The following is a 71,928-nucleotide window of genomic DNA, read 5'->3' as shown; positions in this document are numbered from 1 at the left end:
AAACTTTGTTTGTGTTTCTTACATCTGCAAACAGCTAATTTGTATTTCCTTAACAAGTTTTAGTTCAACCGTGTTAGCCGCTAATTAGCTAGCTAATAAATGTACTGAGTCAGATCAAATGTAGCTAGCTGATACCAGTGATGGTGTAGGCCTAAATCAGCATGTTGCTTGTGTGACAGTATCTTCTAACAAAGAGGAATAGGCGAAGCATGAATATGTTGCCTACATGGGCTGCCTTTCAAACGCATAAAAGACACACTCTCCTCCACTTACCCACACCTTATGCCCTTGGGGGAATCCCTGTTGCCATCTTTGCTGCAGCCACAATTAGCCAAGCAAGGGATGTTGGCAAAGTATGCCCTTCAGCCCTCATTTATGATCGAGTTTGCGAGTGTACAATACTGTTCACTCCGGGGCCTGAAACACCCTATAATTCAATTTGGGATGATTGTACATACGCTAAGAAAAGTCTTCCAATACTTAACACCAGCATCAATATGGAGAAGTCAACATACAAGTGTAAGTAAAAATGTATGGCACAAACACGTATTGTAAAAGTAATTATGTTTTTGTTTGGTTAGCTTTTGGAAACGTTAGCTAGTGCATACAACTTTCCCCTGACATCACACTCAATTTACCTGATATCGTCGGATGACTAAAATTTGACGTATTCGGATGCATTGTCTTCTAGCAAAGATATGAAATGCAATCATAATTGACTGAAGCGCACATAAAAAACACACAGCAGCTACCGGTGGTTCCATGATAACTGAAAACCCAACCATGGGACAAACGAGTGACAAAATTAATTAATTCTTCCCTCGCCCTGCAAGTGTCAACTCATCATACATAATGATACATCATTAGAAGTGTCCACTTGGAGGGCTGAGGGCATATTTTATGTGTTTGGAATGCAGCCATGAAGAAAAATGTAATGTAGCCAAAGATTATCTGGTCCCCTAGAAAACACCGACCAACACTATGGTTCCTACCCTGTAGCAATAACTTCTCCCTGGCATGTCAAACAACAAAAAGCTCACTATTACTTATATTAGAACTATATCATTAGAATAAACATATTTCCATGATTCCAAAAGTTCACCCAAGTGTTTTGATCTAAAATCACAAGTCAAATCGCAATTGGAACATATTTGGTTAAAAATACAGCAGAGATGTTTTTGCCAATATCATGCAGCCCTACATGGCATTATGGAAATGATCTCAAATGAGTGCAGGAAATGCAGAAATAGATGAAAATACAGGAGATTGTTTTAGGTTGAAGTTTAATTATTTTATTATTATTGAAAAACATAAAATAATGTCAAACACCAAAAATGTAATAATAAAAAATACAGAGATATGATATGTTTGCCATATCGCCCAGCCCTGACTTGCCTAGTTAAATAAAAAAAATACACAGGTAATTTTTTGTTGTTTTATAGCCAATTTCCTACAATTCTGCATTTTGCCATGAGGCTAAGATCAAATGTAGCAGTTTTAAAGCAAATGTCCTACATTTCTACACATTTTTCAATGGCTTATGATGTGTTCATATGCTATTTGGGGGCACCCCGATCTCCCCGACGCAAGGGCCCTGCGTTCCAGGTTGGTAATCCAGCCCTGATGCTACAGACAATCCCACAGCTGCTGTCTATCCAGCATGATAGGACTGGGAATGTTATGTCTTTTGAGGGACTATACATGTCAAATGCAGAGTCAATTTAACAAGCACTTTACAATAGCCCTCAGCCTTTTCTGGGGAAATAGTGTATTGTGTGCATTAATTAATAATGTAATGCAATGTGAGCATGAAGTTACAGTATATGTAACAGATACATTCTAATGTTGAAAAGTACCCTGAGATTAAATTCAGGTTTGTAGCAGTCTTCTCCCTATATGTTACAATAAATGTATAGCAAGTTATGCCTTCTCCCAGAGGCTCCGACTCGCTGCCGTTCATTCTAGCTCTATACGAGAGCTTATCTATTTTTTCACCATGCATGCTGTTAAATTAATTATATTTTAACTATTTGACACCTTAAACATTCTGACAATAATAAATTATGTCTTTGAATATTAATTTACAGTCCTTAAAGTGTTTCACTCCTTTCTCTTTGGGGATTGCACAGGCGTCAACATGTTTGGCTAATTGACAAGCTGAACCAATTAAGGCTTGGCATAAATGAATAGTAGCCTAATACATTATTCTAATAACTCTGCTATACCTACAGAGCTGCATATGGCATGTGCATGGAGCCACAACAATTATCTGCATTTAAAAACTATTTATTTACCTACTCATTGTCTGAATAAGATTTTCTGTATATTTACTAACTTCGAATAACTTCTATCTGCCATAACAAGGGCAACTGTTATCATAATTCTTCACTGCCAGGAGGACCTAGTCTTAGTGATTGTTACTTCAATAAATATTTTCACACCATTGTGCCAACCAGAACCCTACTGTGTTGGCTCAGGTATTTTATTTTTTGCATTGTTATTTCCAGCATAGTTCCAGCAACTATGCTGAATGTGCAACTAGGCCAGCACAGTACAGCTTAGCTTGGCTTTCTTCAGCTTGGCTCAGTATGGCGAAAGGGCATTACAGTCCTGTCTGTCTCCAAGCCTGAACCTGTCAACCCCCAAACCCACCAATCCCAGCTCAACTCCTCCCTCGGCCTGGCCTGGAGCAGTTGCTATGAAACAATCTTGCATAATTCATTTACCAAGCTGCATGCAAATATGTGGACAATTAACCCCCTTTGTTTGCATAATAAATGTAGATATTTAATGGGAGCTCATCTGCACGCACGCTGCTGGCAGGACCAACACAAAGCAGTGGTATTGTGAGAGAGGCAGAACACACACCCCATGTCAATCCTCTCCCTGCAATCATTCCCCCCAATACCTGATGTTATAGACGCGCCAGATAGAGACTGAATTAGCCCCAGCACTGCCACACTACTGTAATTACAACCCTGCATGATGCACCAAGAGGCCCATTGATGTGCAGATGAAGATGGCCTGTGTGTGTTGCTCTGAAAGAACCCATGTTTTGGTTGTGCTCCATCAAAAGAACAGCTGGGTTGCCATTTTCTCTCAAATTAGATTTCCACTGAAGCACTGTGCTGTAAAATTCAAAGGCACATTATCAAAGTTGTTCCCCTTTCATTTATTATAAAGAAGAGGCATGAGGGCAGAGTGACAACTAAATCTAGAGTGATTCAAATTTGGCAAAAGGAGGGAAAAGCTATATCCTCTATTATAAATTTGAAAGGTTGAAAAGGTAAATGGTGGCTTCTATAAATTCTGTCATACACAAAACAGCTGGTATGACTCTGGGGATTTGGATCTGAACTGAAAATTATATTAACTAGTACATATCTGGGTAAACGATTCAAAAATGTCAAATCTACTGCTAACATATTCAACTGCTATACTTCAATGTGTGGGAAAAAAAAACACCAACTGATTAATTGCCAAACCTTTAACTAACCAAGCGTTTCTCCAGTCTTCTCAATTGAGATGACATACTTGAATAAATCCCACTCACACCTTCTCAAACCAACAGAAAAAAATAGCGGAAATGTTGAAAAAAATATATTTTTTCACAAAATCACAAAATTAATAAGTAGTTAGTTAAAGCTGAGGTAAAGTTATTACCTCTGTGCAGTATCCTGGGCTTTAAGTAGTCTGTGTAGCTCCTCTCCCTCTGTTTGTTTTCATATGGCAGTTAAAAAATATATATATATATTAAAAAAATATTAAAAAGAGGGTGTTACTCCTTTGTGGGGAAACAGTGGTCAGTGATACCCCTGCCATCACGTGGAGAGACACTGGAGATCCCAAACATAGGCTCCACCCTCTTTGGAACTCAGTGCCCTGAGGATGACATGCAGAGTTAGGGTTGAGGGATAGGGGAGAGCAAGCAAAGCTCAACTCCCCTGAAACCTCACTGCCATCAGGACATCCCCAGTCCCAACCCTGTCATCCAATCAGAACAGTCATAACATGCCAGTAATAAACAGAACACTGGATATGTAGAATACTTCCTCACACACAATCATAAGACAGTAATCTGCCTAATGCTGCATATGTGTAGCATACTCCCTCACGTCCAATCAGAACAGGGCTCTACAGTGCAACCCTTTTACTCACATACACGCCTAAATATTTTGCTATGTGACCCAGAATTTTATTTGGGAGTATCAGTGTGCCTAGAAATATTGAGGATTCGAGCGTTATTACATCAAATACATCCTAAATTTATTTGTGTGCTCACCTACATTTCTCTCACCTACGTGCTCCTTTTTTTCTCATTCTTTTTTTTTTAAAGAAAGAGTCCTGCATAATATAGTCTTCTACACTATACTGGTTGTGTCTCTAATGACTTATTTATTACATAAAAACTATGAAATAACACATATGGAATCATGTAGGAACCAAAAAAAGAAAAAGAAAAGTTGAACAAATCAAAATACATTTTTAGATTCTTCAAAGTAGCCACCCTTTGCCTTGATGACAGCTTTGCACACTCTTGGCATTCTCTCAATCAACTTCATGAGGTAGTCACCTGGAATGCATTTCCAACAGTCTTGAAAGAGTTCCCACATAAGCTGAGCACTTGTTGGCTGCTTTTCCTTCCCTCTTCTCTCTCCCAAACCATCTCAATTGGGTTGAGGTCGGGTAATTGTGGAGGCCAGGTCATCTGATGCAGCACTCAGTCACTCTCCTTCTTGGTCAAATAGCCCTTAAACAATCTACAGTTGTGTTTTGGGTCATTGTCCTGTTGAAAAACAAATGATAGTCCCATTAAGCGCAAACCAGATGGGATGGCGTATCGCTGCAGAATGCTGTCGTAGCCATACTGGTTAAGTGTGCCATGAATTCGAAATAAATCAGAGTTTCACCGTCAAAGCAACCCCACACCATCACACCACCTCCATGCTTCACGGTGGGAACCACACATGCGAAGATTATCCGTTCACCTACTCCGTGTCTTACAAAGACATGGCGGTTGGAACCAAAGACATCAAATTTGGACTCATCAGACCAAAAAGACAGATTTCCACCGGTCTAATGTCCATTGCTCGTGTTTCTTGGCCCAAGCAAGTCCCTTCTTATTGGTGTACTTTAATAGTTTTTTTTGCAGCAATTCGACCAGGGAAGCCTGATTCACGCAGTCTCCTCTGAACAGTTGATGTTGAGATGTGTCTGTTACTTGAACTCTGGGGGCTGCAATTTATTTGGGCTGCAATCTGTGGTGCAGTTAACTCTGGGTATTCCTTTCCTGCGGTGGTCCTCATCAGATTTACAGACCTTCAAGTCTTAAAGTAATGATGGACTGTAATTTCTCTTTACTTATTTGAGCTGTTCTTGCAACAATATGGACTTGGTATTTTACCAAATAGCGCTATCTTCTGTATACCAACCCTACCTTGTCACAACACAACTGATTGACTCAAAAGCATTAAGGAGGAAATAAATTCCCCCAATGAACTTAAGGCACACCTGTTAATTGAAATGCATTCCAAGGGACTACCTCAAGAAGCCGTTTGAGAGAATGCCAAGAGTGTGCATAGCTGTCATCATGGCAAAGGGTGCCTAGTTTGAAGAATCTCAAATATAAAATATATTTTGGTTTGTTTAACACTTTTTTGGTGACATGATTCCATAGGTGTTATTTCATAGTTTTGATGTCTTCACTATTACTCTACAATGTAGAAAATAGTAAAAATAAAGAAAAACCCTCAAATGAGCAGATGTGGCCAAACTTTTGACTGGTACTGTATATCTGTGGAGAGGATTTTACAGCGTTTTAGCCAACACTTTCTCTTTGATCAGTGTTCATATTTCCCTTTTCGGCTACTGTGACAATAAATTCCTACCTCATGAAGTGGTACATATCGAATATGTATATGAAACACAAACACAGAGTTTTGGGAACAATTATCAAAATGTGTTACTGTTATTCAAACAATGCTACCTTACCATCTTGTGATTAACTACAGGTATAGACACATATGTTTTTTGACAGAAACCATTGACAGGTTGTAATAAGAGTAGAATTCTGAAAGGAAAGGAGAGTCAGTGTGACTTCCTAAAGCCTAGTGTGATTTGGATTTATTCAGTGGAACGAGAGACAGCAAGAAAGTAAGGGACCTGGTGTATCAGGGCTCAGAGCCTTTTCAAATGTCTGATTAGCAGTCAATTGTATAACTCCAAAGACAACTCAAATTTAGTTGAGGGGGTCAGGAGGCAGGCAGGGCTGGAGGGATGACCCTAGTGGTGGATGGTGACCCTAGTGAGCCGAGAACTGATAGACTTTGGGTCAAAGGGACAGAATTATTTGGGTTGTATAGACAGCAATTTCCTCAAGCCACATGAGATGTTTTATTTATTTATTTTTTATTTCACCTTTATTTAACCAGGTAGGCTAGTTGAGAACAAGTTCTCATTTGCAACTGTGACCTGGCCAAGATAAAGCATAGCAGTGTGAACAGACAACACAGAGTTACACATGGAGTAAACAATTAACAAGTCAATAACACAGTAGAAAAAAAGGGGAGTCTATATACAATGTGTGCAAAAGGCATGAGGAGGTAGGCGAATAATTACAATATTGCAGATTAACACTGGAGTGATAAATGATCAGATGATCATGTACAGGTAGAGAGATATTGGTGTGCAAAAGAGCAGAAAAGTAAATAAATAAAAACTGTGGGGATGAGGTAGGTGAAAATGGGTGGGCTATTTACCAATAGATTATGTACAGCTGCAGCGATCGTTTAGCTGATGTTTGAAGTTGGTGAGGGAGATAAAAGTCTCCAACTTTAGCGATTTTTGCAATTCGTTCCAGTCACAGGCAGCAGAGTACTGGAACGAAAGGCGGCCGAATGAGGTGTTGGCTTTAGGGATGATCAGTGAGATACACCTGCTGGAGCGCGTGCTACGGATGGGTGTTGCCATCGTGACCAGTGAACTGAGATAAGGCGGAGCTTTACCTAGCATGGCCTTGTAGATGACCTGGAGCCAGTGGGTCTGGCGACGAATATGTAGCGAGGGCCAGCTGACTAGAGCATACAAGTCGCAGTGGTGGGTAGTATAAGGTGCTTTAGTGACAAAACGGATGGCACTGTGATAAACTGCATCCAGTTTGCTGAGTAGAGTGTTGGAAGCGATTTTGTAGATGACATCGCCGAAGTCGAGGATCGGTAGGATAGTCAGTTTTACTAGGGTAAGCTTGGCAGCGTGAGTGAAGGAGGCTTTGTTGCGGAATAGAAAGCCGACTCTTGATTTGATTTTCGACTGGAGATGTTTGTTATGGGTCTGGAAGGAGAGTTTGCAGTCTAGCCAGAAACCTAGGTACTTATAGGTGTCCACATATTCAAGGTTGGAACCATCCAGTGTGGTGATGCTAGTCGGGCATGCGGGTGCAGGCAGCGATCGGTTGAAAAGCATGCATTTGGTTTTACTAGCGTTTAAGAGCAGTTGGAGGCCACGGAAGGAGTGTTGTATGGCATTGAAGCTCGTTTGGAGGTTAGATAGCACAGTGTCCAATGACGGGCCGAAAGTATATAGAATGGTGTCGTCTGCGTAGAGGTGGATCAGGGAATCGCCCGCAGCAAGACCAACATCATTGATATATACAGAGAAAAGAGTCGGCCCGAGAATTGAACCCTGTGGCACCCCCATAGAGACTGCCAGAGGACCGGACAGCATGCCCTCCGATTTGACACACTGAACTCTGTCTGCAAAGTAATTGGTGAACCAGGCAAGGCAGTCATCCGAAAAACCGAGGCTACTGAGTCTGCCGATAAGAATCTGGTGATTGACAGAGTCGAAAGCCTTGGCAAGGTCGATGAAGACGGCTGCACAGTACTGTCTTTTATCGATGGCGGTTATGATGTCGTTTAGTACCTTGAGTGTGGCTGAGGTGCACCCGTGACCGGCTCGGAAACCAGATTGCATAGCGGAGAAGGTACGGTGGGATTCGAGATGGTCAGTGACCCGTTTGTTGACTTGGCTTTCGAAGACCTTAGATAGGCAGGGAAGAATGGATATAGGTCTGTAACAGTTTGGGTCCAGGGTGTCTCCCCTTTGAAGAGGGGATGACTGCAGCATCTTTCCAATCCTTGGGGATCTCAGACGATATGAAAGAGAGGTTGAACAGGCTGGTAATAGGGGTTGCGACAATGGCGGCAGATAGTTTCAGAAATAAAGGGTCCAGATTGTCAAGCCCAGCTGATTTATACGGGTCCAGGTTTTGCAGCTCTTTCAGAACATCTGTTATCTGGATTTGGGTAAAGGAGAACCTGGAGAGGCTTGGGCAAGGAGCTGCGGGGGGGCCGCCGGAGCTGTTGGCCAAGGTAGGAGTAGCCAGGCGGAAGGCATGGCCAGCCGTTGAGAAATGCTTGTTGAAGTTTTCGATAATCATGGATTTGTCGGTGGTGACCGTGTTCCCTAGCCTCAGTGCAGTGGGCAGCTGGGAGAAGGTGCTCTTGTTCTCCATGGACTTCACAGTGTCCCAGAACTTTTTGGAGTTGGAGCTACAGGATGCAAACTTCTGCCTGAAGAAGCTGGCCTTAGCTTTCCTGACTGACTGCGTGTATTGGTTCCTGACTTCCCTGAACAGTTGCATATCGCGGGGACTGTTCGATGCTATTGCAGTCCGCCACAGGATGTTTTTGTGCTGGTCGAGGGCAGTCAGGTCTGGAGTGAACCAAGGGCTGTATCTGTTCTTAGTTCTGCATTTTTTGAACGGAGCATGCTTATCTAAAATGGTGAGGAAGTTACTCTTAAAGAATGACCAGGCATCCTCAACTGACAGGATGAGGTCAATGTCCTTCCAGGATACCTGGGCCAGGTCGATTAGAAAGGCCTGCTCACAGAAGTGTTTTAGGGAGCGTTTGACAGTGATGAGGGGTGGTCATTTGACTGCGGCACCGTAGCGGATACAGGCAATGAGGCAGTGGTCGCAGAGATCCTGGTTGAAGACAGCGGAGGTGTATTTGGAGGGCCAGTTGGTCAGGATGACGTCTATGAGGGTGCCCTTGCTTACAGAGTTAGGGTTGTACCTGGTGGGTTCCTTGATGATTTGTGTGAGATTGAGGGCATCTAGCTTAGATTGTAGGACTGCCGGGGTGTTAAGCATATCCCAGTTTAGGTCACCTAACAGAACAAACTCTGAAGCTGGATGGGGGGCAATCAATTCACAAATGGTGTCCAGGGCACAGCTGGGAGCTGAGGGGGGTCGGTAGCAGGCGGCAACAGTGAGAGACTTATTTCTGGAGAGAGTCATTTTCAGAATTAGTAGTTCAAACTGTTTGGGTATGGACCTGGAAAGTATGACATTACTTTGACATTACTTTGCAGGCTATCTCTGCAGTAGAATGGAAGTCAGGTAGATATTACAAGCTGTTACAAATGGCACAGGGAATCCATGGTAGATGGAGCGAGACATGATGTCCCAGATGTGCTCAATTGGATTCAGGTCTGGGGAACGGGCGGGCCAGTCCATAACATCAATGCCTTCCTCTTGCAGGAACTGCTGACACACTCCAGACACATGAGGTCTCGCATTGTCTTGCATTAGGAGGAACCCAGGGCCAACCGCACCAGCATATGATCTCACAAGGGGTCTGAGGATCTCATCTCTGTACCTAATGGAAGTCAGGCTACCTCTGGCGAGCAGATGGAGGGCTGTGCGGCCCCCCAAAGAAATGCCACCCCACACCATGACTGACTCACCGCCAAACCGGTCATGCTAGAGGATGTTGCAGGCGGCAGAACGTTCTCCACGGCGTCTCCAGACTCTATCAAGTCTGTCACATGTACTCAGTGTGAACCTGCTTTCGTTGGTGAAGAGCACAGGGCGCCAGTGGCGAATTTGCCAATCTTGGTGTTCTCTGGCGAATGCCAAACGTCCTGCACGGTGTTGAGCTGTAAGCACAACCCCCACCTGTGGAAGTCGGGCCCTCATACCACCCTCATGGAGTCCGTTTCTGACCGTTTGAGCAGACATATGCACATTTGTGGCCTGCTGGAGGTAATTTTTCAGGGCTCTGGCAGTGCTCCTCCTGCTCCTCCTTGCACAAAGGCGGAGGTAGCGGTCCTGCTGCTGGGTTGTTGCCCTCCTACGGCCTCCTCCACGTCTCCTGATGTACTGGCCTGTCTCCTGGTAGCGCCTCCATGCTCTGGACACTACGCTGACAGACACAGCAAACCTTCTTGCCACAGCTCACATGTGCCATCCTGGATGAGCTGCACTACCTGAGCCACTTGTGTGGGTTGTAGACTCCGTCTCATGCTACTACTAGAGTGAAAGCACCGCCAGCATTCGAAAGTGACCAAAACATCAGCCAGGAAGCACAGGAACTGAGAAGTGGTCTGTGGTCACCACCTGCAGAACCACTCCTTTATTGGGGGTTTCTTGCTAATTGCCTATAATTTCCACCTGTTGTCTATTCCATTTGCAAAACAGCATGTGACATTTATTGTTAATTAGTGTTACTTCCTAAGTGGACAGTTTGATTTCACAGAAGTGTGATTGGCGTTACATTGTGTTGTTTAAATGTCCCCTTTATTTTTTTGAGCAGTGTAGATCAAGGAGAAAAGAAAGCTCAGGAAATATACAGAGCCTTCTTTAAGTATTTAGACCCCTGGACTTTTTCCATATTTTATTACGTTATAGCCTTATTCTAAAATGGATAGGATTGTGTCGAGGTACATATTTGGGAAACATTTCTGCAGCATTGAAGGTCTTCAAGAACACAGATCTCTAGAGTTCCTCTGCGGAGATGGGAGAACCTTCCAGAAGGACAACCATCTGTCGCACTTCACCAAACAGGCCTTTATGCTAGAGTGGCCAGACAGAAGCCACTCTTCGGTAAAAGGCACATGACGGCATGCTTGGAGTTTTCCAAAAGGCATCTAAAGACTCTCAGACCGTGAGAAACAAGATTATCTGGTCTGATGAAACCAAGATTGAACTCTTAGGCTTGAATGCCAAGCCTCACAACTGGAGGAAACCTGGCACCATCCCTACAGTGAAGCATGGTGGCAGCATCATGCTGTGGGGATGTTCTTCAGCGGCAGGGACTGGGAGACGAGTCAGGATTTAGGGAAAGATGAACGGAGCAAAGTACAGAGATCCTTGATGAAAACCTGCTCCAGAGCACTCAGGACCTCAGACTGGGGTGAAGGTTCACCTTCCAACAGGACAACGACCCTAAGCACAGAGCCAAGACAAGGCAGGAGTGGCTTCGGGACAAGTCTCTGAATGTCCTTGAGTGGCTCGGCCAGAGCCCGGACTTGAACCCAATCGAACATCTCTGGAGAGACCTGGAAATAGCTGTGCAGCAACGCTCCCCATCCAACCTGACAGAGCATGAGAGCATCTGTAGAGAAGAATGGGAGAAACTCCCCAAATGCAGGTGTGCCAAGCTTGTAGCATCATTTCCAAGAAGACTCAATGCTGTAATCACTGCCAAAAGGTGCTTCAACAAAGTACTGAGTAAAGGGTCTGAATACTTATGTAAATGTGATATTTAAATTAGCAAACACTTCTAAAAAACTGTTTTTGCTTTGTCTTTATGGGCTATTGTGTGTAGATGAGGGGGGGAAACAATTTCATAAATTTTAGAAAAAGGCTGTAATGTAACAAAATGTGCTAAAATTCAAGGGGTCAGACTACTTTTTAATTACACACATTTAACCCCTTTTTTGGGGAGGCACAAAACTACCTCCATGCAAGCTGTGGATCAAAACACCACAGATTGTGAGAATTTCATATTTCCATAGAGTGGTCATATTAGTTTTGTAGGCCAAACCAGTCAGATGTTACAGATGTTTTCCATGAGAACACTGATTTTCAGGGTCTGAGAAACACCGCTGTAGCTTGGTGACCTTCCATCTCAGATGCAGAAGGCTGCCATAGGATTGAGACGCAGCCCATGCAAAAAAAAAACAATACCTCGAGCTTAAACTGATGGATTTTGATGGGGATTTTTTTTAAACTTAGTTTGACACACCAATAGACTCTAGGGGGTTTTAATAGGGTGATGGGCCACCACAAGAACAGCTTCAATGCACATTGGCATAGATTCTACAAGTGTCTGGAACTCTATTGGAGGGATCCAACACCATTCTTTCACAAGATATTCCATAATTGTGTGTATTTTTGATGGTGGTGGAAAACGCTGTCTCAGGCACCACTTCAGAATCTCACATAAGTGTTCAATTGGGTTGAGATCTGGTGACTGATACACACCCTTTAAACCCCCTATGCTCCTTTGAGATGCATCTTTCAAGTCACTGAGGTCCCTTCTTCTAGCCAGGGTAGCCAAAATAATGGGCAACTGGGCATTTTCATACATGACCCTAAGCATGATGGGATGTTAACTGCTTAATCAACTCAGGAACCACACCTGCTTTCAATATACTTTGTATCCCTCATTTACTCAAGTGTTTCCTTTATTTTGTCAGTTACGTGTGTGTTTATGTGGTGTTGACTATTTGGCCATCGTTATGTAAACAGTCATTGTGCTTAGGTCTTATAAACACTTCTGCACATTAGTTGCATGCATATGTGAACAATGTAGCCCCGTTATTATATCGAAATGCTGAACTGTGTTACAGTACCATGATTGGACAGGTAAGATCACGTCAAGTAAACATTTTTATCTGAATAAATGTGTCTATCATAGAAAATCTATTGAATCCTTCAAACAAAAGAGAAACCATGAAACTTTCCAGTGCACAACCAACCCCCTCCTCCTCTCTGCAGGCAGCATTGTATTTTGTCAGTCCAATACAACAAAATGGTCTTGTCATATAACAGGTGTTTTGCTGTGAGACAGAAGCTAGTGAAAAATCACAGGAAGCCAACAGAGGACAGATGTGCAATTATACTATTTTTACTGCCAGGAGCACAGTATGTGAGAGGGGAATTAGCATCACACCTGTGTATAATTGGCTAAATTAGCTTGTATAATGCCAGCTCTGAATAGTGGTGGACTTCAGGGGGAGGTGTGTGCAATGTTAGAAATCCAGGGTGTTGTTTAGACTCCCGTAGGAAACCTTTCAGAGGAGGAGAGTAACGGTCTGTAATCTTGAGGCTCGGGGCAAAGGAACACTTGTGTGTCCTCATAGTGGTGTTGACAAACAAGGTAAATCAGTTCAGTTAGCCGTACAGTAATGCTCATGTTACACGTCAGAGGGAGAGAGGCTATATAGTTCAGTGTTTGAGACGCCTAAACTGAGTCTCATTACAATATACCATGCCTCGCTTCCCAATTAAATGAATCAGACTATGCATAGTCCTCCTGTAGAATATTGCCATGGATTCATGGCATGTTCTAGTTACTGTGTAGGGTGGCTACTGTATATCATCTGGTCAATGCAATAGGTGAAAAACTGAAGGAGGGACAGGGATGGGAGATCATTATAGTATTATCTTATATTAGAATGGGACTTACATCCTTTACTTATGGAGGTGCAATGTGCCAGACGATGGCATGCCATAGCTCTCTGTTGTTCATGACAGCTGGTAGGTCCTCTGTTCTGAGACCAGTGTCTCGGCAGATGTTGCCCATGTTTCATGTGGTCATCCTGGAGGTCTTCGCCTATCAGGGTACCCACAGTACGAGACTGCTGGTGGCCAGCTGGGAATGGGACATGACAGGGAAACCTGGACATATCTCTGACTTTCCTCAGCTACATTTTGTTCAAGTGATGTTTATGAATTTGCAAAAGATCAATCTTGCCAAAGATCATTTTTTGGTTAATTCTGATCAAACATCTCAGATTATGCACACACAAAAATGACACTTTTTAGAAACTTAACCCACCCTATTTTATAATGTGACAAAGAGAATTGTGAAAAGAGGATATTCTGATACAGTATTCCAGTTTAACATTTGTCAAACATCCTTAAAAAAAAACGAATGGACCTTGACACTTTCAAAAGCCTGAAATAAAACGAACTGTCAAAAGGAATGTATTGTCTATTAGCGCCATCTATTGGTGCAGTGAGACCAAAACCTTTAGCGATACGGAGTTAATCATTTCAGTCCACCAGATGCAGAACATAGCCTTATGTATGAAAATACAATTAATTTAATCATAAAGACGTTATGGAGCTCTATAAAGCAATGTATTCTTAAAGCATAGACTATTTTTGTTTTATGTAACCTGGTGGCCCCAGATACGTTGTTATTTAATCATATGCTCGTAATTGAATTCAATATTTCCCTTGACATGTGCACCACATCAATACTTTTCCACAGTACAAGAGTTCCCAGTACCAGTATTTCAGACAAAATTGTTTACCTGAATAAACCTATATAAAAAGACCAGAGTACGCCTGTGAATCAAGTATACTTAGAACATTGTATATTCTAGATAGAAAGTCATAGGGCCTATGTCTCCGTTTGTTTTGTTGCTTCAGAGCCAGCTTAGGGACCCTATTTATTTGTATGAACTCAGTCAGGGTGTCAACTTACTTTTTAGAGTTGGAAAAGTAGAATACACAAGGTGCAACTTTGAAATTTGGTTGTGCATCAGCAATTTTTCTGTTATGTCAGTCACTCAATTAGCCATGTTAGCTAACAATTTTTAGATTGGTAAGTCGGTAAGTTAGCTGGCTAGACTATCTAAATCATGGCCAAATACCAACAAGGCACATGCCCAGGGGCCCTGAACTCCACGGGACCCGCATTGAATTTGTTAGTCACTGTCACTCAGATATCATTAACATGGCAAAATGGTTAGAATTGCAGGAAAATCACTTTAAAACTTAAACAATTTCTCCACCCCATGGCAAAATGGGGGGAGGGGGTTCACTAAAATGTTTTGCCTGCGAGGAGGAGGGGGAAGCCCCCAGCGAAATCTTGCTTATGGCCCCAAAAGACTAGAACCGGCCTAGCCCAAGATGTGCTCTTAATGAGCCTGCCATTACTCGTTATGTCTTTGGAACTTATTTTCAGGGGTAGACTGGCTCTGGCAGCCAAAAACTCCATCCAAACGTGAATAGATTCTCAATTGCGATACGGTGCTCGAAACATAAAGCCCTTTACTTTCATATCACATCAAAATAATGTCACAAATGTAAAATATACACTTCCTGTACACCAGTGGTGTTTGGTGCCGTTTAAGATGAGGGAGGATTATTTATTTATTTTGAGCATGGCCTTGTTTCCATTACAGCATACTGGATGACTGTCATTGTTATATTCCATTCACCAAGCTCAATGTAACATCGATAGGTTTAGGCTACTACATGATACTCACATTTTCTCTGTACCCATCATGAGGTTGCTACAACCTAGCCTATGGATGAAAGTTTACAACGTCAAGGTGACAGACAGTGACACATGTAATACTGCCTTGCACACTCTTGCCTGCATCTAGCTGATCTAGGGTGTAATCATTAGTCCAACAGTTGAAAATTAGAGTTTCTATTGGGCAAATTCAGGTACGTTTATCCTTCTTTCGTTTAAAAACATTTTTCAGAATCGGCGGAATGAGTACACCCCTGATCACACGCAAACACAGTTCACTTTCATAGCAGCCACATAAAAACAGTACGATCACTTTGCTTGTTGTGTATATATATAACATTCCTTATCGTAACTATCTACACGCTCTCCTCCTCACCTTTTCCCTTCGCTTGTGGACTTCAGTGCACAACACATCAGCTGTCTGTGACCAGGCAAAAAAAACAACTTTTCAAGCCAAACCTTCATATTATGACCGCTAACCACTACACACAGCCTACATCGTTGTCACGTCATAGTCAACATACTAGCCTATCGCATTAGTAACCACCTACAATCATGCAGTACCTTGTACAGTCAGAAAGCAGTTTAGCAGCTACACCGGCAGGCCACAGCGGCAATACATAAATCAAACCAAAAGCTTACCTTGACTTGGAAGAGTTCCGGTGTTGGATAGCCATAGCCGGCTGGCTAACATAGCATCCCTCTCTGAGCCAGGTAGGATAAACTAGGTAGCTGCATTCACTAGCTAAGTGAAAGTTTAAAAATAAATAAATACAACCAAATATAGCTCGCTAGCTCTCTTGCTTCTCCTTTTTGTTCAAAACTGTCAAATTGTCATCTTTCACTCTCTGAGTCAACTACTTACATTTTATGCACTGCAATGCTTGCTAGCTGTAGCATATACTTTCACTACTAGATTAATTCTCGGATCCTTTGATTGGGTGGATAATGTCAGTTCATGCTGCAAGAGCTCTGATAGGTGGGAGGACATCCTCTGGAAGTTGTCATAACTACAGTGTAAGTCTATGGGATGTGTGACAAACATGAGCCTCCTAGGTTTTGTATTGAATTCAATGTACCCAGAGGACAGAAGCTAGCTGTCCTCTGTTTACACCATGGTGCTTGCCTATAGAGTGCTGCTGAGGGTAATGTAGACCTTCATAGTAAAACAGTGTGTTTTAATCAATTATTTGGGGACGTTAATATATTTAGTATAGTTTTAGCTAAAATGTGTAACTCTTCAAAACTGTCACTATGAAATTCCCTTGAGATATGGCCGTGTGTGACACTAACCCTATAAAAATGTGTATCATTTTTTAAATGATTGTTTCTTGCTGGTATGAAAGATAAGCAGTGCTTGATTTGGACAGGAGTTAACCATAGCTGAGTACCAGCACCTTACATGTTCTACTGCCTGAGCTCCTGTTCCTTTTACAGAATATTAGCTCAAACGTATTGTGGAACTCCTGCACCTAAATATTAACAGTACTGGAACCATATTTCAGTCCGAAATCAAGCACTGAAGATAAGGTCCTTATGCTTCCACAACCAATGCTTGTTCATGTTCACACCGAGCGTCAGGGCTCTTAATAAACCCCCACCTTACATAAGACGCCTTCGTCCAATGACTTATGTGTAATGTAATGGAACCGAGGGTCACGATCAAGGACTGGAGCCGGCCCTGTATTGCTTACTTAGTCTATATTTCAACATGACTATAATTAAATCCAATTTAATGGCTCCCCTCCCAGATCTTGTAGAAACACAAATATCAGTGGACTATATGCATTCGTTTCTGTTTTTAATTGACATTTTCAGATAGGCTTTTATTCTGAAAAGAATTAGCAGATTCTACCGGAAATCAACGTTGTGACTCTTCCCATTTCCGAATGTTTTGGTTCGGTTTGAAATTTACCCTCCAAAGACGAAGGGCGACGAGGGAAATTTAAAATCATGGAAAACCAAAGAAACTAGATTAAGTCCATATAAATCAAGTAAAAGTAAGATGCACGTTTTCATTCAATGTGTATAGTAGATGACTAGATTTTAGCTATGCACTTCTGTAACAGACTTTATTAATTAGCTAGCTACTCAGCAAGCGAATGTGTTAACATATCATTGGCTTGTATTTTTGGAGAACACTCGAGAACGTCATTGGGCTAGGCGTAGATCTCGTTGCTACTTATATAATACAGATAACGACTAGGAGGAAGACTTTTCTAAAAAAAAATATGCATCTAAGCTGAAACTATTTCTAAATGCGCACGCATACCCATAGCTCTGGTTCACCGCTCTGGCACGTTTCGTCATTGTATTCAGTATACTTTCGTAACTCACCAACGTCCACTAAAAACGACTTGGGCATTTTATCAGCTGATGAGCCATCTTTGGCTGTATGGAACTGAAACCTGCAATTCCGGACATTCCCACATGTGGGCACCCCCCCCCCAAAAAAAGTAATAAATAATCGAGTATCCCATTGGTTCCTTCATGAACCACACCCCTCGAACATCCCTTTTGTTCCTGCATGATCCCCCCATGCTCGTGTGAAACTTCTGGATGTGGGTCAAAAGGGAAATACAAGTATTCTCTTTGAGTTTTTTTGTGCCCCTGCCTGCTGTGTACCGGTGTCCTCCTTAGGACTAGCTTGGTAAGCTAGCACACTGGGTCCTTCGCTCCCGCCAGCTGAGCACTTGCTCTCGTCATCGTTAACAGAACTGCGGGATAACTGCCGGACAGGCGGGGGCGGTAGCTAGCAACGGTTGTCCACCCCTCTTCTCTGGAGTATATCGGCGGTTGGCATCCAACGTTATGGTGCATTACTGGATCTAGGTTACTGGACCTATAAAAGGAGGGGTTGAACGCCCAGAATTGCGGGTTGCAGTTACACCCTTCTCGCTGCATGCTCATCCGACATGTGCATGGACCAGAGCTAACATACCTGGAGAGTGGGTCCTGGCCCACCTGCATAAAGTAAACAATGGAGCCAATGTATTCCCAGACAGTTTCATGCAAATAGCTATGATTGTCTGTAGTGCCCAAGGTATGACATTCCATGCAACAGTAAGGTATTTGAGGTGCGCTCAATTCAGCTTGTAGTTTGCACTTTTGGGACTATTCCACTTGTTCCATTCTACAAGGCAAACTAGCATAAGTTAAGCACAGCTCCAGTATTTGACATGTATCACAGTCTGGTATCTTGAAAGTTTGCTGATACAGCTATGACATTTATTTTTCAGGCAATTTTCACGTGAAGAATCTAGGTCCTCTTACTATTAAAAATGAAGAGGAGGATTCGGAGATCCGAGCAGGAATACTTAGACTGTGAGTAATCAGCATGAAGGCCACTATGTTGTTGTTGTATAACATTTTATCACTTTTTTTCAACACTTTGACTTTGATGACAATGGTGAGAACACACGTAATCAAACCACCCTACCCAAAAGTTAAGGTACTTGTTTATTTACATTGAACTTGAAATGTCTTCTTTCTATTTTAAGGTTGTGCACTTTGTAAATGCAGTGAGAATTGTCCAGACAAATATGGCGAGAAGATCACACTTAAGTCACAGGAACTCACTGTGCACTACTTTTGCCTGGTAAGAGAGAGAGAGAGTGTGTGTGTGTGTTAGAATTACTCATTGTTCATGATGAATTATGGCCTAGCTCAAACCAAAATATCTTGTCATTGCGCAATACTATTACTCAAACAGTAATATTTTTTGTTTTATCATTCAGTTGCTTACTGAAGGGACCTTAAATGTCAGAATGTTTACAAGGTCAGATGAAAGGTGGCAACTTCAATTCCCTGGTTTTCCAGGAATCTTGGTTAGAGGACTCTGGATTTTCTGCTTATTCCCTCCTGATTCCGGTAGTCCTCCAACCGGGATTTCCGGAAAACCAGGGAATTTATTGAAAGTTCCTGGAATTTTCCAATCCTATTCAGAGGTTTTTATATTCCAGCTGATGTCAAGCGGCGTGTATCAGCGTGGAGAGGAAAACGAAGGGATCTATGGCTTCTTGGTGGATGATATTAAACAGGAGGTTCGCAGATCATCCAGACTAGTAAGTCAGTGTGTTCATTCATATTGAGGGCGTATTTATTTATCCTACTTTCATTATAGGCAAGGTACCATTTAGCCCTTGATTATGACTCAACAGTCTACCTCTGAAAATAACATATCGTTTCAAGTTGTAATGTCACATGCGCATGTGCAGTGAAATGCCTTTCTTGCGAGCTCAAAACCCAACAATGCAATAGTCAATAACATTGTAATACAACAAATAACATAAGTTAGATCAAAAACACAAGAACTAGAAAGAAGAATATGAGAAAGTAAGTAAGAATACTATAAATAGGGTCAGTCAGTTCCAGGACCATATCTACAATGTGTAGGGAAACTGGAGTGATAGCTGTAGATCAGGGTTCTGGCGGCCTGCATTTGATTTTATTTGGCCCAAGTTTTCTGAGCAAGACAATTATTATGTTTTAGGCAAATATACACCACCAGTCAAAAGTTTGGACACACCTACTCATTCAAGGGCTTTTCTTTATTTGTACTATTTTCTACATTGTAGAATCATAGTGAAGACATCAAAACTCTGAAATAACAAAGGTAGGGGTGGTATACAGAAGATAACCCGTAAAAGACAGAGTTCATATTATTGCATGAACAGCTCAAATAAGCAAAAATAAATTACAGTCCCATCATTACTTTACGACATGAAGGTCAGTCAATCCGGAAAAAGTCAAGAACTTTGAAAGTTTCTTCAAGTGTAATATTCTCTGTTTCATGGGAACATGGCTCTCTCGGGATATGTTGTCAGAATCGGTTCAGCCACCGGGCTTCTCCATGCATCGCGCCGACAGAGATAAACACCTCTCTGGGAAGAGGAAGGACGGGGGTGTATGCTTTATGATTAACGACTCATGAACTCAAGTCCTGCTCACCCAACCTAGAATTCCTTACAATGAAATGCTGGCCATTTTACCTACCAAGAGAAATCTTGTCAGTTATAGTCACAGCTGTGTATATTCCCCCTCAAGCGAACACCAAGACGGCCCTCAAGGAACTTCACTGGACTCTATGTAAACTGTAAACCATATATCCGGAGGCTGCATTTATTGTAGCTGGAGATTTTAATAAAGCAAATTTGTGAACAAGGCTACCTAAATTCTATCACTATATTGATTGCATGACTCGCAGGGCTAATACTCTCGATCACTATTACTCTAACTTCCGCGATGCATATAAAGCCATCCCTTCGGCAAATCCAACCACGATGTCATCTTGTTCGTTCCGTCTTATAGGCAGAAACTCATACAGGATGTACCAGTGACGAGAACCATTCAACGCTGGTCTGACCAATCGGAAGCCACGCTTCAAGATTGTTTTGATCACGCGGACTGGAATATGTTCCGGGCAGCCTCAGAGAACAACATTGACTTATACGCTGACTCTGTGAGTGTGTTTATTAATAAGTGCATTGGAGATGTTGACTATTAAAACCTACCCAAACCAGAAACTATAGCTGAATGGCGGCATTCGCGCAAACTGAAAGCGCGATCCACCGCATTTAACCATGGAAAGAGGTCTGGAAATATGGCTACATTTAAACGGTGTAGTTATTCCCTCTGCAAGGCAATCAAACAACAGAAATGCCGGTACAGGGACCAGGTGGAGTCGCAATTCAACGGCTCAGACACAAGACGTATGTGGCAGGGTTTACAGGAAATCACGGACGTCAAAAATAGCCACGTCACAGACACCGACATCACGCTTCCAGACAAACTAAATACGTTATTTGCCCACTTTGAGGATAATACAGTGTCACTGTCACGACTTGCTAACAAAGATTGCGGCCCCCCCTCTACTTCTCAGTGGCTGACGTGAGTAAAACATTTAAACTTTTTAACCCTCGCAAGGCTGCTGGCCCGGACAGTATCCCTAGTGCGTCCTCAGAGCATGCGCAGACCAGCTGGCTGGTGTGTTTACGGACATATTCAATCGCTCCCTATCGCAGTCTGCTGTCCCCACATGCTTCAAGATGGCTACCATTGTTCCTGTACCCAAGAAGTCAAAGTTTGCATACTGCCCCAACGGGTTCACAGATGACGCAATCGCCATCACACTGCACAGTGCCCTATCCCATCTGGACAAGAGGAATACCAATGTGAGAATGCTGTTCCTGGGTCTCAACCCCTCCCTGTGCAACTGGGTTCTGGACTGTCTGATGGCCGCCCCCAGGTGATGAAGATGGAAAAAACGTCTCCACTTTGCTGACCCTTCACACTGGGGCCCCACAAGAGTGTGTGCTCAGCCTTCTGTGAAGGCTTTCCACTAGATGTTGGAACATTGCTGCGGGGACTTGCTTCCATTTAGCCACAAGCATTTGTGAGGTATGGCACTGATGTTGGGCGGTTAGGCCTGGCTCACAGACGGTGTTCTAGTTTATCCCAAAGGTGTTTGATGGAGTTGAAGTCAGGGCCCTGTGCAGGCCAGTCAAGTTCTTCCACACCGATCTTGACCAAATCCATTCCTGTATGGACCTGATTTGTGCACTGGGGCAGTGCCATGCTGAAACAGGAAAGGGCCTTCCCCAAACTGTTGCCCCAAAGTTGGAAGCACAGAATCGTCTAGAATGTCATTGGAGTGTATGCTGTGGTGTTACGATTTCCCTTCTCTGGTCTAAAGGGCCTAGCCCGAACCATGAAAAACGTCCCCAGACCATTTTTCCTTCTCCACCAAACTTTACAGTTGGCACTATGCATTCGGGCAGGTAACGTTCTCTTGGCATGTGCGGCTACTTGACCATGGAAACCCATTTCAAAAAGCTACCGACTAACAGTTTTTGTGCTGACTTTGCTTCCAGAGGTAGTTTGGAACTCGGTAGTGAGTGTTGCAACCGAGGACAGACAGTTTTTATGCGCTTCAGCACTCAGCAGTCCCGTTCTGTGTGCTTGTGTGGCCTATGACTTTGCGGTTAAGCTGTTTTTTCTCCTAGACGTTTCAACTTCACAATAACAGCACTTACAGTTGACTGGGGCAGCTCTAGTAGTGCAGAAATTTGACGAACTAACCTTTTGGAAAGGTGGCATCCTGTGACGGTGCCACGTTGAAAGTCACTGAAATCTTCAGTAAGGTCCTTCTACTGTCAATGTTTGTCTATAGAGATTGCATGGCTCTGTGCTCGATTTTATACACCTGCCAGCAACGGGTGTGGTTGAAATAACCGAATCCACTAATTTGAAGACGTGTCCACATACTTTTGTATATACATTGCCTTCGGAAAGTATTCATTCCCCTTGACTTTTTCCACATTTTGTTACCTTACAGACTTTTTCTAAGTTGTTTTCCTCATCAATCTACACACAATACCTGATAATGACAAAGAATAAACAGGTTTTTAGAAATTTTTGCTAATTTATATATATTTTTTTAACTGATATCACATTTGCATAAGTGTTCAGACCCTTTATTCAGAACTTTGTTGAAGCACCTTTGGCAGCGATTACAGCCTTGAGTCTTCTTGGGTATGACGCTACAAGCTTGGTACACCTGCATTTGGGAAGTTTCTCCCATTCTTCTCTGCAGATCTTATCAAGCTCTGTCAGGTTGGATGGGGAGCTTTGCTGCACAGCTATTTCCAGGTCTCTCCAGAGATGTTAGATGGGTTGCAGTCCTGACTCTGGCTGGGCAACTTAAGAACATTTAGAGACTTGTCCCGAAGCCACTCCTTCGTTATCTTGGCTGTGTGTTTAGGGTCGTTGTCCTGTTGGAATGTGAACCTTCGCCCCAGTCTGAGGTTGTGAGTGCTCTGGAGCAGGGTTTCATGTAGGATCTCTCTGTACTTTTCTCTGTTCATCTTTGCCTTGATCCTGACTAGTCTCCCAGTCCCTGCCGCTGGAACACATCCCCACAGCATGCTGCTGCCACCACTATGTTTCACCGTAGGGATGGTGCCAGGTTTCCTCCAGACGTGATGTTTGGCATTGAGGCCAAAGAGTTCAATATAGGTTTCTTCAGACCAGAGAATCTTATTTCTCATGGTCTGAGAGTCTTTAGGTGCCTTTTGGCAAACTCCAAGTGGGCTGTCATGTGCCTTTTACTGAAGAGTGGCTTCCGTCCAACCACTACCACAAAGGCCTGATTGGTGGAATGTTGCAGAGATGGTTGTCCTTCTGGAAGGTTCTCCCATCTCCACAGAGGAACTCTGGAGCTCTGTCAGAGTGCCCATCGGGTTCTTGGTCACCTTCCTGACCAAGGCCCTCAGTTTGGCTGGGCGGCCAGCTCTAGGAGGAGTCTTGGTTGTCCCAAACTTCTTTCTGCAGACATTGTACTCTTCCCCAGATCTGTCTCGACACAATCCTGTCTCTGAGCTCTACGGACTATTCCTTCGACCTCATGGCTTGGTTTTTGAACTGACATGCACTTGTCATCTGTGGGACCTTATATAGACAGGTGTGTGCCTTTCCAAATTATGTCAAATCAATTAAATTTACCACGTGTATCAAGTTGTATAAACATCAAGGATTATCAATGATGCACCTGAGCTCAATTTAGAGTCGCATAGCAAAGGGTCTGAATACTTATGTAAATAAGGTATTTCTGTGGAAAAAGTCAAGGGGTATGAATACTTTCTGAAGGCACTGTATGATGTATGCATAGGGGGGAGGTGACTAGGCATCAGGATACAGTGGCTTGCGAAAGTATTCAACCCCTTGGTATTTTTCCTATTTTGTTGCCTTACAACTTGGAATTAAAATTGATTTTTGGGGGGTTTGTATAATTTGATTTATACAACACGCCTACCACTTTGAAGATGCAAAAAATGTTTTTATTGTGAAACAAACAAGAAATAAGACACACACAAAACAACTTGAGCATGCATAAATACCCCACATAGTCAATACTTTGTAGAGCCACCTTTTGCAGCAATTACAGCTGCAAGTCTCTTGGGGTATGTCTCTATAAGCTTGGCACATCTAGCCACTGGGATTTTTGCCCATTCTTCAAGGCAAAACTGCTCCAGCTCCTTCAAGTTGGATGGGTTCTGCTGGTGTAGAGCAATCTTTACAAGTCACACCACAGATTCTCAATTGGATTGAGGTCTGGGCTTTGACTAAGCCATTCAAAGACATGTAAATGTTTCCCCTTAAACCACTTGAGTGTTGCTTTAGCATTATGCTTAGGGTCATTGTCCTGATGGAATGTGAACCTCTGTCCCAGTCTCAAATCTCTGGAAGACTGAACGGGTTTCCCTCAAGAATTTCCCTGTATTTAGCGCCATCCATCATTGCTTCAGTTCTGACCAGTTTCCCAGTCCCTGCCGATGAAAAGGTGGTGGACCCCTTGCTTAGTGGTGTTGCAGACTCTGGGGCCTTTCAGAACAAGTGTAAATATTCTGAGATCATGTGACAGATCATGTGACACTTAGATTGCACACAGGTGGACTTTATTTAACTAATTATGTGACTTCTGAAGGTAATTGGTTGCACCAGATTTTATTTAGGGGCTTCATAGCAAAGGGGGGAATACATATGCACGTACCACTTCAGTTTTTTAATTTTTTTGAAACAAGCTATTTTTTTCATTTCACTTCACCAATTTGGACCATTTTGTGTGTGTCCATTACATGAAATCCAAATAAAAATCTATTTAAATTGCAGGTTGTAATGCAACAAAATAGGAAAAATCCCAAGGGGGGTGAATACTTTTGCAAGGCACTGTATATGATAAACAAAGTTGCAGCAGCATATTTAATTATTGTATGTTGAGGATATAGTCAGTATAAATGAATGTGCATATTATGAGTTTGTGAGCAAATGATGGAGTGAATCTTTGTGTGTTTTGGGGTGTCAGTGTGCGTGAGTGTGTATGGCCCTTTGAGTGTGCGCAGAGACAGTGATAGAAGCTGTTCAGGAGCCTGTTGGTGTCAGCTGTACGACTTTTTGAGGATTTGAGGGCCCATGCCAAACCTGAGGGGGAAGAGTCGTTGTCATGCCTTCTTCATGACTGTGTGTGTGGACCATTTTAAGTCCTTTGTGATTTGGACAACAAGGAACTTGAAGCTCTTGACCTGCTCCACTGTAGCCCCATCGATGTGGTCCACGATAAGCTCCTTGGTCTTACTGACATTAAGGGAGAGGCTGTTGTTCTCGCACCACACTGACAGGTCACTGGTCTACCACTGTCGTGTTGTCAGCAAGCTTAATGATGGTGTTGGAATCATGTGTGGACACGCAGTTGTTGGTGAACAGGGAGTACAAGAGGGGACTAAGCACACACCCCTGTGGGTGATGAGTTTGGAGGGGACAATGGTGTTGAACGCTGAGGTGTAGTCAATTAACAGCATTTTCAGATAGGTATTCCTCTTATTTAGGTGGGCGAGGGCAGTATGGAGTGCAATTGAGATTGCGTCGTCTGTGGATCTGTTGGGGCGGTATGTAAATTGGAGTGGGTCTAGGGTGTCTGGGATGATGGAGTTGATGTGTGGCATAACCAGCCTCTCAAAGCACTTCATGATTACAGATGTGAGTGCTACAGGGCAGTACTGTAACGTTAGGCTCCTTTAAGAGTACAGGGCTAGGTACCATTCAACCTCTTCAGCTCAGCAGGCACTTTGAGTGATGCTTGTCACCATGGAAATATAGTATAAGACATGCACAATATGTTCTATTTAATTCTGTGCTTTCCATGGCCAACATGGCCTCAGCTGTTTCGGTAGAGGAGAGTTTACGCAGTGGCTTGACAGGTAGAGGAAAGGAGCTTGATCACTCACCGAGCAGAAACTTTTCAACTAAGGCTGATAGGCTCACTCAGCACCAACAGTAGTGCTGTCCATACAAGCTATTTAGTATGATGTATGGTTGTATTAGGGTTACCCTAATCCTAGAGCATTTGTCCACTCCAAGACTAAGCGGCACTTCTATTACAGATGTTTTAGATGTTGCCTTCAATCGTTTCTGATTGCTTGGATTCTTGTTCAAAAACATCATTATCATGTCCTAAATGTACTTTTTTGCTTTCTGTGTACCCTGTGTTTAGAAATGTGCAGTCTGCAAGAAGAATGGTGCTTCAGTTGGGTGCTACGTCAAAAGCTGCCAGAAGAAGGTCCATTTTCCATGTGGCAAACAACACCAATTCATCTTTCAATTCACAGATTTATTTCCGTAAGTGACGATGATTATATATCACCAGTATGTATTAGAGCTGGGACATAATCCGAAAATGATCAACACCGACATTGCCTTCCTCTAACCGAAGCATTTTGCATATGGCGGTAATTTTGCTACAGAACATTATTGTAGATTGTTCTAAAACCATTATTTGGTCAACAGTAATAGCCTGTACATTATGTTGATTTGACTGTCGACAGCTGACTCTCACTCCCTTTCCGCACTGTGCGCTCCTGAGGAGGGAGAGATGCAGAAGCACAAGCATATGATCGTTGCTTAAAATTGAATTGCGGGAGAAATGCAGTTTTCAAAGCAACTACTGTTGTTCTAGTAACAGAGGAGAGACAACTTCCTGTGGCTGTATACTCTATTTCTCAGCTCTTCATATTGAGTTCAGGACGACACCACTTTACAACCAGAGTAGGCCGTAGTATGGTTTTGATACGACCGCGGAGCTGAGCTAGCCATTTGCAGTGAATAGGCCTACATAAATAGCCTAGGAATAGTGCTGGAAAGTACTGATTTACCCTACATGGCTATCTAGCGACAATATCATATTTAGATTTAGCAATCTAGCTGTCTTTGAGTTGCCATTTCCTCAGTTGGTGAATAATATAGTCTATAGGCCAATATACACAGAGATGTCGGCAAATTCTCTGAAGAACCAAACATAAATGTAATAATTCTGGATCCTATTTTGACAAGCTGCATATCAAAATATCAATCATGCATTCCCTGGATATGTTACATGAAATAGCTTACTGTTTGAATAGTAGGCTCCCATCTCAGGTGTCTAACTTGGCACTGAAAAACCCCCATCTAGAGCCCTGCCACTAATGGAAAGTTATTGTTATCTAGTAAAATGGTTAAATGTATTACGATATTACTTTTGATCCATATTGCCCAGCTCTAGTGTGTGTTGTCTAGAGATTCTAAACATAATAGACAGCAGCCATGGCAAACGCAGTAACAGGGGATAATTAGGCTCAGCTCTTGTTTTAGAGATTACAAATATATAATTAATTCAAAAACAGTAAATTCATATTCGCCTTCATCAGAATAAAATTACAGCTGTGCCTATTTTCTCCTTGTGAACTTTATTTTTGTTTTTAATTTAATCTTTAACTAGGCAAGTCAGTTAAGAAAAAAATATGATTTACAATGACGGTCTAACAAAAGGCCCCCTTGCGGCAACGGGTGCAGGGATAAAACATTCAATAAAAATATAGGACAAAACACACATCATGACAAGAGAGACACCACAAAACACTGCATCAAGAGAGACCTAAGACAACAACATAGCATGGCAGCAACACATGACAACACAGCATGGTAGCAACACAACTTGACAACAACATGGTAGCAACACAGCATGGCGGCAGCACAACGTGGTAGCAGCACAAAACATGGTACACACATTATTGGGCACAGACAAAGGGCAAGAAGATAGAGACAACAATACATCATGCGAAGCAGCCACATCTGTCATTAACAGTGTCCATGATTGAGTCTTTGGCTACGCCTCTACTTTTAGTTGGTTGAAGTACTCTTATTTCTTGGAAACATTAACAAGGAGCCATGCTTTATACCATGGTGCGTCTCTGATTGTATTCCCCCAGGTCCTACTGTAAGGATCACAGTCCCACCCAGTCCTTGCCAGTGTCGGCTTGTGTCAGTGAGCCTATGTCCTGCTCAGTGTGTCTGGACCCCATAGAGCCTGTCCTCTCCTACTCCATTCTCAAGTGTCCTGCCTGCCATGGCAGCTGGTTTCACAGAGACTGCGTGCAGGTAGCTACATCCCAGACTAGCAATGGCCATCTTGGGTGAATATGGGAATACATGATTTTTCATACTACATAAAATGTGTTGTAACAGTTCCTTGCAATGTGCTACAATGTGCATAACCCTTATTTCTTCCCTCTATATGGCATTACATTTGCATATATGGGCTTTGTGAAGCATCTATGATGGCCATATAAAGAGTTTATGAAGGCTTGTAAGTGACTACATGCATTCTCTTATTTATTTCCTATGTATCCCTCCAGAACCAGGCTCATAGTGCTGGCATGTTCTTCTTCAGATGCACTCTGTGCAACAACAAGGACATGTTCCAGCAGGAGATGCTCCAGATGGGAGTCCACATACCTGAGAGGTATTATTTACCTTCCAGAACATTCTGCCCTAAACCTTTTTAATTGTCTACTGTACTGTGTGGTCCATGCTCTACTGTATGTATGGTCCAGGCTCTACTGTATGTATGGTCCAGGCTCTACTGTATGCATGGTCCAGGCTCTACTGTATGCGTGGTCCATGCTCTACTGTATGCATGGTCCAGGCTCTACTGTATGCATGGTCCAGGCTCTACTGTATATATGGTCCAGGCTCTACTGTATGCATGGTCCAGGCTCTACTGTATGTATGGTCCAGGCTCTACTGTATGTATGGTCCAGGTTCTACTGTATGTATGGTCCAGGTTCTACTGTATGCATGGTCCAGGCTCTACTGTATATATGGTCCAGGCTCTACTGTATGTATGGTCCAGGTTCTACTGTATGTATGGTCCAGGTTCTACTGTATGCATGGTCCAGGCTCTACTGTATATATGGTCCAGGCTCTACTGTATGTATGGTCCAGGCTCTACTGTATATATGGTCCAGGCTCTACTGTATGTATGGTCCAGGCTCTACTGTATGCATGGTCCAGGCTCTACTGTATGCATGGTCCAGGCTCTACTGTATGTATGGTCCAGGCTCTACTGTATGTATGGTCCAGGCTCTACTGTATGTATGGTCCAGGCTCTACTGCATGTATGGTCCAGGCTCTACTGTATGTGTGGTCCATGCTCTACTGTATGTATGGTCCAGGCTCTACTGTATACATGGCCCAGGCTCTACTGTATGCATGGTCCAGGTTCTACTGTATGTATGGTCCAGGTTCTACTGTATGCATGGTCCAGGCTCTACTGTATGTATGGTCCAGGCTCTAATGTATGTATGGTCCAGGCTCTACTGTATGTATGGTCCAGGCTCTACTGTATGCATGGTCCAGGCTCTACTGTATGTATGGTCCAGGTTCTACTGTATGCATGGTCCAGGTTCTACTGTATGTATGGTCCAGGTTCTACTGTATGCATGGTCCAGGCTCTACTGTATGTATGGTCCAGGCTCTACTGTATGTATGGTCCAGGCTCTACTGTATGTATGGTCCAGGCTCTACTGTATGTATGGTCCAGGCTCTACTGTATGCATGGTCCAGGCTCTACTGTATGTATGGTCCAGGCTCTACTGTATACATGGCCCAGGCTCTACTGTATGCATGGTCCAGGTTCTACTGTATGTATGGTCCAGGTTCTACTGTATACATGGTCCAGGTTCTACTGTATACATGGCCCAGGCTCTACTGTATTGTGTTCATGGTCCAGGCTCTACTGTATGCATGGTCCAGGCTCTACTGTATTGTGTTCATGGTCCAGCCTCTACTGTATACATGGCCCAGGCTCTACTGTATGCATGGTCCAGGCTCTACTGTATTGTGTTCATGGTCCAGACTCTACTGTATGTATGGTCCAGGCTCTACTGTATACATGGCCCAGGCTCTACTGTATGTATGGTCCAGGCTCTACTGTATGTATGGTCCAGGCTCTACTGTATGTATGGTCCAGGCTCTACTGTATTGTGTTTATGGTCCAGGCTCTACTGTATGTATAGTCCAGGCTCTACTGTATGTATAGTCCAGGCTCTACTGTATGTATGGTCCAGGCTCTACTGTATGTATGGTCCAGGCTCTACTGTATGTATGGTCCAGGCTCTACTGTATGTATGGTCCAGACTCTACTGTATGTATAGTCCAGGCTCTACTGTATGTATAGTCCAGGCTCTACTGTATGTATGGTCCAGGCTCTACTGTATGTATGGTCCAGGCTCTTCTGTATGTATGGTCCAGGCTCTACTGTATGTATGGTCCAGGCTCTACTGTATGTATGGTCCAGGCTCTACTGTATGTAGAGTCCAGGCTCTACTGTATGCATGGTCCAGGCTCTACTGTATGTATGGTCCAGGCTCTACTGTATGTATGGTCCGGGCTCTACTGTATGTATGGTCCAGGCTCTACTGTATGTATGGTCCAGGCTCTACTGTATGTATGGTCCAGGCTCTACTGTATGTATGGTCCAGGCTCTACTGTATGTATGGTCCAGGCTCTATTGTATGTATGGTCCAGGCTCTACTGTATGTATGGTCCAGGCTCTACTGTATGCATGGTCCAGGCTCTACTGTATGTATGGTCCAGGCTCTACTGTATGCATGGTCCAGGCTCTACTGTATGTATGGTCCAGGCTCTACTGTATGTATGGTCCAGGCTCTACTGTATGCATGGTCCGGGCTCTACTGTATGTATGGTCCGGGCTCTACTGTATGTATGGTCCAGGCTCTACTGTATGTATGGTCCAGGCTCTACTGTATGTATGGTCCAGGCTCTACTGTATGTGTGGTCCAGGCTCTACTGTATGTGTGGTCCAGGCTCTACTGTATGTATGGTCCAGGCTCTACTGTATGTATGGTCCAGGCTCTACTGTATGTATGGTCCAGGCTCTACTGTATGTATGGTCCAGGCTCTACTGTATGTATGGTCCAGGCTCTACTGTATGTGTGGTCCATGCTCTACTGTATGTATGGCCCAGGCTCTACTGTATACATGGCCCAGGCTCTACTGTATGCATGGTCCAGGCTCTACTGTATTGTGTTCATGGTCCAGGCTCTACTGTATTGTGTTCATGGTCCAGACTCTACTGTATACATGGCCCAGGCTCTACTGTATGCATGGTCCAGGCTCTACTGTATTGTGTTCATGCTCCAGACTCTACTGTATGTATGGTCCAGGCTCTACTGTATACATGGCCCAGGCTCTACTGTATGTATGGTCCAGGCTCTACTGTATGTATGGTCCAGGCTCTACTTTATACATGGCCCAGGCTCTACTGTATGTATAGTCCAGGCTCTACTTTATTGTGTTCATGGTCCAGGCTCTACTGTATGTATGGGCCAGGCTCTATTGTATGTATGGTCCAGGCTCTACTGTATTGTGTTTATGGTCCAGGCTCTACTGTATGTATAGTCCAGGCTCTACTGTATGTATAGTCCAGGCTCTACTGTATGTATGGTCCAGGCTCTACTGTATGTATGGTCCAGGCTCTACTGTATGTATGGTCCAGGCTCTACTGTATGTATGGTCCAGGCTCTACTGTATGCATGGTCCAGGCTCTACTGTATGTATGGTCCAGGCTCTACTGTATGTATGGTCCAGGCTCTACTGTATGCATGGTCCAGGCTCTACTGTATGCATGGTCCAGGCTCTACTGTACTGTATGGTCCAGGCTCTACTGTATGCATGGTCCAGGCTCTACTGTATGTATGGTCCAGGCTCTACTGTATGTATGGTCCAGGCTCTACTGTATGCATGGTCCAGGCTCTACTGTATGCATGGTCCAGGCTCTACTGTATGCATGGTCCAGGCTCTACTGTACGTATGGTCTAGGCTCTACTGTATGTATGGTCCGGGCTCTACTGTATGTATGGTCCAGGCTCTACTGTATGTATGGTCCAGGCTCTACTGTATGTATGGTCCAGACTCTACTGTATGTATGGTCCAGGCTCTACTGTATGTATGGTCCAGGCTCTACTGTATGTGTGGTCCATGCTCTACTGTATGTATGGTCCAGGCTCTACTGTATGCATGGTCCAGGCTCTACTGTATGCATGGTCCAGGCTCTACTGTACTGTATGGTCCGGGCTCTACTGTATGTATGGTCCGGGCTCTACTGTATGTATGGTCCGGGCTCTACTGTATGTATGGTCCGGGCTCTACTGTATGTATGGTCCGGGCTCTACTGTATGTATGGTCCGGGCTCTACTGTATGTATGGTCCAGGCTCTACTGTATGTATGGTCCAGGCTCTACTGTATGTGTGGTCCAGGCTCTACTGTATGTGTGGTCCAGGCTCTACTGTATGTGTGGTCCAGGCTCTACTGTATGTATGGTCCAGGCTCTACTGTATGTATGGTCCAGGCTCTACTGTATGTATGGTCCATGCTCTACTGTATGTATGGTCCAGGCTCTACTGTATGTATGGTCCATGCTCTACTGTATGTATGGTCCAGGCTCTACTGTATGCATGGTCCAGGCTCTACTGTATGCATGGTCCAGGCTCTACTGTATGCATGGTCCAGGCTCTACTGTATGTATGGTCCAGGCTCTACTGTATGTATGGTCCAGGCTCTACTGTATGTATGGTCCAGGCTCTACTGTATGTATGGTCCAGGCTCTACTGTATGTATGGTCCAGGCTCTACTGTATGTATGGTCCAGGCTCTACTGTATGTATGGTCCAGGCTCTACTGTATGCATGGTCCAGGCTCTACTGTATGCATGGTCCAGGCTCTACTGTATGTATGGTCCAGGCTCTACTGTATGTATGGTCCAGGCTCTACTGTATGTATGGTCCAGGCTCTACTGTATGTATGGTCCAGGCTCTACTGTATGCATGGTCCAGGCTCTACTGTATGCATGGTCCAGGCTCTACTGTATGTATGGTCCAGGCTCTACTGTATGTATGGTCCATGCTCTACTGTATGTATGGTCCAGGCTCTACTGTATGTATGGTCCATGCTCTACTGTATGTATGGTCCAGGCTCTACTGTATGTATGGTCCAGGCTCTACTGTATGCATGGTCCAGGCTCTACTGTATGCATGGTCCAGGCTCTACTGTATGCATGGTCCAGGCTCTACTGTATGCATGGTCCAGGCTCTACTGTATGTATGGTCCAGGCTCTACTGTATGTGGTCCAGGCTCTACTGTATGTATGGTCCAGGCTCTACTGTATGTATGGTCCAGGCTCTACTGTATGTATGGTCCAGGCTCTACTGTATGCATGGTCCAGGCTCTACTGTATGCATGGTCCAGGCTCTACTGTATGTATGGTCCAGGCTCTACTGTATGCATGGTCCAGGCTCTACTGTATGCATGGTCCGGCTCTACTGTATGTATGGTCCATGCTCTACTGTATGTATGGTCCAGGCTCTACTGTATGTATGGTCCAGGCTCTACTGTATGTATGGTCCAGGCTCTACTGTATGCATGGTCCAGGCTCTACTGTATGTATGGTCCAGGCTCTACTGTATGTATGGTCCAGGCTCTACTGTATGTATGGTCCAGGCTCTACTGTATGTATGGTCCAGGCTCTACTGTATGTATGGTCCGGGCTCTACTGTATGTATGGTCCGGGCTCTACTGTATACACGGCCCAAGCTCTACTGTTTGTATGGCCCATGCTCTACTGTATGTATGGCCCATGCTCTACTGTATGTATGGCCCATGCTCTACTGTACTGCATTTATGGTCCATTCTCTACAGTACGGTATGTCTTGTCCAGGCTCTACTGTATGTATGGCCCATGCTCTACTGTACTGTATGGTCCATGCTCTACTGTACTGTATGGTCCATGCTCTACTGTACTGTATGGTCCAGGCTCTACTGTATGCATGGTCCAGGCTCTACTGTATGCATGGTCCAGGCTCTACTGTACTGCATTTATGGTCCATGCTCTACTGTACTGTATGGTCCAGGCTCTACTGTACTGCATTTATGGTCCATGCTCTACTGTACTCTATGGTCCAGGCTCTACTGTATGCATGGTCCAGGCTCTACTGTATGTATGGTCCAGGCTCTACTGTATGCATGGTCCAGGCTCTACTGTACTGCATTTATGGTCCAGGCTCTACTGTATGCATGGTCCAGGCTCTACTGTATGCATGGTCCAGGCTCTACTGTATGTATGGTCCAGGCTCTACTGTATGCATGGTCCAGGCTCTACTGTATGCATGGTCCAGGCTCTACTGTATGTATGGTCCATGCTCTACTGTATGTATGGTCCATGCTCTACTGTATGTATGGTCCAGGCTCTACTGTATGTATGGTCCAGGCTCTACTGTATGTATGGTCCAGGCTCTACTGTATGCATGGTCCAGGCTCTACTGTATGCATGGTCCAGGCTCTACTGTATGTATGGTCCAGGCTCTACTGTATGCATGGTCCAGGCTCTACTGTATGCATGGTCCAGGCTCTACTGTATGTATGGTCCATGCTCTACTGTATGTATGGTCCATGCTCTACTGTATGTATGGTCCAGGCTCTACTGTATGTATGGTCCAGGCTCTACTGTATGTATGGTCCAGGCTCTACTGTATGCATGGTCCAGGCTCTACTGTATGTATGGTCCAGGCTCTACTGTATGTATGGTCCAGGCTCTACTGTATGTATGGTCCAGGCTCTACTGTATGTATGGTCCAGGCTCTACTGTATGTATGGTCCGGGCTCTACTGTATGTATGGTCCAGGCTCTACTGTATACACGGCCCAAGCTCTACTGTTTGTATGGCCCATGCTCTACTGTATGTATGGCCCATGCTCTACTGTATGTATGGCCCATGCTCTACTGTACTGCATTTATGGTCCATTCTCTACAGTACGGTATGTCTTGTCCAGGCTCTACTGTATGTATGGCCCATGCTCTACTGTACTGTATGGTCCATGCTCTACTGTACTGTATGGTCCATGCTCTACTGTACTGTATGGTCCAGGCTCTACTGTATGCATGGTCCAGGCTCTACTGTATGCATGGTCCAGGCTCTACTGTACTGCATTTATGGTCCATGCTCTACTGTACTGTATGGTCCAGGCTCTACTGTACTGCATTTATGGTCCATGCTCTACTGTACTCTATGGTCCAGGCTCTACTGTATGTATGGTCCAGGCTCTACTGTATGTATGGTCCAGGCTCTACTGTATGTATGGTCCAGGCTCTACTGTATGTATGGTCCAGGCTCTACTGTATGCATGGTCCAGGCTCTACTGTATGCATGGTCCAGGCTCTACTGTACTGCATTTATGGTCCAGGCTCTACTGTACTGCATTTATGGTCCAGGCTCTACTGTATGCATGGTCCAGGCTCTACTGTATGCATGGTCCAGGCTCTACTGTATGTATGGTCCAGGCTCTACTGTATGCATGGTCCAGGCTCTACTGTATGCATGGTCCAGGCTCTACTGTATGTATGGTCCATGCTCTACTGTATGTATGGTCCAGGCTCTACTGTATGTATGGTCCAGGCTCTACTGTATGTATGGTCCAGGCTCTACTGTATGCATGGTCCAGGCTCTACTGTATGCATGGTCCAGGCTCTACTGTATGTATGGTCCAGGCTCTACTGTATGTATGGTCCAGGCTCTACTGTATGCATGGTCCAGGCTCTACTGTATGTATGGTCCAGGCTCTACTGTATGTATGGTCCAGGCTCTACTGTATGTATGGTCCAGGCTCTACTGTATGTATGGTCCAGGCTCTACTGTATGCATGGTCCAGGCTCTACTGTATGTATGGTCCAGGCTCTACTGTATGCATGGTCCAGGCTCTACTGTATGTATAGTCCAGGCTCTACTGTATGCATGGTCCAGGCTCTACTGTATGCATGGTCCAGGCTCTACTGTATGTATGGTCCAGGCTCTACTGTATGCATGGTCCAGGCTCTACTGTATGCATGGTCCAGGCTCTACTGTATGTATGGTCCAGGCTCTACTGTATGTATGGTCCAGGCTCTACTGTATGTATGGTCCAGGCTCTACTGTATGTATGGTCCAGGCTCTACTGTATACACGGCCCAAGCTCTACTGTTTGTATGGCCCATGCTCTACTGTATGTATGGCCCATGCTCTACTGTATGTATGGCCCATGCTCTACTGTACTGCATTTATGGTCCATTCTCTACAGTACGGTATGTCTTGTCCAGGCTCTACTGTATGTATGGCCCATGCTCTACTGTACTGTATGGTCCATGCTCTACTGTACTGCATTTATGGTCCATGCTCTACTGTACTGTATGGTCCAGGCTCTACTGTATGCATGGTCCAGGCTCTACTGTATGCATGGTCCAGGCTCTACTGTACTGCATTTATGGTCCATGCTCTACTGTACTGTATGGTCCAGGCTCTACTGTACTGCATTTATGGTCCATGCTCTACTGTACTCTATGGTCCAGGCTCTACTGTATGCATGGTCCAGGCTCTACTGTATGTATGGTCCAGGCTCTACTGTATGCATGGTCCAGGCTCTACTGTATGCATGGTCCAGGCTCTACTGTATGCATGGTCCAGGCTCTACTGTATGTATGGTCCAGGCTCTACTGTATGTATGGTCCAGGCTCTACTGTATGTATGGTCCAGGCTCTACTGTATGCATGGTCCAGGCTCTACTGTATGTATGGTCCAGGCTCTACTGTATGCATGGTCCAGGCTCTACTGTATGTATGGTCCAGGCTCTACTGTATGCATGGTCCAGGCTCTACTGTATGCATGGTCCAGGCTCTACTGTATGCATGGTCCAGGCTCTACTGTATGCATGGTCCAGGCTCTACTGTATGTATGGTCCAGGCTCTACTGTATGTATGGTCCAGGCTCTACTGTACTGCATTTATGGTCCATGCTCTACTGTACTCTATGGTCCAGGCTCTACTGTATGCATGGTCCAGGCTCTACTGTATGTATGGTCCAGGCTCTACTGTATGCATGGTCCAGGCTCTACTGTATGCATGGTCCAGGCTCTACTGTATGCATGGTCCAGGCTCTACTGTATGTATGGTCCAGGCTCTACTGTATGTATGGTCCAGGCTCTACTGTATGTATGGTCCAGGCTCTACTGTATGCATGGTCCAGGCTCTACTGTATGTATGGTCCAGGCTCTACTGTATGCATGGTCCAGGCTCTACTGTATGTATGGTCCAGGCTCTACTGTATGCATGGTCCAGGCTCTACTGTATGCATGGTCCAGGCTCTACTGTATGCATGGTCCAGGCTCTACTGTATGCATGGTCCAGGCTCTACTGTATGTATGGTCCAGGCTCTACTGTATGCATGGTCCAGGCTCTACTGTATGTATGGTCCAGGCTCTACTGTATGTATGTTCCAGGCTCTACTGTATGTATGGTCCAGGCTCTACTGTATACACGGCCCAAGCTCTACTGTTTGTATGGCCCATGCTCTACTGTACTGTGTGGTCCAGGCTCTACTGTACTGCATTTATGGTCCATTCTCTACAGTACGGTATGGTCCAGGCTCTACTGTATACACGGCCCAAGCTCTACTGTTTGTATGGCCCATGCTCTACTGTACTGTGTGGTCCAGGCTCTACTGTACTGCATTTATGGTCCATTCTCTACAGTACGGTATGTCTTGTCCAGGCTCTACTGTACTGTATGGTCCATGCTCTACTGTACTGTATGCTCAATGCTCTACTGTACTGTGTGGTCCAGGCTCTACTGTACTGCATTTATGGTCCATGCTCTACTGTACTGTATGGTCCAGGCTCTACTGTACTGTATGGTCCAGGCTCTACTGTACTGTATGTTTGGTCCAGGATCTCTGATTGTGTGTTCTGTGAGACGTGGTTGACAGCAGTCACAGTACACCAGAAGACGAATTTCTGATGTAACAGTTAAAGTACAAATAAAGTACTGTTGCATTAGTGTTGTGGCATTATGAGTTTTAACTAAAGTTTTCTGTATGTGTGCCATAGAGATGCAGCCTGGGAGCTGGAAGAAAATGCCTATGGAGAGTTATTGCAGGTGTACCAGCACTGTGATGCCAAAAAATGTCTCTCCCACAGTGGTCGGACATATTCTTCACGCACTGGGTAAGCTCTAATGTTGTGTGTGTGTGTGTGTGTGTGTGTGTGTGTGTGTGTGTGTGTGTGTGTGTGGCTGAAATGGTTGACGAACCTAAATGTGTTTATCTCTAAAATTAATTTGGGTCTCACTCATATGTCTTTTTGGTTTTCAGATGGTTTCAAATTCTGCGCTGTGCCCTCTGTGGCTCTAGTGGCACCCATCGAAAATGTGGTTCCCTCAAACTTGACGAGACTAACTGGGCTTGTGAGGACTGTGCAGGATCTGTGGATGGGACAGGTAGGTTATTTGCCGTACTGTCTGTTTTGATCTAACTGGGCAGTGAAGTTATGACCAGTTATGATTGGAATGAAGAACTGCTTTTATTGTCTTTATAAAGTCTATTCTCTCTCTGATAATCATTGTTATTTCTTGTTTAGCTTCACTCCCCAGACACACTGACTCTCCACAGCCCGGTGGGCAGAGAAGAAGCAGGACTTCTAAAAGGAGTCTCACACTGACCCCTCGCCAATCACCCATAGTCTGTAAAAGGTACAGTAAATTATTGTTTAGCATTTTTTTCACACAAAAATCCTTGCCGCCTTTCAGCCAGTCTATTGATAGTGACCACACATTGCACCTGAGGGCATGGCTTCAAAACCTGACTGGCACGGCTTCAAGCCCCGACTGCGCCGCTTTCCATTCCAAGACCCCTCTCTCCCCATCTCAATAACTTAACCATTGTATCTATCAATAAAAACTATCAAATACATTTAGAAAAATACTTCTAATTTTTGTACTTGACGTCATAGACCAAGTCCAAATGTTTTCTAGGGGGACTTGTTTTTTGGTCTTACCTTATATGTTGTGCTCAGAACACATTGGAGATAAACATAGATTATTTCATGATTGGCAGGCCATTTTTGTTGGGAGGCTCTGCTGGAGAGATCCTACAGGAGCTTGCCAGTCAGACATCACAGCACCAACCATCCATGCCAGTGTTGGTGAATGGAAACAAGGTCCTGGAGGCTGCCATGGAGCTAGTGAAGAGGAGTGACTTCAACCCGTCCCATGCCCTTGCAGTGAGATTCACAAGCAGCAAGCACAGTTCCAGCCCAGACACCTGCCCTGGCAACACCCGGCACTTCCTCAGGCTCCTGGTGCAGCAGCTCCAGAACACTGTCTTTGAAGGTCCGGATGGTGCCAAGACCCTGACCCTCGATGCACGAGGTAGGTCAATACCACCCCCATACAAAACACTCTCCAGCTTTCAGTCATAAACTGACGCTAGCACCATCACTTGCTTGTTGCTAGAAGTTTTGGGTCATGAACTCACATTCATAGTAACATTTGGGAGTTACAGTTGAAGTCGGAAGTTTACATACACCTTAGCCAAATATATTTAAATTCAGTTTTTCACCATTTCTGACATTTAATCATTGTAAAAATTCCCTGTCTTGGGTCAGTTAGGATCATCACTTTATTTTAAGAATGTGAAATGTCAGAATAATAGTAGAGAGGATGATTTATTTAAGCTTTTATTTATTTCACCACATTCCCAGTGGGTCAGAGGTTTACATACACTCAATTAGTATTTGGTAGCATTGCCTATAAATTGTTTAACTTGGTTCAAACGGTTCGGGTAGCCTTTCACAAGCTTCCCACAATAAGTTGGGTGAATTTTGGCCCATTCCTTCTGACAGAGCTGGTGTAACTGAGTCAGGTTTGTAGGCCTCCTTACTCGCATGCACTTTTTCTGTTCTGCCCACAAATGTTCTATAGGATTAAGGTCAAGGCTTTGTGATGGCCACTCCAATACCTTGACTTTGTTGTCCTAAAGCCATTTTCCCACAACTTTGGAAGTATGCTTGGGGTCATTGTCCATTTGGAAGACCCATTTGCGACCATGCTTTAACTTCCTGACTGATGTCTTGAGATGATGCTTCAATATATCTACATAATTTTCCTACCTCATGATGCCATCTATTTTGTGAAGTGCACCAGTCCCTCCTGCAGCAAAGCACCCCCACAACATGATGGCTGATTTATTTTGATTTTCCCATGATCTCAAGCAAAGAGGCACTGAGTTTGAAGGTAGGCCTTGAAATACATCCACAGGTACACCTCAAATGATGTCAATTAGCCTATCAGAAGCTTCTAAAGCCCTGACATCATTTTCTGGAATTTTCCAAGCTGTTTAAAGGCACAGTCAACTTACTGTATGTAAACTTCTGACCCACTGGAATTGTGATACAGTGAAATAATCTGTCTGTAAACAATTGTTGGAAAAATGACTTGTGTCATGCACAAAGTAGATGTCCTAACTGACTTGCCAAAACTATAGTTTGTTATCAAGACATTTGTGGAGTGGTTGAAAAACGAGTATTAATGACTCCAACCTAGTGTATATAAACTTCCGACTTATTATCAAATACTGGGGATGTGGTTTCGATCTGTTCTCAGCTTCTCTCAGTGCTTGACTTGGACTGAAATAGGTGCCGGTACTCATTTTGGGTTCTGTATATATTTAGGTGCAGGAGCTCCACAATACTTTGGGCTAATATTCTATAAGAGGAACAGGAGCTCAAGTAGTAGAACATTTGTGGTGCTGGTACTCAGCTCTGGGGAGCTCCTGCCCAAGTCAAGTGCTGGCTTCTCTATGTTGTCTCATTTCTATGTCCTGTTTCCTAGCTCTGAGGGAGGACGTCTACTTTGACGTGGGGTGTCTTCTGTCCCTGAGTCTGGTCCACGGGGGACCTCCTCTGGGCTTCTTCTCCAGGGCTCTCTACCTGTGTCTGTTCAACTTCCCTAGGGATACACCTCTCACTGTGGAAGACATGGGCAGCACTGTGTTCACAGACAAAGTCAAGAAGGTACATATTTTAACATGTCTCTTTACTCTCTTAGATGCTGAATAGATTTATTTAGTTGGACCTTCTAATGTTACAAAGGCCTTAAAGGATTGGTTCACAATTTTGAACCAAATCTCTATTTTTTATGGAAATGGCGTATTGTTGAAGGGTCCTGACGCTTTTTTGCGATTTCACTTGTTTTTGAGAAACTGTCCCCACACGCAATATACTTCCTCACTGCTCGTTCTGCAATATGGGGTCTATGGAAAAATATGAACACGGGTTCCAAAAACACCCAAATACTTCCTTTTGGAAAGGTTGTTCTCTGTGTAGACCCGCAGAACAGCCAGTAAGGGGAGAACGCTCGAATCAAACAAAATGGAACATAACTTTGCTAATAAATTCTGAATTACCCAATTTCATGTGTACAACATCTAAAGACCCGTATCACTATAGTGAGAGCTTTGCCGTTGCTAAAAGGACATATTTGGGTGTTTTTGGAGGCTTGTTCACGTTTTTCCGTAACCCCATAATGCAGAACGAGCAATGAGGAAGTCTATTACAAGTCGGGATAGTTCCTCAAAACCAAGTAAAATTGCTAAAAAGTGTCTGGACCCTATAGCATGCCATTTACAACAAAAATAAAGATTTGGTTCAAAAATTGTTAACCAATCCTTTAACTCATACGACATCTCTTTTGGTTCAGATTCAGGAATCCAAGTCCTTGGAGGAATTGAGAGAGGCAATGGAGTCAGCTTCAGAATACCTGGAAGTGGCTGGGTGCACAAGACCAGTTGAGAGCCTTTCGGACAAAGATACACTCGTTAAAGACATTGTAAGCTTCCACCTAATAACAAGAATGCAGTTACCCGTCCAAAGGTTTGTATGTCTATGGGTATTTCCTTTAGAAAAAGGGTGCCTTTTTGACTCTGTTTCACATTCAACATGTTTTATCATTGCTCAAACATATTTTAAACTGTCACTAGTATTCTACTGTAACTATGTTTGAAACATTGTAATCCTGGTTTCTGTTAAATATATTTTGTTTAACTTTGTGTTTGTAGGTTCTGTGAGGGTCTGAAAACCCTTGGTGTGTTTGACCAGGTCCAGATGTTTCCAGGAGCCTTTGTTGGTCTGTTCTGTTCCTCTCATGACAAGCTGACTGCTGACACCATGGCAGCTCTCTTCACTGTTCAGTTTTCAGACCAGGAAGAGACCGCAGGGAAGGAGACCACTGTGGTCACCTTTTGGAGACATTACCTATTGGAGTGTGAAGGTATTTGACCTCTAATGACTCAATGATTGAAATATTTATTTGATAATTTAAGATATACACTACCGTTCAAAAGTTTGGGGTTACTTAGAAATGTCTTCTTTTTTTTTTAAAGAAGAGCACATTTTTTTGTAACATGAAATTGATCAGAAAGAGTGTAGATATTGTTAATGTTGTAAATTACTAATGTAGCTGGAAACAGCACATTTTTTATTTAATATCTACATCGGCGTACAGTGGCCCATTATCAGCAACCATCACTCCTGTGTTCCAATGGCACGTTGTGTTAGCTAATCCAAGTTTATCATTTTAAAAGGCTAATTGATAATTAGAAAACCTTTTGACTGGTGTTTTGCGTGTACAATTTAATGAAACTGCCAGTTGAGGACTTGTGAGGCGTCTGTTTCTCAAACTAGACATTGTAATTTACTTGTCCTCTTGCTCAGTTGTGCACCGGGACCTCCCACTCCTCTTTCTATTCTGGTTAGAGCCTGTTGGCACTGTTCTGTGAAGGGAGTAGTACACAGCGTTGTACGAGGTCTTCAGTTTCTTGCCAATTTCTCGCATGGAATAGCCTTCATTTCTCAGAACAGGAATAGACGGACAAGTTTCAGAAGAAAGGACTTTGTTTCTGACCATTTTGAGCCTGTCATCGAACCCACAAATGCTGATGTTCTGGATACTCATCTAGTCTAAAGGCCAGTTTTATTGCTTCTGTAATCAGTTTTCAGCTGTGTTAACAGAATTGCAAAATGTTTTTCTAATGATCAATTAGCCTTTTAAAATGATAAACTTGGATTAGCTAACACAACGTAACATTGGAACACAGGAGTGATGGTTGCTGATAACGGGCCACTGTACGCCGATGAAGATATTCCATTACAAAATCTGCCGTTTCCAGCTACAATAGTTATTTACAACATTAACAATGTCTACACTGTATTTCTGATCAATTTGATGTCATTTTAATGTACAAAATGTTTTACATTTTCTTTCAACAACAAAGACATTTCTAAGTGACCCCAAATTTTTGAACGGTAGTGTACATATCAAGCCAAGAAGAACAAGCCGTACAGACACTTGAAGGCCGTTCAGACAGTGTACTACTATTACAATGATATTCAGTAAAACTAACACAATCACATGGATGTCCCCACCTGTCTCCATATATCACCCATCATCACCAGTCTCTGTTCTCTGGTTTCAGTTGGCAGATGTGCAACATCGCTAGAGGACGTGCTCATCTTTGCCACCTCAGCTGATGTGGTACCAGCTGTAGGGTTCAGCCCCAGCCCTACCTTATCCTTCCTCCATCCACTGGACCCGGCCGGGGCCTTCCCTGTGAGCCAGCCCAGCTCCAACCACCTCCTGCTGCCGGTGGTACCTTCCTACCAGGCCTTCAAGAAGCACATGGAGTATGCAGTGTGCCAACTCACAGTCTTGCAGATAATTTGATCACAGACACACAGACAGTATTGATCTATATAAGCTCAACTTTAATAGACTGTCAATGAACTTGTAGGACACATTTCATTTGGATTCTGTACTTCAGTTGATATTTACTCACGTCATAGAGTTTAAGGTTTGGGTAGGGTATTTCCACCACGACAGAGCTAATGCGTTTTGTATTATAGGCTTTAGCTGTTGACTTTTAGAAACTATTTTACACTAATTGAATTGTTAGAAAGAGCATTAGTTTTGGTGCTACAATTGTTTGAATGGTATTTTCTTTGTTTGAATGATATGTTTGGTATGAAATATTTGTCTCTTTCTCTTTTGGGATTCTCTTTGACATATTTTATGTTGTACATACTGAAGTGTGTGTCAATATTTTCTGTAAAGTTCTGTTAATTATATGCTACATTTTCTATTTTTGTGATTGTTCTGTTGTTTTTTTTATGTACTTTTCAGGTTGTATGCCTCATTTGTTTTGGCTTTGTAGGTTTTTTCTATGTTTATTGACTTCATTCTCAAGCATTTTACTCATGCCAAAGTAAACATTTGCATTTACTCTCTGAAATATTCCTGCGATGGTCGATTTCCCCCTCCTCCCAACATCAGTATTCAAAATGCATGGGATAAGTGCATTTCAGTAGACTCTATTACTTTGCCATCATCTTTCCTAGTGAGGATTTGGGAATCCTAATTGAATCAAGCAGACCAGTGATGTAGATTTGATTTCCTATTTACAATCTAAGAGTAAAGTGGGCTACTCCATCAAAATGTGTGATAGCAAAGCCCAGGTACACCCTCATGTACATGATGCCGTTCAAAACAACTCTTGAGTTCGGAAATCTCTGACTTCCCAAAACAACTGGGAACTGGGGGAAAAGAAACAAGCTCCGACTAGGAAAAATACACTGCTCCAAAAATTAAAGGGAACACTTAAACAACACAATGTAACTCCAAGTCAATCACACTTCTGTGAAATCAAACTGTCCACTTAGGAAGCAACGCTGATTGACAATAAATTTCACATGCTGTTGTGCAAATGGAATAGACAACAGGTGGAAATTATAGGCAATTAGCAAGACACCCAATAAAGGAGTGGTTCTACAGGTGGTGACCACAAACCACTTCTCAGTTCCAATGCTTCCTGGCTGATGTTTTGGTCACTTTTGAATGCTGGCGGTGCTTTCACTCTAGTGGTAGCATGAGACAAAGTCTACAACCCACACAAGTGGCTCAGGTAGTGCAGCTCATCCAGGATGGAACATCAATGCGAGCTGTGGCAAGAAGGTTTGCTGTGTCTGTCAGCGTAGTGTCCAGAGCATGGAGGCGCTACCAGGAGACAGGCCAGTACATCAGGAGACATGGAGGGGGCCGTAGGAGGGCAACAACCCAGCAGCAGGACCGCTACCTCCGCCTTTGTGCAAGGAGGAGCACTGCCAGAGCCCTGCAAAATTACCTTCAGCAGGCCACAAATGTGCATGTGTCTGCTCAAACGGTCAGAAACAGACTCCATGAGGGTGGTATGATGGCCCGACGTCCACAGGTGGGGGTTGTGCTTACAGCCCAACACCGTGCAGGACGTTTGGCATTCGCCAGAGAACACCAAGATTGGCAAATTCGCCACTGGTGCCCTGTACTCTTCACAGATGAAAGCAGGTTCACACTGAGCACATGTGACAGAGTCTGGAGACGCCGTGGAGAACGTTCTGCTGCCTGCAACATCCTCCAGCATGACCGGTTTGGCGGTGGGTCAGTCATGGTGTGGGGTGGCATTTCTTTGGGGGGCCGTACAGCCCTCCATGTGCTCGCCAGAGGTAGCCTGACTGCCATTAGGTACCGAGATGAGATCCTCAGACCCCTTGTGAGACCATATGCTGGTGCGGTTGGCCCTGGGTTCCTCCTAATGCAAGACAATGCTAGAGCTCATGTGGCTGGAGTGTGTCAGCAGTTCCTGCAAGAGGAAGGCATTGATGCTATGGACTGGCCCGCCCATTCCCCAGACGTGAATCCAATTGAGCACATCTGGGACATCATGTCTCGCTCCATCCACCAACGCCACGTTGCACCACAGACTGTCCAGGAGTTGGCGGATGCTTTCGTCCAGGTCTGGGAGGAGATCCCTCAGGAGACCATCCGCCACCTCATCAGGAGCATGCCCAGGCGTTGTGGGGAGTTCATACAGGCACGTGGAGGCCACACACACTACTGAGCCTCATTTTGACTTGTTTTAAGGACATTACATCAAAGTTGGATCAGCCTGTAGTGTGGGTTTCCACTTTCATTTTGAGTTTGACTCCAAATCCAGACCTCCATGGGTTGATAATTTTGGTGTGATTTTGTTGTCAGCACATTCAACTATGTAAAGAAAAAAGTATTTAATAAGAATATTTCATTCATTCAGATCTAGGATGTGTTATTTTAGTGTTCCCTTTTTTAGTGTTCCCTTTTTTTGAGCAGTGTATAAATGCAACATGTAAAGTGCTGGTCCCATGTTTCATGAGCTGAAATAAAAGATCCCAGAAATGTTCCATATGCACAAAAAGCTTATTTCTCAATTACATTTTGTGCACAAATGTGTTTAAAAAACCTGTTCGTGAGTTGAGGAGTATTTCTGTCTGTTATAAATCCATTTTGTGGGGAAAAACTAATCTGATTGGCTGGGCCTGGCTCCCCCGAAGTGGGTGGGCCTATGCCCTATCAGGCCCACCCATGGCTGCGCCCCTAACCAGTCATGTGAAATTCATAGATTGGGGCCTAGCTAATTAATTTCAATTGACTGATTTCCTTATATGAACTGTAACTCAGCAAATTCTTTGAAATTGTTGCAAGCTAGAGCTCCGACTTTCCTAACTGAAGATCACTGACGTCATGATTTGCGCTCGTATTTGACCGAGTTCCCAGTTGTCTTCTGCCGCGTTCAAAACAACTGGGAAATCGGAAAAATACTAGGTCAAGGCCCGAGTTACCGAGTTGGAATTCCGAGTTGGGTGGCCGTCCAAATCGATTTTTCCCAGTCGGAGCTCGTTTTTTTCCGAGTTCACATTTATGTTGAACGCACGTAAATCGGAGATTTTCGAGTTCTCGGTTGTTTTGAACGCGACATTTGAAAGCACTACGTGAGATCGCGGTAATGAGAGATATAGCAGACATCGAACGAGACTTGCCTGACCCGTCATCCTATGCCGCGTGTGATTGCATAAACAGAAAAGATGGCCGCCTCCGTCCGTGAAAAGCAGGCAGGTCTGTCAATGGTTTAGTTTATTCATTCCTAATCAGCATAGGCTGTCGAATAAATTCGACTATTTTATCTGACCCTCGCTATCTACATGTTGGGGGGAAAAACGATCTGCCACGACGACCAACCAGTTCACGAGAAAAGCAATGCTAAGCTAACTTATTAGCTGGCTAATTAACTTTACAATCGTATTATAAAACAGCAAGAAGTCGGATGGCTAGCCTAAACGTACCTCTACTCTTGAATTCACTAGACACTGATGTGGCTGTCATGTCAAGAAACATGAATGCAACGCAGTGAATGTGTTGTCGCCGGACACACTGAAATACAACTAGACAGACTGCTATGTTCCCCCTCATTTCCCCTCATTAAAATGTGAATGGGTATCAAACAGTAGCAAGTTAACTATTTCATTCATCTAACGATTTCATAATTTCACTCAACATTGAGTGGCAGAAATGGTATAGCAAAGTCCCAGTTACCCCAGACCTGTGCAATGTTTAGTGGGGCAAAATTGGTGGCTGGGGCGGCAGGTGGTCTAGTGGTTAGAGCGTTGGGCTAGTGACTGAAAGGTTGCAAGATCGAATCCCCTAGCTGACAAGGTACAAATCTGTCATTCTGCCCCTGGTCAAGGCAGTTAACCCACTGTTCGTAGGACGTCACTGACTTGCCTAGTTAAATGAAAGTAAAGTCAAATAAACTGTCCCATGGGTTCTTCCATGTCCCCAGCTGCCTTGAAGCGCATGCTGAATTTCAATGCTCCTCCTTTGAAAAACACTGCTGCTGAGCCAGTATGGAAGGTGCTGATCTACGACAGGTGTGGCCAGGACATCATCTCCCCTCTACTGGCAGTCAAGGAGCTACGGGATATGGGGATCACTTTGCACTTGTGAGGAGGCCTAACTCACAATTTGACATCACTGTTAATAGTCTATTAGTCTCCTTCACGAAAGGTACATTTAGAAAAAGCTAAAATCATGATATGCCAGACAAATCATTTATTAGGCTGTAAAGACATTGAACCTTTTTGTGTAACAATCCATCAACTGGGGAGTATTTTGGTAATGAAGGAGCTGTGTAGTATATTTCAAAGGACAACAACAGTTTTGAGAAAAGGAATTTGTGTCAATACTGAATTGAGCAATTGCAAATAAGTCCACACACACAGCATTGACTCGGTGTCAATCAATAGAAGATACAGTCATCTAGAAAGCTCTTCAATGTATTTTATCTTTCTCTATAGGTTGCTTCATTCAGACAGAGATCCCATCCCCGATGTGCCAGCCATCTATTTTGTGATGCCGACAGAGGAGAACATTGACCGGATATGCCAAGTAAACATCCCTCACTCAGAACTTCATCATGACATCGTCAGATATGTTTAAACGCTGGATAGGCCAGATGATAAGGATAAATGTCTTTGGCCACAGAGTCTATGAATTTGGTGGCTTTGCCCAGATAAAATGATTTGTTGTCCAAACGTAACATCCCAGACATGTAACATCCTACTAGTCAGTATATTGTTCCATCCCGTTGTTTTGTCTCTCTTTCTCAGGACCTTCGTAGCCAGCTGTATGAATCTTATTATTTTAACTTCATCTCAGCCATATCCAGAAGTAAACTAGAGGATATTGCCAGTGCAGCTATCTCAGCCAACGCTATCACACAGGTTACCAAGGTGAGTCTACAACACACTAGTTTACCACTCTGCCAGTCTGCATCTCAAATGGTACCCTATTCCCTATATGCTGCACTACTTTGTGCCTGTAGGGCTCTGGTGAAAAGCAGTGTACTATAAAGGGGGATAGTGTGCAATTTGGGACTCAGGCCCAGTCATTTTCTATAAATCACATCACAGGGTATTTGACAGCCTTTAAGAGTAAGGTATTCTTTTTGCTTTTGTAGGTGTTCGATCAGTATTTGAACTTCATCACACTTGAAGATGATATGTTCATCCTCGGAAATCAAAATAAAGAGTTCATCTCCTACCATGGTAATAAGTTCATTGGATTCAGAAACGGGCAAGAATTGATATTGTCAAAATGAAACTAAAGATAACTGTTTTTATTCACATATTACCTTCAGATCGTCTTCTTGATTAGCTGGCATGATTGTATTTGACTTCCTGTTTTCCTATTCCCTTTTGATTAGCAATTAACAAGCCGGACATCATGGACACAGAGATGGAGGCCATCATGGATACGATAGTAGACAGTCTCTTCTGCTTTTTTGTCACTCTGGGTGGGTCCTTCAACACAACGTTATCAATGTCACAATACTATTGAGACTCCTGAGAGAACAGTGCTTTGGTATTTCAAAATATACTGTGAGATGCTTTTACTTGGGTGGCTATACCATTTCTACCTGCTAGATGGCAGCATTACTACCATTTATTACTCACAAGAATCGAAGCAGTACCAAGATAATAGTTATTCTGAGCTAGGAAAGCTGTTTGAAAGTAAAGGGTTTTGTCTTTGACAAAACAAACCCACCTTGCAGTCTGTTAAAAGATTCTCAGTTTTATCCTAATGGGATTCAGCCACCACTAGACTCCAGCACATATAGAGAAGCTCTGCTAAACTCTTCAATGCTCTCTATTGGCAGCTAACAGATGTGTTTTGTTTTCTTAGGTACTGTCCCCATAATCCGCTGTCCAAGAGGGAATGCTGCGGAGATGGTCGCGGTGGTGAGCATCACCTTCCCTCATTTAAAACCATCTGAAGTTTCCTCACCTCAGCCGCTGTCAGGGGCGCAGTCTGTCTGAAAACTTTATATTAAGTATTGACAGTGCAGAGAGGCCTGGGAGAGTAGTACCCATCCCCCGTGGGCACAGTGAAAGGGGAAATTAGTCATTTGATTACTACCCCAAATCCAACCACCCCCAGAATCTCAGCATTTGCAGGTGGAATGTTGATGCAGTCTGTGGAAGCTGATCCTCCAGGGGCCTTAATGCATGGGTAGAGTGATTCTCCTCTAGTCACACAACACTGCTCTTTGTTCCATGTAGTGCTGTGTTGTGGTGGTGGTCTTAATGCAGGACTGTGTGCTTAGTCTTTATTTGGTTCAGAAGATATAAGGCCTCTTGCCTCGCTAGTTAAGAGACTAAAACATCTTATCCCAGTTTCTCTATTTCAGAAACTTGACAAGAAGCTTCGGGAGAATCTGCGAGACGCCAGAAACAGCCTGTTCACTGGGGACAACATGGGGGCCAGCCAGTTCAGGTGGTTCAGGGTGCAGATTAGTACACTGGGTATGAACCATAAAGAGAGCAGACTAGATGTAGACATTCATCCCATTGTGTACTTTACCATGGAAAGCCTACTCCATTCCATATGACAAACGCATACAATGGCTTCCCAAACACACTGTTTCACCATATCTTTGTTTAACTCTGAGGTGTAAATGTGCTCTCCTGCTGTTCTCCTCTCCAGACCCACTGAACAGTTATCTAGGCCTTCACTAAGTGCTGGATGAAGATTAAACAGTCATGCCTCCTCTGAAAATCTAAGCTGGATCCATTTCAAGTCTTCTTTTGTGGTGGAGCATAGAGAGCCTAGTCAGTGGGGAACTCTGGGTACATATATCATCCTCCGTTTCATCTCTGTCTGTCTCTCTCTCTCTCAGCTTCCAGAGACCCTTATTTGTACTTGCTGACCGCAACCTGGATCTTGCCACCCCCCTCCACCACACATGGACCTACCAGGCCCTCATCCACGACGTGCTGGTATGACTGACAGGAGGAGCAGATCTGTTTGTCGTTCTCCCGCCACAGTGTTATGATGGACTTAACAGACACATCATACACTTTGACAAATCTAAGGGCTTACTAATGAGAAACCTCTACAGTCTGGACTCATTCCTGGTGAATTGTTGGGTGTATGGTATTTTACACTGAGTCTGAACTGGTCTGCTCAGTAGTGTGAATAGGGTATATACAGTACACCAAGGTGTGTGTGGTTTTTCAAGGTAGCAAACAGATTTAACTTGGAATGTTATTTCTGAGATACTGTAATTACTTTGTGTGTAAGATGAAGAGGAGGGTAAATGTTATGGTATGTGCTCAGTGCAATGACATGTGTCAGAGGTCATAAATATTAGTGAGGAAACATTTTCCACCATCCGTGCCTTAAAATGATTTGTGGTGTAGAGTGGACCAACCAGTCTCCTATCCAACCATTGGTTTTCAGCATTGCATGTCCTTTGTTTTAGCCTCGATATATGTATGACAACGGTTGTTATTTTGAAGGTAGGCTATGATGATGTTAGTAGATATCAATGTTTATTCCCAGAGGTATCTATGGATCAGTATGTTTTCTAGTGTTTTGAGTAGAAATATGACCAGACTTCACTTCCAATAGGATCTCTGAAAGCCAACAAACACAGAGTAACTAGTGTCTGTACCGGTGTCTGTTTATTTGTGTGTCCCCCAGGACTTCCACCTGAACAGGGTTAGTATGGATGAGTCTGTGGGGTCAGAATCCTCTCCTGCCGGAGCCAGACCCAAGCAGAAGAACAAGAAGAGTTATGACCTCACATCAGCCGACATGTTCTGGCAGAAACACAAGGGCAGGTTTGTATTTGCTATGCAACATTTTTCCAGCCAAATTAAGGCAGTTACACATTTTTGAAAACATTACAATGCATTCACAACAGATTTCACAACATTGTGTGCCCTCCGGCCCCTTCTCTACTACCACATATCTACAACACAAAATCCACGTGTTCGTGTGTGTATGTTATTGTGTGTTTGTATGCATGTCTGTGCCTATGTTTGTGTTGCTTCACAGTCCCCGCTGTTCCATAACGTGTGTTATCAGTTCATATTTTTTTTCTAGATTTTTACTGCTTGCATGAGTTTCTTGATGTGGAATAGAGTTCCGTTTACTTATGGCTCTATGTAGTACTGTGCACCTACCCATAGTCTGTCCTGGACTTGGGGACTGTGAAGAGACCTCTGGTCTTGTGGGGTATGCATGGGTGTCCGAGCTGTGTGCCAGTAGTTCAAACCGACAGCTCGGCGCAATCAATACCTCTCACAAATACAAGTAGGGATCTCCTCCACTTTGAGGCAGGAGAGATTGACATATTAATATTAGCTCTCTGCACGTCCAAGGGCCAGCCGTCCTGCCCTGTTCTGAGCCAGTTGCAAGTCCCTCTTTGTGGCACCTGACCACACGACTAAACAGAAGTCCAGGTGCGACAAAACTAGGGCCTGTAAGGACCTTCCTTGTTGAAAGTGCTGTTAAGAATGCAGAGTAGCTACTGTTATCAATATGTTTTGACCATGACAGTTTACAATCCAGGGTTACTCCAAGCAGTTTAGTCTCCTCAAATTGCTCAATTTCCACATTCATTATAAGATTTAGTTTGTCCCAAATACAATGTTTTTTTTAATATTTAAGACTAATTTATTCCTGGGCCTCCCGGGTGGCACAGTGGTTAAGGGCGCTGTACTGCAGCGCCAGCTGTGCCATCAGAGACTCTGGGTTCGCGCCCAGGCTCTGTCGTAACCGGCAGCGACCGGGAGGTCCGTGGGGCGACGCACAATTGGTCTAGCGTCGCCCGGGTTAGGGAGGGGTTGGCCAGTAGGGATGTCCTTGTCTCATTGCGCACCAGCGACTCCTTTGGCGGGCCGGGTGCAGTGCGCACTAACCAAGGTTGCCAGGTGCACAGTGTTTCCTCCGACACATTAGTGCGGCTGGCTTCCGGGTTGGATGCGCGCTGTGTTAAAGAAGCAGTGCGGCTTGGTTGGGTTGTGTATCGGAGGACACATGACTTTCAACCTTCGTCTCTCCCGAGCCTGTACAGGAGTTGTAGCGATGAGACAAGCAAGTAGCTACTAAAAACAATTGAATACCACGAAATTGGGGAGAAAACAGAGTAAAAAATAAAAAACACATTACCCTCTACATACCAGCTGGAGCCAGTGGCATGTCGTTAGTAAAGATGGAAAAAAGTAAGGTGCCTAGACAGCTGCCCTGGGGAATTCCTGATTCTACCTGGATTATGTTTGAGAGGCTTCTATTAAAAAACACCCTCTGTTTTCTGTTAGACAGGTAACTCTTTATCCACAATATAGCAGGCGGTGTAAAGCCATACAAGTTTTTCCGGCAACAGACTATGATTGATAATGTCAAAAGCTGCACTGAAGTCTAACAAAACAGCCCCCACAACCTTTTTATCAACAATTTCTCTCATCCAATCATCAGTCATTTGTGTAAGTGCTGTGCTTGTTGAATGTCTTTCTACAAAAGCATGCTGAAAGTTTGTCCATTTATATTGTATATGGTCAAACACCATTTTTTCCAAAAGTTTACTAAGGGTTGGTAAAAGGCTGATTGGTTGGCTATTTGAGCCAGTAAAGGGGGCTTTACTATGCTTAGGTAAGGGAATAACTTTTGCTTCCTTCCAGGCCTGAGGGCTCACTTTCTAGTAGGTTTAAATTGAAGGTATGGCAATATCATCCGCTATTATCCTCAGTAATTTTTTTGTCCAAGTTGTCAGACCCAGGTGGCTTGTCATTGTTGATAGACAATTTTTCTTCCACGCTTACTTTACGGAATTCAAAATTACAATTCTTGTCTTTCATCATTTGGTCAGATATACTTGGATGTGTCGTGACAGCGTTTGTTGCTGGCATGTCATGCCTAAGTTTGTTAATCTTGCTAATGAAAAAATCATTAAAGTAGTTGGCAATATCAGTGGGTTTAGTGATAAATGAGCCATCTGATTCAATGAATGATGGAGTGGAGTTTGCCTTTTTGCCAAAAATTTAATTTAAGATGCTCCAATGCTTTTTAGTATCATTCTTTGTTTCATAGTGTAGTTTGTTTTATTCAGTTTAGTCACATGATTTCTCAATTTACAGTACGTTTGCCAATTACTTGTACAGCCAGACTTATTTTGCCTAATCCTTCTCAACCATACAATTTTTCAATTCCTCATCAATCTATAGGGATTTAAGTTATTACAGCCATTTTCTTAATGTGTACATGCTTATTAGTAACTGGGATAAGCCATTTCATGACTGTGTCAAGTGCAGCATCTGGTTGCTCATCATTACACACCATGGACCAACAAATATTCTTTACATCAACAACATAGTAATCACTACAAAACTTGTTGTATGACCTCTTATACACTATATTAGGCCCAGCTTTCTAGATATGGCTACAATATTGTGATCACTACATCCGATGGATTTAGATACCTCTTTCAAACAAATTTCTGCAGATTTAGTAAAGATGTGATCAATACATGTTGATTATTTCAATCTTGTGCTGTTTAACTACCCTGGTAGGTTGATTGATAACCTGAACCATGTTGCAGGCACTAGTTTCAGTTTAAAGCTTTCTTAGGAACTCGTGATCAATTACTGATTTAGACGGTAGTCTGCAGGGGATGCTTTATAACTCAGTAGAAACAATCTATTTGGAGCATTGCTGTAGTGAAGTTATTCTTGCCTGAGAGGTCGTTTTGACTCTTCCAGCCCGTTCCCAGAGGTGGCTGAGTCTGTACAGGAGGAGTTAGACACATACCGAGCCCAAGAGGACGGGGTGAAACGCCTCAAGAGCATCATGGTAAGCGTGGCACACAGGTGGTTTTATAGAGCTGTTCAACGAAGTAGTCTCACTGAAAACATTAAGACGACACTCACACTTTCATATTCCCCACTAAAACCACTTTAATTTTCTTCTCCAGGGTTTGGAGGGTGAGGATGAGGGACCCATTAGTAGTATTAGTATGTCAGACAACACCGCAAAACTTACTTCAGCTGTCAGGTAAGCATCAATGTAGAATATACAGGATTTATCATTATTATTATTATTTATTCATAACGGCACCATTATAGACAGTTCTCTCAGGCCGTACCAAACTGTGTTTCCTCTAACAGCTCTCTGCCAGAACTTCTGGAGAAGAAGAGGCTGATTGACCTCCACACTAATGTAGCCACTGCCGTTCTGGATCACATTAAGGTCAGTGTTTAGCACGGTCTTGGCCAGACAGGGTGTTCTCTGTGTCTAGAGAGAGGGTTCTCTTTATGTCCACAGTGATCAGCGTCCCATTAACACTATTCTCAGATATTGTACACATATGGAAGACTGTTGTGCTGTGCAATCGCAGTTCTACCATTTCATATAAAGTTACTACATCTGTCAAAGGGCTGCCTAAAAATCCTCTTGAACTAATCTACACCTTATGGGATGTATCCACAGAGCCGTAAACTAGACGTGTACTTTGAGTACGAGGAGAAGCTGATGAGCAAATCCACCCTGGAGGAGTCTTTACTGGACATAATCAGTGACCCTGACGGTAGATGTGCCTCTGTGCCTATCTTACCCTGACGGTAGATGTGCCTCTGTGCTTATCTTACCCTGACGGTAGATGTGCCTCTGTGCTTATCTTACCCTGACGGTAGATGTGCCTCTGTGCTTATCTTACCCTGACGGTAGATGTGCTTACTCTGTGCTTATCTTACCCTGACGGTAGATGTGATTATCTTACCCTGACGGTAGATGTGCCTCTGTGCTTATCTTACCCTGACGGTAGATGTGCCTCTGTGCCTATCTTACTGTAGATGTGCTTATCTTACCCTGACGGTAGATGTGCCTCTGTGCTTATCTTACCCTGACGGTAGATGTGCCTCTGTGCTTATCTTACCCTGACGGTAGATGTGCCTCTGTGCTTATCTTACCCTGACGGTAGATGTGCTTATCTTACCCTGACGGTAGATGTGCCTCTGTGCTTATCTTACCCTGACGGTAGATGTGCCTCTGTGCTTATCTTACCCTGACGGTAGATGTGATTATCTTACCCTGACGGTAGATGTGCCACTGTGCTTATCTTACCCTGACGGTAGATGTGCCTCTGTGCTTATCTTACCCTGACTGTAGATGTGCCTCTGTAGATGTGCCTCTGTGCTTATCTTACCCTGACGGTAGATGTGCCTTGTGCTTATCTTACCCTGACGGTAGATGTGCTTATCTTACCCTGACGGTAGATGTGCCACTGTGCTTATCTTACCCTGACGGTAGATGTGCCTCTGTGCTTATCTTACCCTGACGGTAGATGTGCCTCTGTGCCTATCTTACTTACCCTGACGGTAGATGTGCCACTGTGCTTATCTTACCCTGACGGTAGATGTGCCTCTGTGCTTATCTTACCCTGACGGTAGATGTGCTTACTCCTGACGGTAGATGTGCCTCTCTTACCCTGACGGTAGATGTGCCACTGTGCTTATCTTACCCTGACGGTAGATGTGCCTCTGTGCCTATCTTACCCTGACGGTAGATGTGCCTCTGTGCTTATCTTACCCTGACGGTAGATGTGCCTCTGTGCTTATCTTACCCTGACGGTAGATGTGCTTATCTTACCCTTACGGTAGATGTGCTTATCTTACCCTGACGGTAGATGTGCCACTGTGCTTATCTTACCCTGACGGTAGATGTGCCTCTGTGCCTATCTTACCCTGACGGTAGATGTGCCTCTGTGCCTATCTTACCCTGACGGTAGATGTGCCTCTGTGCTTATCTTACCCTGACGGTAGATGTGCCTCTGTGCTTATCTTACCCTGACGGTAGATGTGCTTGTGCTGACGGTAGATGTGCTTGTGCTTATCTTACCCTGACGGTAGATGTGCCTCTGTGCTTATCTTACCCTGACGGTAGATGTGCTTATCTTACCCTGACGGTAGATGTGCCTCTGTGCTTATCTTACCCTGACGGTAGATGTGCCTCTGTGCTTATCTTACCCTGACGGTAGATGTGCCTCTGTGCTTATCTTACCCTGACGGTAGATGTGCCTCTGTGCTTATCTTACCCTGACGGTAGATGTGCCTCTGTGCTTATCTTACCCTGACTGTAGATGTGCCTCTGTGACTAGATGTGCCACTGTGCTTATCTTACCCTGACGGTAGATGTGCCTCTGTGCTTATCTTACCCTGACGGTAGATGTGCCTTATCTTACCCTGACGGTAGATGTGCCTCTGTGCTTATCTTACCCTGACGGTAGATGTGCTGCTTACCCTTACGGTAGATGTGCCACTATCTTATCTTACCTGACGGTAGATGTGCCTCTGTGCCTATCTTACCCTGACGGTAGATGTGCCTCTGTGCCTATCTTACCCTGACGGTAGATGTGCCTCTGTGCTTATCTTACCCTGACGGTAGATGTGCCTCTGTGCTTATCTTACCCTGACGGTAGATGTGCCTCTGTGCTTATCTTACCCTGACGGTAGATGTGCCTCTGTGCTTATCTTACCCTGACTGTAGATGTGCCTCTGTGCTTATCTTACCCTGACGGTAGATGTGCCTCTGTGCTTATCTTACCCTGACGGTAGATGTGCTTATCTTACCCTGACGGTAGATGTGATTATCTTACCCTGACGGTAGATGTGCCTCTGTGCCTATCTTACCCTGACGGTAGATGTGCCTCTGTGCTTATCTTACCCTGACGGTAGATGTGCCTCTGTGCTTATCTTACCCTGACGGTAGATGTGCTTATCTTACCCTGACGGTAGATGTGATTATCTTACCCTGACGGTAGATGTGCCACTGTGCTTATCTTACCCTGACGGTAGATGTGCCTCTGTGCCTATCTTACCCTGACGGTAGATGTGCCTCTGTGCCTATCTTACCCTGACGGTAGATGTGCCTCTGTGCTTATCTTACCCTGACGGTAGATGTGCCTCTGTGCTTATCTTACCCTGACGGTAGATGTGCCTCTGTGCTTATCTTACCCTGACTGTAGATGTGCCTCTGTGCTTATCTTACCCTGACGGTAGATGTGCCTCTGTGCTTATCTTACCCTGACGGTAGATGTGCTTATCTTACCCTGACGGTAGATGTGCCACTGTGCTTATCTTACCCTGACGGTAGATGTGCCTCTGTGCTTATCTTACCCTGACGGTAGATGTGCCTCTGTGCTTATCTTACCCTGACTGTAGATGTGCCTCTGTGCTTATCTTACCCTGACGGTAGATGTGCCTCTGTGCTTATCTTACCCTGACGGTAGATGTGCTTATCTTACCCTGACGGTAGATGTGATTATCTTACCCTGACGGTAGATGTGCCTCTGTGCTTATCTTACCCTGACGGTAGATGTGCCTCTGTGCTTATCTTACCCTGACTGTAGATGTGCCTCTGTGCTTATCTTAGATGTGCCTTATCTTACCCTGACTGTGCTTATCTTACTTACCTGACGGTAGATGTGCCACTGTGCTTATCTTACCCTGACGGTAGATGTGCCTCTGTGCTTATCTTACCCTGACGGTAGATGTGCCTCTGTGCTTATCTTACCCTGACGGTAGATGTGCTTATCTTACCCTGACGGTAGATGTGATTATCTTACCCTGACGGTAGATGTGCCACTGTGCTTATCTTACCCTGACGGTAGATGTGCTTATCTTACCCTGACGGTAGATGTGCCACTGTGCTTATCTTACCCTGACTGTAGATGTGCCTCTGTGCTTATCTTACCCTGACTGTAGATGTGCCTCTGTGCTTATCTTACCCTGACGGTAGATGTGCCTCTGTGCTTATCTTACCCTGACTGTAGATGTGCCTCTGTGCTTATCTTACCCTGACGGTAGATGTGCCTTACTGTGATGTGCCACTGTGCTTATCTTACCCTGACGGTAGATGTGCCTCTGTGCTTATCTTACCCTGACGGTAGATGTGCCACTGTGCTTATCTTACCCTGACTGTAGATGTGCCTCTGTGCTTATCTTACCCTGACTGTAGATGTGCCTCTGTGCTTATCTTACCCTGACGGTAGATGTGCCTCTGTGCTTATCTTACCCTGACTGTAGATGTGCCTCTGTGCTTATCTTACCCTGACGGTAGATGTGCCTCTGTGCTTATCTTACCCTGACGGTAGATGTGCCTCTGTGCTTATCTTACCCTGACGGTAGATGTGCCTCTGTGCTTATCTTACCCTGACGGTAGATGTGCCTCTGTGCTTATCTTACCCTGACGGTAGATGTGCCACTGTGCTTATCTTACCCTGACGGTAGATGTGCCACTGTGCTTATCTTACCCTGACTGTAGATGTGCCTCTGTGCTTATCTTACCCTGACTGTAGATGTGCCTCTGTGCTTATCTTACCCTGACGGTAGATGTGCCTCTGTGCTTATCTTACCCTGACTGTAGATGTGCCTCTGTGCTTATCTTACCCTGACGGTAGATGTGCCTCTGTGCTTATCTTACCCTGACGGTAGATGTGCTTATCTTACCCTGACGGTAGATGTGCCACTGTGCTTATCTTACCCTGACTGTAGATGTGCCTCTGTGCTTATCTTACCCTGACTGTAGATGTGCCTCTGTGCTTATCTTACCCTGACGGTAGATGTGCCTCTGTGCTTATCTTACCCTGACTGTAGATGTGCCTCTGTGCTTATCTTACCCTGACGGTAGATGTGCTTATCTTACCCTGACGGTAGATGTGATTATCTTACCCTGACGGTAGATGTGCCTCTGTGCCTATCTTACCCTGACGGTAGATGTGCCTCTGTGCTTATCTTACCCTGACGGTAGATGTGCCTCTGTGCTTATCTTACCCTGACTGTAGATGTGCCTTACTGGTAGATGTGATCTTACCCTGACGGTAGATGTGTGCTTATCTTACCCTGACGGTAGATGTGCCACTGTGCTTATCTTACCCTGACGGTAGATGTGCCTCTGTGCTTATCTTACCCTGACTGTAGATGTGCCTCTGTGCTTATCTTACCCTGACGGTAGATGTGCCTCTGTGCTTATCTTACCCTGACGGTAGATGTGCCACTGTGCTTATCTTGGCCAGAAATGACATGCATATGTGTGCTATCTTTTGTCACGGGATGTGTGCTTAGTACCCTGAGGTATGCCTGTTTTCTTAAGGTAGATGGCAAACACAGTTTTCTTACTCCTATGGTAACATCTGGAACACCCTGAGGACAAGATGAGACTATCTTACCCTCTGATTTGTGCTTATCTTATCACAGATGTGCCCTGTGCAGCTTATCCTGTGGTCCTTCAGAGGTGAGGCCTGGGCCCTTGTATCCCTACCCTTCGACCCCGGTGCCACTCCTATCCCTGTACCCTGACTGTCTAAGCCTCTTGCTAAAAGCTCTGTCCCTGTCAAATTATTATATTATCTTACCCTGACTCCCATCACACGTTAGATGTGCCCTGTGCATCAAATGACGGTAGATGTGCCACTGTGCTTATCTTAACGGTAGATGTGCTGTGCTTATCTTACAGGTCAGGTGCCTCTGTGCTTATCTTACCCTGACAGGATGTGCCTCTGTGCTTATCTTACCCTGTTCGGTAGATGTGCCTCTATGCTGATCTTACTGACAGTCATGTGCAGTATCATGTCCAGATGGACCAAAACAACCACTGTGCATCTTACCTGAATGGTAGATGTGCTTTGTGCTTATCTTACCCTGACGGTAGATGTGCCTATCTTAACAAATTATCTTACCCTGACGGTAGATGTGCTTGTGCTTATCTTACCCTGACGGTAGATGTGCCTTGTGCTTATCTTAATTATGGTAGATGTGCCATTAAGCAAATCACCAAGATGTGCCTCTGTTTATCTTACCCTGATAGATGTGCCTCTGTGCTCTTACCCTGACAGATGTGCATTCAAAATCTTTATTGTTTGATATGACGCATCTTAGACGGTAGATGTGCTAGTGAACATTGAAATGTGCCCTGTGCTTATCTTAGCTGCGGTAGACATCTGTGCTATCTTACCAGAAATGTGCCAATATCTTATGACGAGATGTGCCTCTGTTTATCTTACCTGACGGCAGATCTCAAGTGCCCTTATCTGTATAGGAGATGTGCCTTATCTTACCCTGGCTCTGTGCCACTGTGATCTTACCCTGGGGATGTTCTCTTATCTTACACGGTAGATGATTAGGTAGATGTGCTGATCTTGGATCAGATGTGCCACTGTGCTTATCTTACCCTGTGAATAACCTTATTCATTATCACCTAAAAGACACAACTGATCCCAGAACAGCACTTCTACTCTGAGGCGCTTTGTTAATATGGGCCCAGGTTTCTGGCTGCGGCTGCAGGCTGGTATCAGTGTTAGGATCAGGCTGTCCTGGAGCATCATGTTGATCAATGGTCTCCCTAACAGCCCTTCTCCTCTGAGACACCATGCTGTTCCCTGGCCTGACAGCTGAAGTCAAGCAGGAAATCGTTTTCTACCACTAATGTCTGTGGTATTTCTCCTTTCGTCTCTGTCCCCATGAACCTGAACCCTCCCTGGGTAGATTATCACCATGGGATTACCCTCTCTGGTTCATCCGTCCACTCCTGCTCTTAAGGTTATTTGTTTTCCCTGGCAGATGTGGTGTAACATGGTACATTAAACAGTCTCTGCCATCATTCCATACTATAAAGATGATGCCACCACACACATCACACTTGGCCTCACACTGTTTATGAACAATGGGTGTCGATCCCTTCGGGGTACTAGACCTTGAATGCCTGCTCGATCACTTGTATGTTTTACCTTGCCGAAAACAGTCATTCTTTATGTTCTGTGATGTAGACTGATCTGGACCAATACAAGAAGGCTCTGCTAGACACAGGCTGTGACCTGTCCCCTGTCAACTACATCAAGCAGTGGAAGTAAGTTGGTCCATCAAAGTATGTTTCATACATACAGAACAAAACATAACAGTTAACCACATTTTGTTTTAGACAACAAGCTACTTACTTATATATTGTCTCTTTTATTTTCAGGGCTTTCACTAAGATTGCTGCCACACCATCTAACTATGGGAACAGCGGTGTAAAACCTATGGGGTAAGAGAGAGAGAGTCCCTTTCCATAGACCACAGTTTTAATCATTATTTAACCAGATAAGTTATTGAGAACACATTTTTCTTTTACAATAACAACATAATCCATGCTAGTTCCATATTCCTAACCCCCGTGTTGACACTCTCCTAACCCCCGTGTTGACACTCTCCTAACCCCCGTGTTGACACGGTCTTCCTGTCTCTGTCTCACAGCCTCTTCTCTAGGGTGATGAACTCTGGCTCCCAGTTTGTCATGGAGGGGGTGAAGCACCTGGTGCTCAAACAGCATGTAAGTAGCTCTACACAGAGAGAGAGACACACAAACACAGAGGGAGAAATATACACACACACACACAAACACAGAGGGAGAAATACACACACACACACACACACACACACAAACACAGAGGGAGAAATACACACACACACACAAACACAGAGGGAGAAATACACACACACAAACACAGAGGGAGAAATACACACACACACAAACACAGAGGGAGAAATACACACACACACACACACAGAGGGAGAAATACACACACACACACACACAGACGGAGAAATACACACACACACACACACACAAACACAGAGGGAGAAATACACACACACACACACAAACACAGAGGGAGAAATACACACACACACACACACACACAAACACAGAGGGAGAAACATACACACACACAAACACAGAGGGGGAAATATACACACACACACACACACACAGAGGGAGAAATACACACACACACACACACACACACACAGAGGGAGAAATACACACACACACACACACACACACACAAACACAGAGGGAGAAATATACACACACACACACAACACAGAGGGAGAAATATACACACACACACACACAAACACAGAGGGAGAAATATACACACACACACACACAAATACAGAGGGAGAAATATACACACACACACACACAAACACAGAGGGAGAAATACACACACACACACACAGAGAGAGAAATACACACACAAACACAGAGGGAGAAATACACACACACACACAGAGGGAGAAATACACACACAAACACAGAGGGAGAAATACACACACACACACAGAGGGAGAAATACACACACAAACACAGAGGGAGAAATACACACACAAACACAGAGGGAGAAACACACACACACATACACACACAAAGGGAGAAATACAAATACACACACACACAAAGAGAGAAATACACACACACACACACAAAGGGAGAAATACAAACACACACACACACAAAGGGAGAAATACACACACAAACACACAGGATGAGTAGGAAGATAACGAATGTCTCAATCTTACTCCTGCTGAGGCTGGCTGGCTTAGAGGCTGGCTGGCTTAGAGGCTGGCTGGCTTAGAGGCTGGCTGGCTTAGAGGCTGGCTGGCTGAGAGGCTGGCTGGCTGGCTTAGAGGCTGGCTGGCTGGCTGGCTGAGAGGCTGGCTGGCTGAGAGGCTGGCTGGCTGAGAGACTGGCTGGCTGGCCGAGGGAGAGGCTAGCCGGCTGGCCGAGGGAGAGGCTAGCCGGCTGGCCGAGGGAGAGGCTGGCCGAGGAGGGCTCTCATTATGATACTGTCTGTATGTGTGTGTTTTTAAAGTGTCCAGATGTCAATTGGTTTTGATGGGAAGGTTTTTCCTGGAGACATGTATGATAATTATCTCACTTAGCTGCTATGTTAGTCAGTCTGTAATGAATGATATCATCCGGTGAGCAGAACAGAGTTTGAACGAGTTTCTCTTTCAGAACCTGCCCGTCACACGTATCCTGGACAACCTGATGGAGATGAAGTCCAACCCGGTGAGTCTCCTCCTCTTTTATTCCCTCCTCTCCTTCTCTCTTCCCTCCTCCTCTGTTCCGTCTTTCTTGTGGACATTCCTCTATGTATTTGTGTTGCACTGTCACATTCAGGAGGGAAGCATGCTCATAATACAGTAGCAAAAAGATGGACAACCTGATTGGAGGCTCATGTATGCAGTCTGAGACCTCTCCAATCATGCCTCCATTCTGTTCAGATCACTTCTGACTGGATATGTGGAGAAACTATTCATCACTATTTGTGAATAATTACTTTTTTAGATACTTAAGCTACTTTGCAAAATGGGCGAGGGAGTGAGAGAGGGGTATATTGTCTGATCCGAATGAGTTAAATGTGTCTCACAGGATCCATCCTGCTTGTACAGGAGCTGTGGTTACTAAGAGGAATTGGGTGACCTCTAAGCAATGGAAGGAATTGAGGGTTTCTAGAATTGAGTTTGGTGTACTGATGATATATGATCTGCAGGAGACAGATGACTACAGATACTTTGATCCCAAGATGCTGCGTGGCAGTGAGAGGTAAGACTCCATAAAGAAGTCCAAAGATAGCAGTTACTTAGCTAAGGCCTATACATTTTCTGTGTCTGCAAGATGTTTCTAACACTCCTGCCTTCCAACCAGCTCCATCCCAAGGAACAAGAACCCGTTTCAAGAGGTGAGTCCTGCCATGGTCAGCAGAAAGAGAGACACAAATAGAACCTCCATGTCCAGTAACTGCTGTGTCCCTGAGTACCCTGGACGGTCCTGGGCCTTAGCCTGGCCTGACTGTGTGAAGGGTAGAGCACTAATCTCATCTGTGTGTCCTGACCTGAATCTAGCAGCCTGATGTAGCATTACGGTCTCAAAATGAGACTTTCTCTCCTATTTTAGGCTATCGTCTTCATGGTGGGAGGAGGGAACTACGTAGAATATCAAAACCTAGTGGACTACACAAAGGTAGCTTCTTATTACTCTAAATCTGTTTGTTTTTCAAGAACCTCTTCATATATCCAGTTGAGTTTTTATTGAACCATGTGTATTTTGTGGTACCCTTTTTTAGGCAAAGCCAGGGAAGAGGGTGCTGTACGGATGCAGTGAGCTCTTCAATGCAGGACAGTTCATCAAGCAGGTAGGAGGACCAACAGCCTTTTTAAAAAATTCAATAATAATATTTCTAATTATGTATAATTGATCATTATCATTTGATAATATCATAATATTTATCAACAGTAATCATTAACAAGCCCAAAACATAATATGAAATTATGACACACATTGTGGGTTTGTGTTAAATAACCTACTCTGCTTAATTGATCTCAGATTTCTTGTTTTGACTATTTCTCCATGCTTATCTCCACAGCTGTCCTCACTCGGCCAAAAGTAAAAACAAGAAAATATATGAACATTTTATTTTCTTCAATTCCATTTCTCCTAAATACCCAAGACCTCCCGAATCATACTGTAGAATCATACTAGGTTCTCTCTGATATTCCATGTATTTTATCATGTGTACTGTACTTACATTGTTTGTTTACCTAATTATCTTTACACTCTCAACAAATAAAGATTAACAGTCTTACTCAGCACTGCTGTGATGTCTAGTGTTTGTACCAGGGTTTTCCAACTTGTCCTTCACTGCTGTGATGTCCAGTGTTTGTACCAGGGTTTTCCAACCCTTCACTGCTGTGAGTGTCCAGTGTTTGTATTCCCTTGTCCTTCACTGCTGTGATGTCCAGTGTTTGTACCAGGGTTTTCCAACTTGTCCTTCACTGCTGTGATGTCCAGTGTTTGTACCAGGGTTTTCCAACTTGTCCACACTTTTGTGATGTCCAGTGTTTGTACCAGGGTTTTCCAACTTGGTCTTCACTGCTGTGATGTCCAGTGTTTGTACCAGGGTTTTCCAACTTGTCCTTCACTGCTGTGATGTCCAGTGTTTGTACCAGGGTTTTCCAACTTGTCCTTCACTGCTGTGATGTCCAGTGTTTGTACCAGGGTTTTCCAACTTGTCCTTCACTGCTGTGATGTCCAGTGTTTGTACCAGGGTTTTCCAACTTGTCCTTCACTGCTGTGATGTCCAGTGTTTGTACCAGGGTTTTCCAACTTGTCCTTCACTGCTGTGATGTCCAGTGTTTGTACCAGGGTTTTCCAACTTGTCCTTCACTGCTGTGATGTCCAGTGTTTGTACCAGGGTTTTCCAACTTGTCCTTCACTGCTGTGATGTCAGTGTTTGTACTCAGGGTTTTCCAACTTGTCCTTCACTGATGTGATGTCATTAGTGTTTGTACAGGGTTTTCCAACTTGTTTCACTGCTGTGATGTCTAGTGTTTGTACCAGGGTTTTCCAACTTGTCCAGGGTTCACTGCTGTGATGTCTAGTGTTTGTACCAGTTTTCCAACTTGGTTTCACTGCTATGTCCAGTGTTTGTTTTTCCAACTTGTCCTTCACTGCTGTGATGTCTAGTGTTTGTACCAGGAGCTTTTCCAACTTGTCCTTCACTGCTGTGATGTCCAGTGTTTGTACCAGGGTTTTCCAACTTGTCCTTCACTGCTGTGATGTCTAGTGTTTGTACCAGGGTTTTCCAACTTGTCCTTCACTGCTGTGTGTCTAGTGTTTGTACCAGGGTTTTCCAACTTGTCCTTCACCTGTGATGTCTAGTGTTTGTACCAGGGTTTTCCAACTTGTATCTTCACTGCTGTGATGTCTAGTGTTTGTACCAGGGTTTTCCAACTTGTCCTTCACTGCTGTGATGTCTAGTGTTTGTACCAGGGTTTTCCAACTTGTCCTTCACTGCTGTGATGTCTAGTAAAAACAAGTTTGTACTTTTCCAACTTGTCCTTCACTGCTGTGATGTACCAGGGTTTTCCAACTTGTCCTTCACTGTATGTCCAGTGTTTGGGGTTTTCCAACTTGTCCTTCACTGCTGTGATGTCCAGTGTTTGTACCAGGGTTTCCAACTAAAGTCCTTCACTGCTGTGATGTCTAGTGTTTGTACCAGGGTTTTCCAACTTGTCCTTCACTGCTGTGATGTCCAGTGTTTGTACCAGGGTTTTCCAACTTGTCCTTCACTGCTGTGATGTCCAGTGTTTGTACCAGGGTTTTCCAACTTGTCCTTCACTGCTGTGATGTCCAGTGTTTGTACCAGGGTTTTCCAACTTGTCCTTCACTGCTGTGATGTCCAGTGTTTGTACCAGGGTTTTCCAACTTGTCCTTCACTGCTGTGATGTCCAGTGTTTGTACCAGGGTTTTCCAACTTGTCCTTCACTGCTGTGATGTCCAGTGTTTGTACCAGGGTTTTCCAACTTGTCCTTCACTGCTGTGATGTCCAGTGTTTGTACCAGGGTTTTCCAACTTGTCCTTCACTGCTGTGATGTCCAGGGTTTTCCAACTTGTCCTTGTATGTCTAGTGTTTGTACAGGGTTTTCCAACTTGTCCTTCACTGCTGTGATGTCCAGTGTTTGTACCAGGGTTTTCCAACTTGTCCTTCACTGCTGTGATGTCCAGTGTTTGTACCAGGGTTTTCCAACTTGTCCTTCACTGCTGTGATGTCCAGTGTTTGTACCAGGGTTTTCCAACTTGTCCTTCACTGCTGTGATGTCCAGTGTTTGTACCAGGGTTTTCCAACTTGTCCTTCACTGCTGTGATGTCCAGTGTTTGTACCAGGGTTTTCCAACTTGTCCTTCACTGCTGTGATGTCTAGTGTTTGTACCAGGGTTTTCCAACTTGGTCTTCACTGCTGTGATGTCCAGTGTTTGTACCAGGGTTTTCCAACTTGTCCTTTGTTTCATCTTATTTTAGATCAGAACAGGGTGTTTTAGAAGAGACTTCAGGATTATTATTTTAAAAGTCTACATATAGCCCCGTTAGTCTGTTTCTGTTCCCCTTGGGCCATTTTGGAGCTGAACTCATCAACCAAGCAGGATCAAGGTATTAGGCTAATAATGTATGAAAGACACAGCCATGCCTGTTCTCTCAGCCTCAGTCTATTGCTGTACACCTGCCTGCTGCTGGCTGGCTGGCCACATAGACATGGTGATCCTGTGGAGAGACAAGAGAACGCGACCATCCACCTGAGCGGTCTCTGGGACACCACTTCACCTGTCTTTAATCAGAACAACGCTGGGCTCTTCAGACGTGTGTGTGGTTGAAATGAGACCGTTGTGAAAATGTGGATCTTAGCCTATTGGCACTTCTGTAGCTCAGTTGGTAGAGCATGGCGCTTGTAACGCCAGGGTAGTGGGTTCGTTCCCCGGGACCACCCATACGTAGAATGTATGCACACATGACTGTAAGTCGCTTTGGATAAAAGCGTCTGCTAAATGGCATATATATGAAAAGGGTGCTGATGGAGGACAACATTATATCCCTTCCTAATGTAACTGTCTATAGTGTGTCAGCCAAGGAGGAGACTGCCATTGTTGATACTAGGTAATTATTCTAATGTTTACCTTGTCAAACTGCTATAGAGCTACACTGTTGATAATATAGAAAAGACAACTTTAACAAAATAAATACATGGTGAATCTTGAGTGTACTTGTATTCTGATAGCATTGCGAGTTGTCTTCATGGATACGGTTTAATTGGGATGTATTTTATTGACATTTTCAGGGTGGCTCTCCTGGCTAGGTAATAGTGGTGATTTGTTATTGAAGTGTCTCTCTTTGAGGAAAACACAGGGCCACTGACACGGCCCGCTACCAAAGCCTATGGCCTCCTCTGTGGCCAACATGAGTTAAACATGTTAACCCTCACAATGCTGCCGTCCAAGACTATCCCTAGCCACGTCCTCAGAGAATGCGCAGACCAGCTGGCTGGTGTGTTTATGGACATATTCAATCTCTCCCTATCCCAGTCTTCTGTACCCACTTGTTTCATGTTGTCCACCATTGTTACTGTACCCAAGAAAGTGAAGGTAAATCAAATCAAATTTTATTTAATTAGAAATAACTAGAAACACAAGCATTTCGCTACACTCGCATTAACATCTGCTAACCATGTGTATGTGACCAATACAATTAGATTAGATGTTTCAGATGACCAATATGGCCCTCTGATGTTTCTAATGCTAGTTATAGTTGCACTGTTTTAATAGTGGTTTTGTGTATTACTAGACAGAAGTTGATATGCTGACCCTCTTGTTAGGAGACAAGGTTGTGGTTAATTCCACAAATTAAATTCCTTTAAATTCCATTGAATTAAATTCTAATTCCAGGTCAGTCTTTGAATTCTGAGAATTCAATTCCTCTCAATTCCAATGTTCAGTAAATAACAATAATTAGCTATACTGGAAATGTAGAATACAGGTAGAAATGATTTAAAACAAATCCTGCAGTCAATTTTTTATAAGTGTATTAATTCCATCAACTGTGAAATGTACAATTTCAATTCCAATTTAGTTCCAGTTCAAACAGACGGAACTAAATGTAATTGAACCAAACCCTGTTAGTAGTTGTTCTAAAACCTTGAAAGAGGTTCAAGATCACTTCATAGATTGACAAGGAACCCAGATCTTATCAAGGAGGTCATCTGTGAATATGAAAACAGAACTACATTCTAGCTCCACATATTATCAAATCAATCCCTCAGTAGACTACTGTTACCGTGTCTATCCATTATCCCAACATTCTACTTGACAGACAATTGAATAGAGAAAAACAGAAAAACATCACATTCCACCAGAGAATAATGTGTTTTTATCCTGCAGTAGTCCATCTACCTGGCTTGTAGAGTCTGGTTAGTGAATGATGACAAAACCCGGTTTGGAAGGATTCCTCCCTCCACAGGCTGGCAGAGAGTTGCAGGCACTTCATCCTAATGTAAAAGTGTGTGGATGGAGGTGTACGTGCCTGTCTGCCAGGTGGATGGCTTCCTGATCCTGCTCTTTGGGCTCATAAGCATCAACACACTGACAGCTATCAGTGTCAATCGTTACAACAAGGGATGCCAGCCAAGCCATGGTATGTGGTCTATGCTGTGACCCTGCCAAGGTTGCGGGCCAGGGGGTGTGGTCCAGGTTCTCATGGCAGTGCACCCTGGGTCAATGTCAGCCACTCTAAACCCCATTAGCTCCTGGTCAAGGCCTTAAGCTATTCAGTACTCCCGGACTGCCGGTGGGCAGGTTGGCTTGATGGCACAGATCAGATGGGACTATTATTATTAGAGAGAATCAGATTAGGATCTCAGTTGTAGTCATTGTTTTTTGTAAAATCAGGATAGCTGCAGGATTGGGTACATGCTACACACTGGTTAATGCTGTTGGATTCAAAGTACTAAGCCAATTTGGGTCGACTGATGGCCTGCTCTTTTAGCTATACACTGCTTTGATTTCATTTACATTTTAGTCCAATGCAGAGTTATATCTTCTCATCTTCAGAAGGTATTGTTTAGGTCAGTGTTTGTGGCTATTCATGTGTAGTGTGTATTATACCAACTCCTCTCCTAGGTGTCTGATCCTGTGTTCAGCCTTCCTGATGTTCTGGTCTCCCAACAAGTTCATCTCAATGTGGCCTCCTCTCCACAACATCCTGGCCAGACTGTTCGCTAAGTCAGCCAGCTTCTACAACTCCTTCATCTAGCTGGGCATGAGCTCCAAGTTCAGACACAACCTCAGGGCACTGTTCTGCACTCTCTCTCTGTGTGTGTGTGTCTGTTAACTCTCTCTCTGTGTGTCCTCTCTCTCTCTCTCTCTCTCTCTCTCTCTCTCTCTCGCGCTCTCTCTCTCTGTGTGTCTGCTCTCTCTGTCTCTCTCTGTCTCTATCTATCTATCTATCTATCTATCTATCTATCTATCTATCTATCTATCTATCTATCTATCTATCTATCTATCTATCTATCTATCTATCTATCTATCTCTCTCTCTCTCTCTCTCTCTCTCTCTCTCTCTCTCTCTCTCTCTCTCTCTCTCTCTCTCTCTCTCTCTGTCTCTATCTATCTATCTATCTATCTATCTATCTCTCTCTCTCTCTCTGTGTGTGTCTGTTCTCTCACTCTCTATGTGTTCTCTCTCTCTCTCGCAGCTCTGTCTCTCTCTCGTGCAGCTCTGTCTCTCTCGCACAGCTCTGTCTCAGGTTCTGCTGTTGTGCAGTGGTTGCATAGCCTTTCCTCTACAGGGAGCCCGTTTTTCCTGTGTCTACCCTTTTGAATGGCAAGGCTGTGCTCACTGAGCCTGGACTTTGTCAATGTTTTTCTAAGGTTTTGATCAGTAACTATGGTCAAATATTTAGCCACGGTGTACTGTTGATTTACGGCAAGATAGCACTGCATTTTGCTTTGTGCTTGTGTTTCCCAATAAGCAATGTAGGTTAGTTTTGACTGTGTTGTAATTTGGTTTATTCTGATTGATTTGATGTTCTGGTCCTGAGGCTTCAGTGTGTTAGTAGAACAATTTTGTGAACTCAGCCCCAGGACCAGCTGGATGAAGGGACTCTTTTCTTTGTTCAGCTCTTGGCATTGCAGGGCTTGGTAATGATATGAGAGGGGGTCACTGTATTTTAGATGTTTCCAAAACTTAATTGCTTTTTTGAGTTTTTATTATTAGTGGATATTGGCCTAATTCTGCCCTGCATGCATTGTTTGTAGTTTTCCTCTGGACATGTAGGATAATCTTACAGAACTCTGCATGCAGGGTTTCAATGGGGTGTTTGTCCCATTTGATGAAATCTTTTTTTGCAAGTGGACCCCATACCTCGCTGCCATAAAGTGGACCCCACACCTCGCTGCCATAAAGTGCAATTGGTTCAATGACATATTCAATTACTTTTAGCCAAATTTTAGTAGGTATTTCAATTTGAATGAGCTTTTTAATGGTGTAGAATGCCCTGCGTGCTTTCTCTCTCAGTTCATTTACTGCCTCATTAAGGTGTCCAGTTGAGCCTATTTTTAAACCTAAGCAATTATAGTCTGTGCAGTACTCTATATATTTTGTACCAATTGAGAACTTTGGTCTAATTCCCTGAGATCTGGATCTTCTCTAGAAAATCATTATTTTAGTATTTTTGGGGTTTACTGCCAGGGCCCAGGTCTGGCAGTACTGCTGTAACAGGTCCAGGCTCTGCTGTAGGCCATGTGCTGTGGGTGACATCAGACATAGGTCATCTGCGAAGAGTAGACATTTAACCTCTGAATTGTGGAGACTAACACCAGGGGCTGAGGATTTTTCTAGAATAGTGGCCAATTCGTTGATGTAAATATTGAAGAGTGCAGGGCTCAGATTGCAACCCTGGCGAAGGCCCCGCCCTGGTTAAAATATTCAGTTATTTTCTTGCCAATTCTAATGCTGCACATATTGCCAGTATACATGTGATTGAATTATGTCATATGTTTTACCTCCTACACCACTTT

The 71,928-nt window shown here is 44.0% G+C and overlaps 2 protein-coding genes and 1 long non-coding RNA gene across 6 annotated transcripts; 2 read left to right on the top strand and 1 right to left on the bottom strand.

Moving 5' to 3' along the window:
- Positions 1-17,131: 17,131 nt before the first annotated feature.
- LOC118372360 (G2/M phase-specific E3 ubiquitin-protein ligase-like) lies at positions 17,132-44,160 on the top strand. Of its 2 annotated transcripts, none has more exons than XM_035758221.2 (15): positions 17,132-17,281; positions 18,521-18,605; positions 18,782-18,879; positions 19,244-19,345; positions 26,329-26,453; positions 28,079-28,247; positions 28,505-28,611; positions 38,078-38,194; positions 38,341-38,465; positions 38,606-38,717; positions 39,082-39,395; positions 40,857-41,038; positions 41,724-41,896; positions 42,082-42,293; positions 43,498-44,160. In XM_035758221.2, the coding sequence occupies exons 2-15, from the start codon at positions 18,563-18,565 to the stop codon at positions 43,743-43,745; spliced, it is 2,127 nt and encodes a 708-aa protein (XP_035614114.1). In that variant the 5' UTR covers positions 17,132-17,281; positions 18,521-18,562; the 3' UTR covers positions 43,746-44,160. The 2 variants fall into 2 exon arrangements, with proteins under 2 accessions (XP_035614114.1, XP_035614115.1); XM_035758222.2 differs by lacking the exon at positions 17,132-17,281 and adding an exon at positions 17,748-18,324.
- A 2,405-nt stretch (positions 44,161-46,565) lies between these two features.
- LOC118372354 (sec1 family domain-containing protein 1-like) lies at positions 46,566-65,174 on the top strand. The gene is made up of 23 exons (XM_052495870.1): positions 46,566-46,982; positions 47,707-47,866; positions 48,221-48,311; positions 48,533-48,655; positions 48,883-48,970; positions 49,129-49,218; positions 49,608-49,663; positions 50,113-50,198; positions 50,602-50,701; positions 51,408-51,547; positions 54,467-54,557; positions 54,679-54,758; positions 54,872-54,953; positions 55,194-55,316; positions 61,525-61,604; positions 61,719-61,781; positions 61,991-62,066; positions 63,540-63,593; positions 64,078-64,130; positions 64,233-64,266; positions 64,482-64,547; positions 64,651-64,719; positions 64,951-65,174. The coding sequence occupies exons 1-23, from the start codon at positions 46,952-46,954 to the stop codon at positions 64,972-64,974; spliced, it is 1,860 nt and encodes a 619-aa protein (XP_052351830.1). The 5' UTR covers positions 46,566-46,951; the 3' UTR covers positions 64,975-65,174.
- Positions 55,445-58,567, bottom strand: LOC127915906 (uncharacterized). Of its 3 annotated transcripts, none has more exons than XR_008092884.1 (3): positions 58,174-58,567; positions 57,035-58,032; positions 55,445-55,483 (listed from the first exon to the last, which is right to left on the bottom strand). It is a non-coding gene; the product is annotated as an uncharacterized LOC127915906 (long non-coding RNA). The 3 variants fall into 3 exon arrangements; XR_008092882.1 differs by lacking the exon at positions 55,445-55,483 and adding an exon at positions 55,584-55,793; XR_008092883.1 differs by lacking the exon at positions 55,445-55,483 and adding an exon at positions 55,584-55,793 and having other exon boundaries at positions 57,035-58,006.
- Positions 65,175-71,928: the final 6,754 nt, after the last annotated feature.

The sequence above is a fragment of the Oncorhynchus keta genome, chromosome 35, assembly GCF_023373465.1.
Source record: "Oncorhynchus keta strain PuntledgeMale-10-30-2019 chromosome 35, Oket_V2, whole genome shotgun sequence".
Taxonomy (NCBI): domain Eukaryota; kingdom Metazoa; phylum Chordata; class Actinopteri; order Salmoniformes; family Salmonidae; genus Oncorhynchus; species Oncorhynchus keta.
The sequence above is the reverse complement of the archived record's forward strand: the minus strand, read 5'-3'. Positions and strand labels throughout refer to the sequence as shown.

Excerpts from the sequence above, each read along its gene's own strand:
- LOC118372354 (XM_052495870.1), top strand. The coding sequence starts at position 46,952 with ATGGCCGCCTCCGTCCGTGAAAAGCAGGCAG. Across the intron at positions 46,983-47,706 it reads CGTCCGTGAAAAGCAGGCAG|CTGCCTTGAAGCGCATGCTG; the intron begins GTCTGTCAATGG and ends CCATGTCCCCAG. Across the intron at positions 47,867-48,220 it reads ATGGGGATCACTTTGCACTT|GTTGCTTCATTCAGACAGAG; the intron begins GTGAGGAGGCCT and ends CTTTCTCTATAG.
- LOC118372360 (XM_035758221.2), top strand. The coding sequence starts at position 18,563 with ATGAAGAGGAGGATTCGGAGATCCGAGCAGGAATACTTAGACT. Across the intron at positions 28,612-38,077 it reads GGAGTCCACATACCTGAGAG|AGATGCAGCCTGGGAGCTGG; the intron begins GTATTATTTACC and ends TGTGTGCCATAG. Across the intron at positions 38,466-38,605 it reads AGGATCTGTGGATGGGACAG|CTTCACTCCCCAGACACACT; the intron begins GTAGGTTATTTG and ends TTTCTTGTTTAG.